This window comes from Anser cygnoides, chromosome 2, assembly GCF_040182565.1.
Source record: "Anser cygnoides isolate HZ-2024a breed goose chromosome 2, Taihu_goose_T2T_genome, whole genome shotgun sequence".
Lineage (NCBI taxonomy): Eukaryota > Metazoa > Chordata > Aves > Anseriformes > Anatidae > Anser > Anser cygnoides.
The window spans coordinates 121,068,828-121,140,916 of record NC_089874.1 but is presented as its reverse complement, the minus strand read 5'-3'; the positions used below and the strand labels follow the sequence as shown (position 1 = coordinate 121,140,916).

The following is a 72,089-nucleotide window of genomic DNA, read 5'->3' as shown; positions in this document are numbered from 1 at the left end:
GAATATATGCTGGGATAAAATATAATGTTTCCACCATGTGGTTTCTGTAAATGTGCTAAATAAAGATGGAGACAGATTCACAGCAGCTCTTTTTCTATAAATGTATTGGTATACGAAGAGCTAATAAGGTTTAATAAATAAAAAATAAAAATTCCTTATGTTCAGCAGTAACAGAGCTGTTCAACTGCCAGGGTAAAGGCTGAGATGAGCTCTGAAAAAATGCTAGACGTAGTCAACTGATTTACATTAGGAGGAGTAATCCTTTTTTTTGTCATCCGGTCATTCTTTGTGAAACTATGATACACAGCCTTAAATTCTTCATGAGGCCTGTGATTTCTTTCTAGTCTTATGATAGCATAATTCAGATTTTAATTTTTCTTCAGCACTGACAGAAGTTTTAAACGTTCCCAAAGTGGCACAGCTAGCCCATGGCAAGGCTGGAAGAGCTTCGTGCCTCTTTGAAGATGCTCTGAATAAAACCTCACTGCTACTCCCGGCCATTTGCCACATGGGTTATGCAGGCTGCACATAGCTAGCAAAGCTCTGTCACTGAGGTATAAATCACAGAACAAGAGAAGATGCTTTCCCAGCTGTTAACTTTTCATCCAGCTTCACCGTGTTGTCTGTGCTCTAACTTGATATAAAATCTGCGCACCAGCAGAGGGCATTGCATGCCTCAAGAAAATACAGATTGCGAAACAATTGCAAAGGAAGCGGATATTCTTCCGACCTTCTGAGGACATTGCATGTTTTAGAAAGCTAAACAAAAGCTTATTTGAAACTGAAATTTCCCAAGCACAGGTTCTACCAGATATTTCTCAAGTGCCCATTCACCCTAGTAGCTCCTTCGCTGGGAAAAACAATAAACGAGTTAGTTTTCACATGTAAACAAGGGGTGAAACTCAGTGATTAGAACTGAAACTATATTTTCCCTTCTCAGCAGCTGAAACTGAGCAGAAACTAAGAAGAGTATGCTTATTTTTAACCTATTCCTGGGATAGTTTGTGTTTTCTTCTCTCCTGCTGCTTAGCTAACAACACTGCAGCTCTTTTCTCCTTGGTGAGCCACATTCTCACCTTGTCTCTGTGGGTTTTGCTTTATTAGCATGAACTCCATCAGCTGAGGAGGCAGCCTTTGAACCTCGTTAGTCAAAAAGATCGGCCAGAGCTGGCAGTACATTTGCTATTTAAAAAACAGCAATAGAAAAATAAACCTTTCTTGCATTCATTTTACAGATCTCCGGTCTTCTACAAGAATCCTGGATATAACATTATTATTATTATTTATTTATTTCATTTTTAAGAGCTTAACAGGTAAACAGCCTCTAATTTTATACCTTTAAGTTGTAATTTTCTATATATGAAGCAAAACTCATGCAGTCACTAGAATTGAAAGGCAATGATGGGGAAAACAAAGCAAACAGCATTTGTCATAGTTCTGTGCCACTTTTCATTGCAATTGGCTCAATGTTTGAATTTATATTTTGACAAAGTCTGAGATTTTTAGTAACACTTGTAATGATCCCTTGATTCTACACATAGAAATAATTTTGTCATAAAAAAAAAATGGAGAGGGGGAAATTGCCTCAGCATGCCTTTTCATCTTTAGATTTCAAAAGAAGTTCTCTTACAAATGCTTTTCTACCAAGTAATTTCTCACTACTTGGTATCAGTTGCATTTCTGTACTGGGGGGGTTTCAGGTAGAAGCAGAGTCCTCAGACAACGCACTACAACAGGAGAGTTCATACACTAATGCATCAATGCATAACTGTTACCAAATAATCTAATATGTACATTTTAACTGTGACCTACAATTAATTTTAGTAAAATGTTCTCTTTTAAAACAAATACACGAAGGAAAAGAAACTTTTTAGTTCAAACCATCAGACAAAATTTAGAAACATCTGAGCATTTCTGAAACATGTTAAAACAAAGCTTATTCAATAAAATGCATAAAATAATACATTTCTTCCCAGAAGAATATTCAATTATCATTGGGGCTGCTGACGAAACTGTTGTTATGCAAGAAGGCAAAAAAAAAAAAAAAAAAAACTAAAATACAGATGAGCCATCAAACAGTGAGAATGAAAATTATTTACTTCAGTGGACTGCATTTTCTACACAAGGATGTAAAGAATATAACAGCCAATTATATTTTTATTTGTAGTGGGTTTACGTGGCAAGGTTTTGGTAGCAGGGGGCCATAGGGGTGGCTTCTGTGAGAAGGATCTAGAAGCTGCCCCATGTTTGGTAAGGGCCCCACTGCTGCCCAGAGCTGAGCCAATAAGTGATATTGTTTTGTGCCTCTGTGAGAGCATATTTAAGTCAGGGAAAAAAAAACGCTGCACCACACAGCAGCTGGGAGAGTGAGAGGAGTGAGGAACAGCCTTGCAGGTGCCAAGGTCAGTGAAGAAGGAGGGGGAGAGGTGCTCCAGGCGCCGGAGCAGAAGTCCCCTGCGGCCTGTGGCGAGGACCATGGTGAAGCAGGCTGTCCCCCTGCAGCCCATGGAGTACCACGGTGGAGCAGGTTCCACGCTGCAGCCCATGGAGGAGACCACGGTGGAGCAGGTGGATCTGCACTGACGGAGGCTGCGGCCTGTGGAAGACCCCTGCTGGAGCAGATTCTGGGCCGGACCTGTAGCCCATGGAGAGGAGACCACGCAGGAGCAGGTGACCTGGCAGGAGCTGCTGCCCGTGGGGGATCCAGGTTGGAGCAGTTCGCTCCTGAGGGATGGACCCCGTGGTATGGACCCATACCTGGAGCAGTTCTTGAAGAGCTGCTGCCTGTGGGCAGCCCACGCCGGATCAGTTCAGCAAGGACTGCATCCCGTGGGAGGGACCCCACAGCACAGGGGACGAGAGTGACCGAGAAGGAGCGGCAGAGAAGAAGTGCTATAGACTGACCATAACCCCCATTCCCCCGTACCCCTGCGCCGCTCGGGGGGAGGAGGTGGAAGAGGGTGGATGGGGGGGAAGGTGCTTTTGGTTTCTTTCCTTTGTTTCTCGCTTCTCTAGCTTGTTAGTAATAGGTAATAAATCTTAGTATCTATCTCTCTATGCTGAGTCTGTTTTGCCCGTCACAATAATTACTGCGCGATTTCCTTGTCCTTATCTCAACCCTTGAGCCCTTTTCATCATATTTTCTCCCTGTTCCTCTTTGAGGAGGGGGAGTGAGAGAGCGGTTGTGGTGGAGCTCGGCCGCCCACCCGAGTAAAACCACCACATTATTATACAAAGCATTCCAGCTCTTCAAGTTCGTAGATGCATATGTAACTTTAGATCTTAGAAAGTGAACATATCATAATTGTTATTTGTTTATAATGCAAGGATGTGCAGTGACTTAAATCCATTGCTTGGATATTACAGTTCCTTTGGGTGATTTCCAAGATGACTTACAAAATGTCATTACTGGGAAATATGCACTCACTTGCCTGTTTATCCAGTGTGGTTTTGTTTCCTTACTCGAATACTGGCACAGCAAATTAGTAGCTTATAATAATGTGTATATTGGAAATCTACCTCACATTTGGAAGTACAATGTTTGTATTTAAGTCCAGTCCTAAACTTAAAACACTATTTCCTTCTGCTTCAGAAGACTATAGGAAAAATGTTTTTCTAATAAAAAGAAAAATGCCCAGAGACATGTAAGTGACACACAAACACTTTGGGCGTGCTTTCCTTCTGCCTTTTTCAAAACTCAGTAAAACACTTTGTCATTCTTAGATGAGAAAAGTCGTTTGTCCAGCTGAGCCTAAAATTAACTTTCAGCATCATCTAGGCAAATGAAAAAGTGCTTTGACTTTAAGCTGACTAATGTTTAGTAACTTCTGTCCACCAAGCCAATAAGTTAAGAGAGTGAGAGCTCAGTTCACAGCCCACTTGTTGGAAATGGGCCCTGCAGTCCCACTCTGTCTCGATATAAAATCTTCTTTAGGTGCTTAAACCGAGCTCTGAAAACAGAATAGAACAGAACAGAACTTGTGCTTCATGTTGCAAGGAAGAGGTGGCAGGAGGCCTTAAAAATACCTTATATTTCCTACTCCTTTTTTGGCACTTTTTTCTTTTCCCTCCAAAAAAATCAACTGCATATCACAAACACCATGCAACTCATTTGCCATGCAAAAAGGTTAATTTGCCTCATGCCATGCTTCTTAAGTAAAAACTTGCCGCAATTATACATAGAAACTAATTACGGATGAGATATATTTGCATCTATATATTAACTAGTAAGAAAATTAGTGGAAAAAAAAATGCTTTCTAGCCGAAGTTTGGCTTTCAACAAAAGTTTTGAATAGTTATTGTTAAAACATCATTATCGGGTTATTAATGAATGTGTTTTTTTTTGTTTTTTTTTTTTTTTTTAACAGCTTTGCTTCTTTGTAGTAGGCAATAGATAGAAGGGAGTTGCTAGGAGTCATCCCAGACTATAGCAAGGCCCGGACAAAAGAAACATGAAGCATTTAGCCTAACCCTCATAGGGAAAAACATGCTGCCTCTAGTGCTGGTGCCAACAAGAGGAACCATGGGTCAATGGCAGCTGTCTAAGTAAGAGGTGAGAGGAAAACAGACACTAAGTATGATCAAGGGAGAGATGCCTCTGCATCACTTGTAAACAAGTCATTTAATCATGTTTGCTACTTCATTAGCATTTGAACAATTCTTAAGGCACTGTCTTGAGATGCGAAAGATGGCTTTGGCTCCTTTATGCAGGCACTGGATGTCTTTCAGAAAAACATTTCCTACCTGAATAATGAGGATAAGAATAATAACATTTCTCTGTCTCAGAGAGCTGTTTGTGAGAATAAATTATATGCTCAGACACTATAACAATTCACCCCAGTAAATTAAAAATAATTTTGAAAAAACAATATACATATTTCCATTACTTTTATGTAATTACAATTCAGAAAGCTCTTTTCAGTAACCATAAGCTATTTGTATGTAAGCAGAGAATTTCTAGATGGAAAGTCCCAGAAATGTGAAAAACGCTTATCAGAAAATACTTCAGTTAGTTGACAACAGCATGGCTAAAGAGGAAACTATTAAATTACTAAATGACCTATGCTACAGCTTCTCATGCACGCTTCTGCAGCCAGAGAAGTGACTGTTAGGACACTTAGTTTGGTCTCTTCAAAATGTCTACAGTGAGGCTCTAGTTTGAAAAGTGATTATGTAAAAATAGCACTTCCTACTCAGCAGATCTGCTCTTGTGTGCTTTACTGGAGAGGAAAAAAAAACACGCACACACAAAAAACAAACAACTGCATGTCTTCACTGCTGAGCCACCATGTCTCTAGGGGAAGAAAGTGGATTATACTCCAGTTTATGCAACTTCATCAAAATCACCTATTTAAAGCTATAGTATACCTAAGCAAAAGCCATCATTTCAAAATTGTGCCCTTTGAAATCAGACCTGCATAACCTCATTACCTTCAGCTGAATGGAAATAAATGAAATGAAAGGAAATAAATCCTTCAGACTGAAAAATCCTGATTGGATTTCCTCCAGCTTCCTATCATCACCCAAACTAATCAAGCTATTTCTCCCCCAGGTGGAAAATGAAAGGAAAGTGAGAGGTAATGATTATTCTTTTTTTAAATATTTGGCAGGTAGTCTCAGAGCATGGAGCCCATATAAGTCTTAAGAGGTTACATGAGGACTACAGAAGGCTAATAGTATGAGAACAGCTGCTAGCACAGGGATGTATGCAATGCAAACAACAGATTCATGCAGTTTGGCCAGCCTGTTGCCAAAGATGTCAGACTCCTGAGTGATGGAGTGGGCTTTGCCACAATCAGCTACCATCTCTTGCTTCCAAAGGATCAGTATTCCACAACAAATGTTCCTCTTTCTGCTTTTCAAAAGAAGTCTTTATCAGTATGATTTCCGCCCCCCCCCCCCCCCCCCCCCCCCCCCCCCAAGAAGAGCAGATGAGGAGGCTGCTGTAAAAAGGAACAAAAAAAAAAAAGCAATTCTTAACACTGGAAAATGTATACTTAGTATCTGTCTAGAGAGTCAAAAGGATACTTTGATCATTCTTGCCAATTACATACCTGTTAGAGGCGAGTATATTTACATATTTAATATTCAGCTAATCTACAGAAAGTTCTTTGATCAAATAGACATGCCATTTATCCCCAAAAGCTGTGCCAAAATCTCATCTCTAGATAGCCTAATGTGTGAAGTGATGAATTTGTTTTCAAGTCTTTTACAGAATGCCTTCCATTTTTCACTTCAGATGAAAACACCTACCCTTTTAACAAGTGGATTGCCTCTCCTGAACACTATCTTTAAATGTAAAAGAAATCATACTAGAACGGTTCCCTTAGGGTTTCGCCTGACATTTCTCTACATCTGAGAAGGAAAGTTAATGGCATTATGCTTGCAGACATAATCCTTTCCTAAATGAACAGAAATGTCTTTCTCCTTCCCATCTGTGATACAACTCATTCCAGTGGGCCTTACAGTCACAGACTGAATGACCTCAGCTAAGGGGCCTGGAGCTGTGGATGCAGAAGCCTGAGAAACCCTGGGACTGCAAGTTCTTTGTTAGGGCTCCCATGCTCACTGCAAATGGTTATACAAAATATATATATATATATAAGTTTGCAGGAGGAAAACACAGATAGGTTTAAACATATGACAGAAGCCAGTCCAAAAAATGAGGTTTTGCAACAGACCCTGGACTCATGTTTTTTACATTAGATTTAGACATGACAAATACCAATTATTATTTTTTTTGCTTTTTTTTTTGTTTGTGTCAGATTATGTTCTTATAGAATGAATGCTTTCCAAGTAATGTCTAAGCTTGCAATTATTTTCTTCTTCTGTACCAAGCTTTCTCTTACATCTCTGCAAAAAAACTTTCCCCCAAAATGTAAATCCGCCCAAGAGTGTTTTATCACCACTACCACCCCAAAAAAAAAGAGAGAGAAAAAGGAGAGAAAGAGAGAGAGAGAGAGAGAGACAGAGAGAGAACCCCAGTGTGGCAAGTCCTTTATGTATTTAGAATGTAGTATTTGCTTTGAACCTCTGACTGCATCTTGGAGATCTTTCAAACATGGTTTGCATGTTTACTGCGGAAGTACTGGGTATTCCTCTCCTTACAGTACCAGGCGTTCTATCATTAGAGGGTTAAGACCTCTGGCAAGTAAGGCATACAGTCAGTAATGTATTTGGAGTCACTGCCAGCAAAGCACTTCTTGTTTATAGCCCTCAAATTGAAATACCATGATAGATCTTCTCAGAAAAAAAAAAATAAATAAATAAAAATTAAAGCTGCAGTAAGATTTTCAAGTCCTCTAAGAATTCTTCCAGCATTTTTGCAGGCTACTCTTTAGAGTTCCCACTCATGGCAGCAAGTGCTATGAGGCTCTGTATACAGGCTGCTCTGGTGTACCACACCTCAGTAGGCTGGGGTCCACCCATCAGCAGTATGCCTCACTGGGTCTTGAAGGAATAACTCATTCTGTACAGTCATCATCATGGAGTGAGATGCAAATGTACTGACTTATTTAAGCATCTTAAAAGAAGCAAAATAGCCTATGAAAATATTAGAGAGAAACATTTAATAACAGAAAAATTGTTCTTTTGTACAGTTTTAAACCTTATCATTCTCAACTATTACAAAAATATCGTGGAGGTTGTAACTTTTTTTTATCAATGATGAGATCAGTAAACACTAGAACTTGCTACAAAGACACAAATAATATTCTTAAAATTTACAAATATGTATATAAAAAGATTGTCTTCAGAGAGGTGTCTTTCAGGGTTTTTCTTTCCAAATCTCTAGTTCTTCTTTAGTCAGAAGACTGATTTTCTTTGCTTTTTTTTTTTTTTTTTCTACCTGGGAAAAAATGTAGAAACAGATTTACTGAGAAGAATTCTGACACTTTCCTGGCAACTGGCAGTGATGCCTAGTGAAAGCAGCTAAATTTTGCTGTCGATGAAATTTGCAAAAACTCATGAAAACAGTTTTTGAACTCATCCAAATGTCAGCCCCCTAAAGACAAATCTAAATAGAAATGTCAGGATTACAATTTTTTACTTACTTCAGGCACCCTATTTGGTATATGGTCCTTACAGTTTAATATTGAGGTACCTTCTTCCTACAGGGAAAAAAAAAAAAAAAGACTTTAAGTGTTGATTCTGATTTTTATTTTGCATAGAATCATATAATGGCTTGGGTTGGAAGGGACCTTAATGATCACCTAGTTCCAGCCCCCCTGACATGGGCAAGGACACCTCCTACCAGACCAGGTTGCCCAAAGCCCCACCAAGCCTGGCCTTGAACACTTCCAGGGATGGGGCATCCACAGCTTCCCTGGGAAACCTGCTCCAGTGTCTCACTACCCTCAGAGTAAAGAATTTCTTTCTCATATCTAGTCTACATCCACCCTCTTTCAGTTTAAAACCATTTCCCCCTTGTCCTATCACTACATGTCATTGTAAAGAATCTCTCCATCTTTCTTATAAGTTCCGTTTAAGAACAGATGGGCCGCTATAATGTCTCCCTAGAGTCTTCTCTTCTCCATGCTGAACAACCCCAAATCCCTCAGCCTGTCTTTGTAGGAGAGGTGCTCCAGCCCCTTAATCATCTTTGTGGCCCTCCTCTTGGCTCGTTCTAATATGTCCATGTCCTATTGCTCGGCGGCTCAGAGCTGACTGCAGTGCTCCAGGTAGAGTCTCACGAGAGCACAGTAGAGAGGGACAATCACCTGACCTGCTGGCCCTGCTTCCTTTGATGCAACCCAGGATATAGTTGGCTTTCTGGGATGTAAGCAGATATTGCTTGCTCATGTTGAGCTTGTCATCTACCAGTATTCCCAATTCCTTCTTTGCAGAGCTGCTTGCAAACCTTTCATCAACCCGTCTGTACGGATGTTTGGGATTTTAATTCTGCCTGTACTTGACAGCTATAATCCAATTTTGTCAGGAGACTTTTCATTTAGTGATTTCAAGTTGAAGTGTTCTCCAAAATCTGGTGAGATCTACTGAAGAATTAAAAAAATAGTAATAATAATGGAAGGTACGCCTGTTTTGTCCAAATCCCCACAAACAAGTAAGACTGCCAAAACTACAGCTAAGGGCTCTCTCCCTGCATGTCATGAGTTCCAGATCACTCACCTTTGCCTAGTAAAAAATGAAAGCTTACGGTAGAAAAGCTACTAGAGAACATCACCAGTATTTTCGGCTCCCTGTAGCAGAAGAAAACTTGTTATGCTTAGATGAGATCTAGATGTCACGCAAGCTGGCCATTTCTGCTATATAATCAAACTTTTTGTTGTTGTTGTTGTTTTGGTGAGTGTTCCAGTCAGGAAGAGAAAGTCCATGAGAAATTTGCATTCAACAAAGCAGCACACTGGGGACTTCAAGTGGTACATATCTGACAAAACTCATTTTCAGTGCAATGCTTTTTATAATCTATGCCTTGACAGTTTATCTTCTTGTGGTGATTTTACCCAGCTGAACTCCACCACAACCTCTCTCTCACTCTCCCTCCTCAAAGGAAAGGGGGAGAAAATACAATGCAAAGGGCTCAAGGGTTGAGATAAGCACAGGGAGATCTCTCAACAATTATCATTATGGGCAAAACAGACTCAGCACACGGAGAGTAATATGATTTATTACCTATTACTAACAGGCTAGAGCATTGAGAAACTCAAACCAAGCTAAAGACAACTTCCCCCCAACCATCCTCTTCTAACTCTTCCCCCCGAATGCCCGAATGGCACAGGGGAACAGGGGAATGGGGGCTGCAGTCAGTCCCTGACGCTTGGTCTCCACTGCTCCTTCACGGTCACTCTCTGCCCCTGCTCCCCGTGGGGTCCCTCCCACGGGATGCCGTCCTTCCCGAACTGAGCCTGCAGGGGCTGCCCACAGGCAGCAGCTCCTCAAGAACTGCTCCCACATGGCTCCGTACCACGGGGTCCATCCCCCAGGAGCAAACTGCTCCAGCACGGGTCCCCCACGGGCGGCAGCTCCCCCCAGACCCCCTGCTCCTGCGTGGGCTCCTCTCCACGGGCTGCAGCTCCGGCCCGGGGCCTGCTCCTGCGGGGGCTCTCCATGGGCCGCAGCCTCCTCCAGGCCACCTCCACCTGCTCCACCGGGGGCTCCTCCACGGGCTGCAGCGTGGAGATCTGCTCCGTGTGGGACCCATGGGCTGCAGGGGGACAGCCTGCTCCACCAGGGGCCTCTCCACAGGCCGCAGGGGAACTGCTGCTGTGTGCCTGGAGCACCTCCTGCCCTCCTGCTGCACTGACCTGGGGGTCTGCAGGGCTGGTTCTCACTCCTCTTTCCCAGCTGCTGCTGTGCAGCAGGTTTTTCTTTCCTTTTCCTTTTCCTTTTCCCCTTTTCTCCTTTTTTTCCCCTCCTCTCCCCTCCTCTCCCCTCCTCTCCCCTCCTCTCCCCTCCTCTCCTCCCCTCTCCTCCCCTCTCTCCCAGAGACCCAACCAGTGTCACTCCCTGTCTCAGCTCTGGCCAGCAGCAGGTCCCTTTTGGAACCAGCTGGAGCTGGCTCTGATCTGACATGGGGCAGCTGCTGAGCTCTGCTCACAAAGGCCACCCCTGCAGACCCCTGCTACCAAAACCTTGTCACATAAACCCAATACACTCTTAAATGATCTTTGGATGCCTCTCATTTATTTCTTCATGGCATAACCAGTTACCAGGTGCTTCAGATGACAACTTAATAAAGGCTGATCTTGTGATAACAGAACAGAACACGGTGACAAGAAATTAGAGTACTATTCTTGGTTTTCCATATTTTCTTTCTAATTCTGAGAAAATTGTTTAACCTTCCTGAGCCTCGCTGTACTCTATAAGATAAGGATAATGATACAGGCCTATTCTACAGAGATCTGTGACGATAATTATCTTTACATTGAAAAGCTATGGGAATGAAAAGTATCGTTACTTCACTGTTATTTAATTGTATTAAAAATTATCCTTCAACTTCCATTAAAAACTTTGCCATTAAATATAACAGGAGTGGGTAGAAGTAACGAATACCATGGTCCTTTATTTTCTGTATGGGTGAGGTGTTCACTTATAGGAGTTGACTGGCAGATTCAGGTCCTTTTGGAGAAACACTCTGTCTTTTGTTGGATGTAGAATCCCTACCAAATTCACATAATCTTTTTTAGTTTACGCTCTTCCCAGCTAGGTTTAGGAGTTTTGGGGCTTTGCTAACATTATGATGATTCTCTAGTATTTACCATGTGAAGAAAAATAATCTAAAAATAGGTAAAACAAATCAATCTTTCTGCTATTAATGTCCCAGCTGGAAGAATAACAACAGTAGGATACCAACTAAACACAAATCTCTCTGCAGATTTTTAATAAACTCCCCTCAGTAAAGTGCTGACAGTTATTTCAAACGTTTTGGTTTGTTTAGTATGATTCTAGTTAAAGATCTATACAAGGTTCCATTAAGAATTAGTAACAATTATGACTAGTGTGACATACCTCCCTCCCTCATTTGTGCTAATAGCCATGTTTCTCAAATCACTTCTTGTAAAATCAGAAGAATTGTCACCATAAAGATTACCACATCAACATCAGAATGTCAAAAGCCAGTTGATCTATTAAAAGGAAGAATTGTGATAGCTGAGATACACTGGTGAAATGCAATAATAAAAACGTGTAATGACATTCCCTGTCCTCGAGAATTTATACTCTGATATAAGGCAGAGGAAATAAAGAAGTGTTATTGACCTTTGCAATAACACCACCTTTGGGTGTTATTAGCCCCCTCTGACCTTTATGGAAATAAAAATGTGTATAAGAGCAACCTTAATATTTAGAGGGTGCTTACATAATAACCATCAATGAGAAAGTTTACCACAGTTCATTTTCATATATATATTTATATTTAATAAGTTTAAATATCTTCAGATGCAACATAAGTTTTGAGTAAGTTGGTTTGAAATTTTGGAAACTGGTTATAGCAGGTCAGATTTTCATTCTAGCATACTTGGAAAGTTTGCAGCATGCCTCTCTAAGAAGGCAATCCACATTATTCAATTGCTGGATCTTTGCTTCCCCATGTTGAATGAAGAATATATTTCATCCTCTAACAATAAATGTCTTCAGCCATTACAGTTCCCTACATCTCGGAGTCACAAATCAAGTACTTATTACGGCTTAGATCATCCGCATCTGATTGTGTTTTGATTTCCAGGATCTGATTGAGATGAATGGTGTCGCTCTTCTGCAACAGCTAAATTAGTTAAGAAAAGTTACACTAACATTACAAGCATGTACTTTGTTTTTGTTGCCAGAAACTGATTAGCCTATGATAAAAGAAATTAGTTCTAAGGTTTAAAGGGGGTCAGTGAATGACTTAAATGAAGGTCATTAGATGGTTCTTACAATCACCAGGAGACAGAAGAACTAATGTTCTTGTACTACTTCTTCCCTTCTGCAAAGATTCTTCCTGGCTACAGGGTAGAAAGTCAGAATAAAGAAAGATAATGCATTGACTTTGTTAATGTCAGTACTCATAAAGACAGCAGCAAATGAAAGGCCACAAAAAAAGCCTTGGGGTCTCACTTGCCTAGATGATCTAACAGCATCTCACACATATTATACAAGGAATTGAAGCCACCCTAATGGTCAAAGTCCCAAAAGTTCCAAACAAGTGTCACACAAATTTTCAAGGATCTGGAATGAAGTTGGACTGAGCAATGTCTAAAGCTGCTTCTCTGTCATAACAGAAGAGAAAAAAAAATCCTAAACAAGAGTCTAAGAAAGTGTGCCATTTGTAAAATTATTCAGAACAGCTCTTTGATGTCTATGATGCATCTTTCTTTGTGGTTTTCTAAAATATGTTTCTAGTGCATTATTCCACAAAAATAAGACACTTCTACCATCTCCTCTTCACAACTGAGGTTCAGGAAATGACTGCAATTACTTTTATTTATTCCTAAATCATCCTCTAAAGAATCTGACAACTTTTCTGAAGGTTGAAGGGAATCATAAAATATATGAAACTATGCAGTAGTCTTCATATAAATATTTTATGATAAAAGATATGTATGAACAAAGTGGAGTGTGACTAAATAGTTGTAATTTTTTTAATTATTTTTTGTTGTCTATATGTATGTTATACGTGTATATAATTTTGCTCTTAATCTTAATACATATGTATCTGAAGAAACTGCATGAACCCAGTTGGATCCCAAACAATTTCATTTGCTATGAAAGTTTTAGCTACATGCTTATTTACGTGTAGTCCCACTGATTGGAAGCTACTATTTTACTTGATGAGCAGTTGCTGACTTCAGCAGACTGACTAACTTTCACACTATTCAAAAAGCCAGTCAAGTAAATCTTTCTCTCCTATACCTAGGTTTTCTTCAATTTCATGTAAATTCTATGAAAAGTTAAAGAGAGATTGAGTTAAACAGTTAAGGACCTTCCATCCCTATGAAGATTTATAGTTGTTTTATTGTCAAATATTTGATTATTTAGTTTTTCACTTTTTTGGGTTGGTAGAAAATTGAGAACTGTCAGGAGTCAGGATGATAGGATCTTCCACATGATTTAGAGGATGGAGGCTTAGACACTTATTCAGACCTTCTGGAGTACAAAATGTTCATTCCTGTTGTTGCATGTTAGAATGAGTTGGCTTTAACAAGGTCTTTCACTATTAGCAGTATGAAATAAGAAAATGCTAGCCTAAGTCAAGGCTTAACATTAACAATGGTCTGCTTATTTTTCCTTGTCTTGCACAGTAAGATATATGTGTTAGGCCAAATAAAACAAATGAAAAATATCACCAACTTTTTTCAACTTTTTTTTTTTTTAACACAACAGATCATCTAAAAAAATTTTGTTGTTGTTGTTTTGTTTTGTTGGATCTTAAACATGACTAACCAGTACAAAGTTAATCTGGTTATTATACCTTGCATTGACATATTCACTGCAAAGTTTGGCCTGCCAAATTAAACTGTAAAAGAGCTTAATTTGGGCTCAATACTTTGAAAAGCTCAATATCAGGGCTAAATGCACCCATTAGCCTTCACAGGCCCACCTGGGACCTCCACTCACAACCCTGCCCATGGCCCCCGGAGATCCATTTAACCTCAGACTGCTGTACAGTGCAAGCATACCTACCATCTCCATCCCTAAATTGTTGTTTGGATTTCCTGCATTCATCTTCTTAGTTCTGGCATGTTGCCTTGTCTTCTGATGGATGGGCTGTTCACAGGAACTGTTGCTGGACCATTCTGCTTTGCTTGTTTAGCTCAGGTGCTATTGGACTGTTCCGTGTCAGTGAGGGCACTGCACATTCTGTGCTCCTGGCTAGCCCTGCCTTACACACAGAGCACACCCCTGCTCTTATATAAGCTCAGGGGCCACCATGCCTGTCAAAAGGGAATCTCTCTTAAAAGTCAGTCACTTGAAAGTGTTCAGCATATCACACAAGTGCAAGGAGGTGCCCAAGTCTACCATTCTCACTATCAGCATACCTCACTTACAAGATGTTGCCTTCAGAGTCTTTTTTTATTCTTTTCCTTCTTTGCCTGCTCTTTCTTTCCAGAGCCTTCCCAAAATATGCTAGTGACACTTTTTCCATGATACAGACACTATGGCCTAGATGTACCTCAGTATACCTCTCCTTGTATGAGAAAGGCTGAAGGCAGAAAATATCCTGCACTTAGTGATAGTAGAAAGCTGCAGAAATGACCAAAGAGAGATTTGTGTAGTCAGGAAGAGGAAAAAAAAAAAAGTTGTATTTTTGAGCTTTGTTTACACTGTTCTCATTAGCTATTTTCTGCAATCTTCTGTAACTTCTCAAATCCCAGTTGCACGCCATAATCTCTTTCTTCTGTTTCCTGGCTTGTCCCTTTATCCATCTACTTTATTTCACGCTTTATCTTCTCCTACCTACTTTGACATCCCATAAACTTGTGAAAGTAACCCAATGCCTGCTACTGCTATGTAGTTCACCCATATGCATATTGTTCTCTGTATCCATACTCAAGTAATTACAGCAATGGAAAAGAAGGGTTTTATACATCCAAAAGAAGATTAACATAATGTGTATAACAACTGAATCCTATTGTTTAAAAGATTTAAATCTTCATAGGAAAAAAGTTAAACTTCTCACTCTGCCAAAATATTAAATGTTAGAAATGAAACGAGAGACGTGGATTTTTGACAAATTTGCAACATACCGATAGCTTTTCTCATCTTTCCTACTTAAAGGCAGCATGTAAGAAACAGATACCTAACAGATTGTAACTCTAAGTGAATGATTAGACTTAAAAGCCTCTTAAATTATTGCATAGAGGCCAGTTGACTATCCTTAAGAGGATTAATGATAATGTATTATTAGCTCATACACAAGAAGAGTGGCTCTACAAGTTAAATGTCAATTTATATAAATTAAATTATATATTGTTCCATATTTGATTAACAAAAATCAGACAAAAAAAACAACACAACAAACAAACAGGAAAATTCCCAACACTTATTTCAGAATAAAATTGAGCAATTATTTAAGATGCAAAATATAGTAACTTCCTTTTAACAGTGACTCGTTCAAGGGAAGCTCATGAACTGTTTGGCTTCAAAGTATTAATCATGGTGGCATATAATTTTTCTCAGTTCGAAATGCTGTGTTGCTTATAAAGAAAACAGCATCATAAATTTAGCAAAACACCCTCTTGATTTAAGCAAAGAATGACACAAAATCTGTTGTTGACTCACTGTCAGTTACAGCTAGAGACAAATCAACATATCTTCATGGAGAATGTCTCGTGCTTACAGTTTACAATCCATGAGTAGGACAGAGGTGACACTTTCTGCTGAAATATTCATGTTGTATACTAATATACCTCTGTGACAAGTTACAAATGGATGAAAGCAGAAACACTGAAGGAAGACATTTCTTTTCCCATCAGGGAACATGGAAAAAATACATAATGAAAGTGGGTATTCACAATTTTTGGCTTAAAATACCCTATTTGTAAAACATCATACAGATGAATAGGTAAATTCTAGAGATGAGATCTAAAAGACAAACACTTGACTTGGTAACAAATTTGAATTTTTATTTTTATACATTTGATTGTTTATACAATTGATCTTGATTTTGGTTATATAATTATCAGTGATTACAGACCATTGGAACCCTTCCATTGTTATGATCCTAACAGAAAGAAACAGAAGAAAACCTTCCTAACAGAAGAAAAGAAGATGAAGGCACGAGCAGTAAACTAGAAAAGTAATCTGAAGGTCAAACAGCAGATCATATGTGGCATATCATTAAGACCAATGATTATGGCCGCAGATTTGGTTTCATTTCATCCTTCAGTTAAAATATACATATGTATATTTCTAGCATGTATTTTCAATCTTTCAAAATACGAATTGAGCATAACGTACTTTTTGGCAGCTAAAATAATACTCCTTCCCAAAGGGTGTGTGCCACCCTTTGTCCACACCCAGGAAGGAGCACTGCCAACATGACTGCTCCAGGGGACCTGAGAACGGTAACACTACCTTAACACAGGACTCCGTGGTAAGTGAAAAAACCTCCTGCGCTCTGCCATCCAGATTTATGCAGATATATATCACTTTAGGTGTAAATGTCACTGCTTTTTTTTTTTAGGTGTAAATATCACTGCTATTCCTGCTCACTCGGAGACACAAAAAAATTTATCGCCTTTAAAGATACCTCTTTCAATCAACTAGCTTTGGAGCCTTTGGGAGACGTTACTCTGATCTTAAGCATGATCAGCATATAAACACTTATCTAAGACTGTTATCCTGGGATTGTTTACCCAAACTGCAAATTAAATAGGCCCAAGATATAGAAACACTACAGCTTGCACATGTAGATCTCACCAGTCTTACAGGTGAGATCTATCAAGTTTCATCTGTAAAAGCAGCACCCTACAAATGTGACTAAACTACTTCCAGAGCCAGGTCACACCTGAAAGCAGTGTAACTGCATTCCTGTTTCAGAGGACCACAACAACAGCATACAGAGCCAGCTCGACGTTTTGCTAATGCATTAGAGCTGGAGGTTACGACGTGACACAGGACCATGTAGTCAGACTACTCCATCACAGTTTAACTGTCAGTGCTGTATATGCAACTGAACCGACTCAGCTTGGCTTTGGTACTCTGTGGGACCTCATCAGCCTTCCTGGGAACTGGAACAGTACTCACCATAAATCTTTGGAAGTGACATTATAGCTGCTGGGATATAGATGAGAGACACAAAAAGTATATTCCAGTCTCTGGGAGGAAAAAAAAATACACAAAACATTTTAAAAGTAAGATAGATAGGCCAAACATTTGGAGTAAAATAAACTGCTTTCCAGAAGTTATTACGTTCCCCTCTGCATTGTTTGAAATATTCTCAACAGTGCAGTATTTTTTGCTCTGAGACAAGATGCTAATGTGGGAAGACCAAATCTTCAAGCCAGGAGAAAGACACTGCAGCTCTGATGAATTTCAAAGACCTCTTCCTGACACAGGCTATGTCATTGACAATATAGGATACAGTCTGAAGTACATGTTCACTGTATCCTCTTTCCAGAAGCAGTATGTACCGTAGGGAACAGAGGACAATATCCAAAAAATGTAGCTTCTACTTATACAACACATGCTCTGTGTGCTCTACGACTATAAAATGGCCAATCAAGGCTTGCCAAGAAAGGAAAGTCACCAAAAATAAAAGGCAATGACGAAAAAACAACAACAACAACAAAAAAAGCTCAATGCATATACTATATTAAGGCAAAAATATCAGAAGGAGAAGGCATACCAAACAGCCCAAAAAATCAACTGTAATTTTAAAGTGCCTTATAATTAAAGATGAAACAAAAAAGAAAAGTGAGATTAGATTGGGGGAAGGAAGTCTAATTGTGGAAACTTGAGAAAAAAAGTACACATAAAACAAATGAGAAACAGGATGTCATACTTCAAAGAGTTGCCCCAAGTTACAAGATTTAAACATAAATTAAAAATATATCAGCTTTTGGTATAGTTTCTAGTATGAAGACACTATTTTTATTTTGTGGAGCAGAAGGAAAGCAGCAGCTTCTGATCTTCAAATCAATCTAAATATTAGACTAAGCGTAAATTCAGAAAATAATGAATTCTTCTTATCTTATATATGGCTGCTATTTCTGGAACTATTTGCCCAGAGTTCTTCAACTCCAACATTTTAAATTTCTAATGGCTATGCTACATTGGCCATGTCTTGTGCCTCTAATGACAATAAAGGAGACAGAGACAGCAACTACCATTAACTCTGTAAACTCTGGTGCTGCCATCTCTTTGAGGCCAACTTTTTGTTCATGCTTCACTGGCATAATGGAAGATGACGATCATTCTCAATAAGGAAAAATGTTAGATAGAAAGCATTAAATTTGCAAGAGTTGGCAATACTATATCTTTTACAATTATTTCATTCCACTGGATCTCTAACAATTGGTCTTGCTGGATTAGAAGATCTTAACATTTCTATTATATTAAAAACAACTTTCAAACAAGAAGCTGTAACAAAAATTATGATATATTATCAAATACTACTTACCCAGATCTTTGCATCATCTCACTCAAGCCAATTCATCTGAATATATAGAGAATACCCAGGGATTACGCTTTAAACAGAAATTTAGATTTAGTTTTATGCATTTTTGGATAATTACATTCCCATAGTATTTTAGTTGTAGCTTATATTCTACATTGGTTCATCTCTATTTTATTACTTTCTGGGGGTGCTTCTTACGTGTGTTTTTCAGACTCGTGCAGACCCAACACTACATCCTAATTTTATTCCCTTTGTAAAGCATCAGTTGAAAACTCAGGTACAAGTACTTTCCATAAAGAAGGAATTTTTTTTTTTTTTATTTCAGGGCCATGATCAATTACTTCTTCATTATTTTTCTTAGCTAACTAAAACTCTATATAACTAGACACTAGCTATAACAAGTGTGGTTGAGGAAGTTAAGTGCTAGCATTCAGAGCAGTACTTCTGATGTTTGTCAGTAGGTAAAACACATGGCTGATAACCCACACAACATTAGTCTTAGTTGAAACACCTACTTTAGCGTTTGTTTCTAAGCCTTTCTACTATGTCTTTTTTTACACATCTAGAAAAGTCAGTGCAAAAGGAAAAAAAAAAAGAATGAAAAATTACATGTAAAATCTTTTTCATTAACTACAGAAAATGGCAGCATCAGAAAATGATCAGTTTCAAAATGACAATTTTTAAGTTTTCAGTATTGTCTAAAAACCTGTGTCAACATTCAAATGCATGCACCATAATGTGAAATAATTGACATAGAAATAGAGCTTAAATGTGGGTCCTTTACGTCCTTCCATAGGGAAGAAAGAAATTCTTACTTGGTACGGGTAATACCTAAGAAATCCAAACCTTAAGAAATCCAACAGAACATTATAATGTTTTAACTTTATTGGACTGCATCGCAGAACATCAAAAATATTTTGAATGCTGTCAGCTAAAACAGTCAAAAATTTTACAAGGTCAAGCTTTAGAGGCCATTTTGGTAACTGAGTATCTCTGAAAACAACATTTTAACAAAAATAAAGTTTTTTTTTTTTTTAAATAAATATATTATCTCCCAAAGCATATGAAAATACTTGAAAAATACCACAGAACATAAAGTTGAAACTCAAGGCAAGCCAATTTAAATGCAATGATATATAAATGGTTTTCATAATCTGAGATGTGCACAAAAATATAAACATTGAAATTATACATTGTTACTTTTAAATTAAGAGGACTATATCCAATGAATGCTGTTTGCATCATTCTACTTCTACGCTACTGCCATTTTTAGGAAGGCCAAAATGCTGTTTTAGTGTAAAGAGTAACATTTTTGTATGTACGTAAGAAATTCAATATGCCTAACTAATCAATATATATGACATCATCTTTATTTGGAATAGTTTTCATCATAAATTGATGTGCATATCTGATTTTCATTTCAGTATGATAACAGCTACATTTCTATATTTAACCTTAATGATCATGAGTAGCCAATTTCAAATTTACCTATAAAAATGTAAGTCTTAAGTACACATATTTCTACTAGGCATGTGAATTTTATAACCTTCACCAGCAGCAGAGAATGAAGACAAATTGGAGCCTGTCATCTACTTCATACTTTATTTGTACAATCATTCAAAAAATAACAGAACATCAGGACAAAATACTGAAAGAGTAAGTAATGCTTAAATCTGCACAGAAAATAAATACAAAGCCAAAAAAAAAAAACACTTTCAAAGAATAACAGAGTTTAAGGGGCACATTAGTTTAAATAACCATTGTTTTATGAGAGTGAAAGGATGTTCACTGTGCTTTTAAGAAGTGCTTTTCATCAAGACGCAAGATACTGCCACAGAAAATATGCACCTTACTTCTGTTTTGAAGATGGTTAACAGGCAGTAGTAGAACCATAATTGACTGGGTAGAATTTTCTGTTAGACCTCAATATTGAAGCTTCTTTTCAGCTTTGAGAGAGGAGGGCAGAATGAGTCTCCTAATCTGATGTTCATGTGTACTGCAAATGGAAAGAAAACAATGTTAGTGCATACCATGGTAGTCTTTAAGGAAAAACGCTATCAGAAAACGTCCTTAAAATCAAATGAGCAAAACATGGCCACAACTTCTATCCTGAGTGAATATTGATTAAGTGAATTTTGTCTGATAGGTAACGGGGATGTGTTGGTTATATGTGAGCAGATCTAGGAATACGATGGTAAGAGAGGGAATGAAAAGCAGGAAATCACACACCCAATAGGCAGGGCATTGCACACACTTACAAATCTGTCCAAAAATTCTTTGTGGAAAAAACATTCACTTCTTAGGGTCAGCAAAAAGTATTTATTATCTGAGGATGAGGTATATTTCAATGTAAACATGGAAATTTTGTTTCTCCTCCATTCCTGTCATGCAAGGGTGCATCAGAGCAATGACTATTTGAATCTCTCAAACTAACAAAAGGTAAAATCATTTCTCAGTCTTAGCTTGTCAGAAACTCTCCCCCCTTATGTTGCCAATTACCTCCACTTTAATTGTGTGCTGCAGATATTAACTATCCCACCCCCCCCCCCCCCCCCCCCCCCCCCCCCCCCCCCGTAATACTCACTCCCGGCCTCTTACCAGCTACATTTTTATGTAGTTCATTTCTCAGGACTTTTAGAAATCCTGCTCCACCACTACTCAAACGTTGACTAAAACTCAAAACCTCACACCTCGCAATTGCATTTTGCAAGACTGTCAATGCTTAAACTGCTCCAGATTAAATTATCATTGTAAATGTCACTGAGGTACCAAAGGTGCTGTTTCAATCGTAACATCCATTCAGGACCTTCCGGTTTCATATCCCAGTGGCCTTAAGTCCCTAAAAAAAACCGTGCTTGAACAGTTGCTCAGTATGAACTTAGCGTTCCACCAGAGCATCATCCATTTTCTGACCCTATCTCCAATCTTTCTCGTTCCTTTCCTCAAAGGAAAACCGAGTAGCCAAGCTGCAAGTCCTACCACAGCTAAACTTTTGCTTTGGTTCCTGAACCCACCAGAAGCAGCCTACCTTCCCTGCTCTCTGACTCCCCAAATCCCTCATCATCCCTCCACCTCCCTCTGAAGCCAAACATGAGAGGATGCCCGAGAGACCCCACGCCACACGTCCCGTCCCACACTTCTGGAGCCCCGGGCCCTCGGACTGCCCTCCCTGCCACTCAGCCCCGTCTCCTCCCTTCCACAGCCCTTCCTCCCTTCCCAAACTCCCCTCAGCCCGCCCTGGGATCTCTCCTAAACTGCAAATTTTTCCAGTTTTTCGGGTCTACGCAACTTCGCGTCCTCCTTCGCCCTCCTGCTGGTGCCAGTTCCACCCTCCGGGGCCGCCCCCTCGACACCCCCCGGTCCCTCTGACACCCCCAGCGCCCCCCGACGACGGCCGGGCCCCGTTCCCCGTCCCTGCCCCGGCCGCGGGGCCCGGCCCGCCGCCAGCCGGCTCGGGTCGCGGAGGGAAGGAAAGTACCCCCTCGTGCCTCGGCGACCGATGACGACAACCGTGAACGCAGGCCTCCCATTGGCCCTCGGGCTCGATAAGCGCGACCAATCACGGGCCGAACCCAACGCCCTCCCCCCCCCCCCTTCCCCTTTCAAGCCGGCGCGGAGGGGGCCCGGCTCCCTCTGCCGGGCGCGTCACGTGACCTTCTGTTTACATCCTCTCAGCTGTTGGGGCCCCTCCTCCCCCAGCGGCGCCGTCTCACACCAACAAACAGCGGCGGCGGTCCCGCACCTCGGCCCTAGCGGGGGGCACGCAGCGTCCTCCGCCTGCCCCGGCACCCCCAAACACCCCCCAGCCCCCAGTGGGCGATAGATAGCCCCCGCAGCTCTTCGCGCAGATCGACCGGAGCGACTCCGACCGTCCCCTCGCGCGGGTAGCTGCGGGCTGGGTAAGCGCCGGGGGTCGGGGGGCGAGGAGGGGTCGGGGGGCTCAAGCGGGGGGGGGGTCCTGGGTGTCGCCGTGTGAGAGCCAGGGAGGTTGAGGGGGAACAAGGCAACCCCCCCCCCTTTGGGGGAGCGTTGTTGCCTATTGTCCGTTGGCCCCGCGCGCAGGCGCGTGGTTTTTTTTTTTTTTTTTGGAGGAGGGGGTTTGGAGGGTTGGATTTTGGGGGGGAGGAATCGGGATTTTTGGGGGGGGGGGGGTGTTGTTTTTGTAGAGCCGGGACAGCCTGCCCCTGCGGGGGGGGAGGTCCGGGACGGGGACCGCCTGCGTACGCCCTCGGCAGCCTGTGCCGCCTCCTCCCCCCCCCCCCCCGCGTTCTTCCGTCGGCTGCGTAATAAATAATTTGTGTTTCCCCCCCTCAAAAAAAAAAGGGGGAAAAAAAAAGGGGTGCTGCCGTGGGGCCGGAGCGGCTGTGCGGAGCTCAAGGGGGGGCTCCAGCCGTGCGAGGGGAGCGCCTGTCCCGTGCAGGAGGTCCGTGCCCTGCCGCCTCCTCCTCCCGGTGCGTTTGTTTTTCTTTCTCTTTTTTTAACCAGGGAAGCGCAGCGAGGACGGGAGGTGACTCCGCTTCCCCTCCCCCGGGCCCTAACAGCCCGAGGGCCGTGTGGGGTTGCCTCCCGGGGCGTTTCGGAGGAAGCAGGAGGAGGCGAGGCAGCAGCGTTTTGTTTGGCCCCGAGGGGAGGTGATGCAGCCCCGGCCGGCGGAGGAGGTGCTGTGGCGGCGGCGAGGAGGACGAAACGCCTCGTTGGCCAACCCCAAATACCCCGGCTGCGGGCTGAGGACGCCCCTTGCCCCCCCTCACCCCCCCCAGCCGAGGTATAGGGGCAGGGTGCTGCGAGCAGGCCGGATTTTGCCATAAAGGCGCTGTTTACACCGCGCTCCTGCGTTGGAGGAGGAGCGGGACCCGGCCGCCTCCTCTCCCTCCTGCTGGCTGTGGTGGGTGCCCTTCGGCGTCGTCACCCGGCTGTGCCCCGTCTCATTGTGCCGTCCCCTTGTCGGCTCCTTGCGGAGCCAGGGGGAGGAATCTTGGCGTGTGTGGGATACGCAGGCAGCAGCTGGGGCCTGGTTTGTGCAGCGCTGACTTTGACAGCAGAAGGGAGAAAATAAAACAGAAAAAACAAAACAAAACTGCTGTGGTGAAAGTGAGCTCCTGGGGTGGAGAAGAAGATCCCTCCTTCTTGGACAGAAGGAGGAAAACAGTTTTGGGGTCTGTGTAAGAGAAGATAGGAGCTCCTGCAGTGTGCTGAGAATGCTTGTGTCCTTGTGGTACTTACTAGTAGCCGTGTAGGTACTGCCCTCTTACTGGGTATCCTGTCAAGTAAAAGTTAAGCACAGCTCAACTGCACACTTCAGCGAAGAAGTAAGTTTCCTTCTGATAACAAGCAGTAAACTCTCAGGCACACAGACAAGGATAATCAGCACTTCAATGATATAATGAAGATACCACTTCATTTTGTTCTTGTGCCCTCTGTATTAAAAAGAAAGCCTTCAGGATGCAAAAATCTGGTAAATCTGATGCTTAAAGTTAGTAAATTACAAAAGAGTGTTGTGAGGATGCCTTTGTGTTATTCTTGTGAAGGAATAATAATTTGTGATTCTTGCCCCCCCCCCCCCCCCCCCCCCCCCTTTACTTTATTGTGGGTACAGGATAGACCATCTCTGGAATGGATCAGGTTAGGATAAATGGAGCTGTTTTCTGTGGAACTCGTGCCCGATTTATTGGAAGACTTTGAAAAATGTTTTGGATGTGTAGGTGGACAAATGTGTGAAAGATCTATCATCATCTTAACTGCTTTTGGGTGAATAAAGGTAATGATAGGAACGTAAGGTGCGTCGTGGAGGTCAGAAAACCACAATGAGGGCTTTGGAGATGGACATGTAGCCAGATGTGCTTGACAACAGTAAGTGTCCCTCAGAAATGCAAGGAAAAACAATTGGATGTTGTTGGGAGGTCTGCAGTGAGGAGAACGTCATAAAACTGCAGAACTGGGGAAGATTACATAATGTTGAACTTGCACTCAGGACAGCCAAATGCTATCTCTGGGTCTGTGTAGGATAAGGTGCCTTCCCTGCATAATCTTCCCATCAAAGGCCTTGTAAAAAATTTTCTGCCTCTCCTAATTGGCTTTTTCTATGGATTTTCTTCATCCACCCTCAACCTTTTTGTTTTTGTTGTGACTTGCTCCAGGTGATTGAACAGCCAGCTTCAATACCGAAACACTACATTTATTGATTTACGAAGTCTTGCCGTTTTTATAGTCCTTGCCAGATTGGCAAGAATCTGGAATCCTGCCAGATTGGTCATTTTTACTGTGTAGTCTTCTGTTTTTTTTTTGTTGATGACTGCCCAAGCTGTAACAGCTCCTTCTGAAGAGCCTTCTGCCTTACAAGAGTCTAATAATAGAACCTAGCTGCCAAACATGTATTGTAGTTTTCCATGCCTGTGCTAGACTGCACCAGAGCAGTTACTTGGCTGTGTTTCTGTAAACTTGGAAGAGCTCTTGCTTTGAGATTTTGTGTGTGTGTCTGAAGGTAAAGTTAGGCATGATATTGATGCAGGTGGAAGTCTCTAAAAAGCATGTTGCCTGTAACTTTTCTAGGCAAACTTGAAAGAACAGTAAAACAAGGACCAATTTTCAGGTTACTACTGCAAGAGGTAGGTAGTAACACAGTTTCTTCCGAAGGTATTCCAAAAATTTAATATTGGCAAAATAATTTTTCCATGTGGCTTTCCAGAAACATTTATGCAAGTAATTTTAAGACTTTTAAGACAAAAGCAATAAAAGTAATTCTGAAATAGTAAAGGAATATTTATTCAAGTCTTCAGTGGATGGTAGGAAGTAACCGAGGATACAGTCAGTTCTGGAGGAGAAGCATCTTTACATGTACCTGTTCCTTTCATTTCCTACCATGTTCCCAAGTCAGTAGGAGTTTCAGAGTAAAATAGAGAGTAAAACTCTGTTTTACTGTGCTGTTTGAACTGCAAGTGATTCTCTAGCTGATCATGAGTTACCTCTGTGTCAGAAAAGTGCTTTGAAATTTACAGTGCTTGGCAGTTTCGGATGCAAACATCACTGAATATTATCTAATTCATTTTTCCTATTTAGAATATAGTTTCTTCAAACTGAAGGTGGGAAGAATGTGTGCCATCTTGTTTTGCAAATAAATAATTAGGGACGTGACTTGCATAAAGGTGCTTTAGGAGCCTTCTGGTAGGGTCAGAGGTAGATCAGGTAGATTGGTATGCTTCATCTTCTTGAACTAGAACATGGGGTTTTTCTGAAAGAGAACTTTTCTAATGTTTGCTTTGCAGAAGTGCAATTGCACTTTTTCATTTCTTACCTCTTTTATGGAGTTTTAGGGAATTTATATTAAATAATGTGGATATAATTACATTAAAACATCTGGAAATAACTATTGTGCTCCAATTCCTCTGGGGCTTATTTGTGTGTTCTGGATGTTAATTAGAGGCTTCAGGCCTGCTGACTGCAAGCCCTTAAAGCAGTTGCTGCTGTTTTGTTTAAGAAAATTGGGTTGGGCTTCTGCACCTTGAAGAAAGGACAGAATTTGTAGCAGTTTAGGATGTTGAGTATCTTTTCAGGATTGAAGGATTAGCGGGCTGCTGTTCAGAACAGTAGTGTTAGTTTTCTCTCCTTTTTGTCCTCCTGATATATCATGCCAACTTCTTACTTCAGAGTTAGCGTTGCTACTGTGGAGTTGGCAGTGCTGTTAACTCATCACAAGGAGCTTGAAATCCTGACAACTGCATGTGAATTCTTTTTAAAAATCTACAGAAGTCTGAATTGCAAGATGATTAGAAGCTTGTTGGAAAATTTTAAGATAACAAGTAAAAGTAAACTGAAAGTGAGGATACCTTTGAAAATGGTGGTTAATCCAAAGAAACTTAGTTCTGAATGCAAGAGGTATTTGAAGTTGTATCTAGAAAGCAACTGAGGTGTCCATCACTTGTACATTGTGACTACAATAGGTGTGTGACTTCTCAAGTAATCTTATCAGTCCTTTAAAATGATACACAAACCCTCTGTCATTGTTAGGAGGAAAACAGTGTTTTAGAAGTAACCATAGAGCAGTTTAAAAAAAACACCCAAACCCTACAGCCCTAAAATAGTTCAGAGGTGACATCAGGAAGTCACCATGGTAACTCTGGGCTACACATTCTGGTGCTTTCTCCTGTGGGGGAGTTCTGGGCTGGGGAGGTGACCATGAAACAGGAATAAACTGCTCCTGTAGTTAGAAGGCTGTCGTGTGACAGATCAAGGCTTGGAGCCCGGTGCTTAGAAGATGCATTTAATGAAGGCTAGTTTTGGAGTTTTTGTTTTGTATAGTGTTTAGTGAAGAAAAGATGTAAAGATCTATTGTGTTCCAAATGCAGAATACTGAGTTGTATGAATTACAGGGAGTTTGAGATTTAAGATACCTGGGGAGTATCATTAACGTGACTTAAGAAATCATAACCCTCAATATTTAAAATGCTGTATTTCACTGCAGATTTTCTCAAGATAGTATTTGATCACTGTGGATTCACAAAACAAATGCTTAATTTGATTTGCAGTGTTTCTAGGTTGTAAAGGAAGAAAAATAGAATTACTGTTTAAAAATGCTGTTTAGAAACTTGGGTTTAGGGAGCAAATAGTTTGATAGTGAAATGTAGTGCGTGAAAGCTTGTAAAGAAAATAGTTTCACATTGCAGATATGGAAAGGTGTTTACTCTATAGCAACTTCAAGTAGGTGTCTAGTGCTGTTATATGGGAAGGTCTAAATTTTTATGAAATTTGGGAATAAAAAGTGACAGGCAGGATAAATCCAGATAGAAGTAGCCTAGCAGTTAGAGAAAGGATAACTTTTGTCTGGGCTGCTAACAGGCATGCTTTACTGGAGATTGTGTTTTTACATATATATAAATATGCATATGCACAACCAGCCTGCGTAGTGACTGTATTTAGCTTGTTCACAGGACCTGCAATGCCTCCAGGTTCTTTTCTTTTGGTTTCTTGTCTTACAAATCTTTTGGCTGATGATACTTATCCAGACCCAACTGCCATTTCCTTTCAAAGGACCCATTCCTTCAGCCACGAGAAGTTTGTGTTTTTTCTACAGGTCTTAAATCACCCAGCAGCAGCAACTCTTCTCACATATTCAGAGGGAAGCAAGGACAGGATGTGTGCAGAAGCGATTTCCGTTGCATTACTTAACACTAATTGTTGCTATCATAGCCTGGGTAGCCTATAGTTAGTGTGAGCATCTGCAATAATACTGGAGGTCTGTGTTTAAGCACCTGAATCACATGTCAAGTATCAACAGTTTGTTATTACAAAAGCTTTTATTTGCATAATTGCTAAATAGAAATGCTTATTTAACCTGTCAATCATGATTGTTTCTTCCTTACATTTTTTAACGATTGGCTCATTATTGTCCTTAATGATGGGTACATATTTCTAATGGTAAATCAAGCAAATGCAAAAATTGTTTTCAGAATGAGTAGCAACAATTTTGTAATACTAGATAATGTTCAATCAGGAGGCATTTGACTGTCACTGGCAATTTTTTTCAGTTGATATCTACCTACCTCTGTCAATAGATTTAGAGGTAAGAGGTATAATCAAGTTAGGATTCTTACATAATATCAGCTTAAGATATAGTCATGTAGTACGCAGTAATACAGCAGATACAAAATATGTGTGTCTGAATGACACTGCAAAGTATTGGTACTAGTCTTCAAGTAAAAGAAATAGCATTTGACATCAGTTTCTGTCTTCAGGAGTGAAAGGGAACTAAATCTTAGAGAACATCTCAGAGGTGATGTCATAATTCTTTATTCATGCTTTTTTGTTTTAAAAGTACCTCCAAAGCTGGTTTTCCGGGAGGAGATAACTGCATTGATACATAGCTTCCATCAGTAAGGTCTGACAGTCATTGGAATTGTTAATGGTAGTAATCAGCTAGTGAATTACATACAGAAATCTGTATGCCTGTGGTGTCCCTGTCCCAAATGAAAGGCTACATTCCTATAAGTGGTTGCTTTAACATTGAAAGAGGAATTAGGACTGTGGTGGGGAGAAAATGAGAAGCTGTTACTATTCTGAGAATTGGTTTGTGTTATTTCTGTAGCAAATTTTTCAGCAGATTTTCAGGAATTACAATGTATTTTTATTGACAAATCTTTCAAAGAAAAAGTCAAGTAATACTCCTCAACTCAATCACCACCACTGTACTGTATAATGGTAGAAGTTGAAAATTGTTGGAGCCACTGTCTTGGTAATGATTTTCAACACAGTTATTTTTTTGCTTGTAGGTATGGCTAAATTGTATGGAAATTAAGTGCTGAAAGAATGAACTCTTAAAATCACCAAATTAGTACTTAATTTCAGGAAAACAAGAGGTTAATATTCTTGCATTACTAATATGTTCAGTTAGTAAGGAATTCTGTCAGTATTTCTATGGGGACATCAGTTTGCCACTAAAATAATTTCTTTCTGAAAAAACTGGAGACCCAGAGTTTTCTTGTTTGCTCTTGTCAATGTTGGATTCTGGCAGGTGGGGTTTGCTGGCTCTTCTGCTGGGGCACGTGAACCTGCTGTTTATTTGTAAAACTCTCCCCTTTACCCTTTTGAGAATGAAATGTGGTTCTGCTTTCATTCAATGTAGTCACCTGCTGTCAATTCTCCTAAGTGTTGTTGTGTTCTTCTTTCTACAAATTCTAAACTTGGTATTTTTGCAGCCAGTAGCTCAGTAAAAACTGGAAGGAAACAGAGGAATTGTTGCTGAGTTCCTTTATGACTTCTGCAGAGCTGACAATTTGCAGCATTATAAATCCCATAGGCTTTAATCTCTGCTTATTTACTTCAGTTAATTATAACTAAGACTCATTACTGCTGAGTTTCCTGAGATTCTGTGATGTCTTCTGGAGTAACTGAGTTCTCAAGAGAAAAGTCAAGTGTAGGATTTGACTTCCAAGTTCTGGAATATGTTGGATAAATTGGAGTTGTTCATGGTATAACCAAGGCAGGTTATGTGACTGTAGCAGCCTCTTGTGTTACATCTGTAAACTACACTTTTGTCAGGTGAAGGCCATATGCTTTTTGACTGGAAAAAAATTGATAGGGTAGGATTATGGGGATGACTACCTAACAGTGTGCAGTGCACAGCTGTTACATCAAAGAATGATAAAAGGTTCTGAACTTCCAGTTCTTGGTGAAATATTTTTGAGAATCTTGAAATGGTGATGCATTCCCAAAATCTCCAAACACCCCTCCAGACTGTACCTGCTGTTGGTACTGTAAGTAAATGATAACTTTTCAGTAATACTTCATTCTTCCATGAAGAAAAAATAACAATGTAGAAATATTTTCAAGTTAAAAATGTGCTTAGGTAGTTTGAGTTTGGCTCCTAAAGAAGTCCTATAAGAAGTATTTCTAATTTGGAGAAGTTCTGGAAAACTGTGTGACTTCAGGCCTGCCTGAGGTTGTTGAGAGGTCAGAGGTAGGTTGGAGTGTTTGTGAAGAACATAAAAAAAAAAAATCATAAAAAAATAATTCAAAGCAGTGAAGTAGCTACTTAAATTTTATTCATGGTTTTGGTCATTATCAACTCAGTGAAGTTCAGTATGTCACATTTTTTGAAAAATCTGTTCTCGTTTTGTAACCTTAGATGTAGAGCTTCTCAGTATCATAGGCTATGTAGATAAAAGCAAATTATAAGAGGATATACAAAAGTGTTTTCTGTAAATTATAAAATGATTCCCCTTACCTGCTTCCCCTCTTATTCCTCTGTCAATCATGGTCAAAGTGTAAGCCATGAGTAGAGTAAAGGAATGTCAACAACAATGTATAAGCATTTCCGTGCTCTTGGAAAGAGGGGTGAGTATGGCAAATACTCAGGTAAGTGAAAAACATTCTTACAGCTCTCAAAAAAACCCCCCACAAAACATTAAAAATAACCATGGGGTTGTGCTGATCAGAGATGTATTCTTTTTAGGGTATGATTGAGAAGGCAAACAGAAGTCAGTTTCTTCTAAATTTATGTAGCTTTAAAATCTGTTGGATGAATAAGCATAATGTCACCCTTCTCTATAAAGTTGTTGCAGTTCTTTACTGGGCATAGGTTCTTGCTCTCAAAGTAAATTTAGAGTCTGTTCTTGCATCACACTGTGTCCTTCTGAAACTGTCTCCTTAGTCACAAAGGAAAGGTTGTTTTATGTGGTTAGGCTTTGATCCTGATTTAGTTTTTCATATCTGAAAGTACTACTAATTTCTTACTGCTATAAAATACAATTAGGCCTGCTTATGTGTATGTTTTGGTGTGTTCAGTAGCTTTAAGGATTGGGGCTTTAAGGAGGGCAAGGCACCTGTCATCAAGACATGGAACTGGGCTTGGTTTGAGTGCTAGTGACACCTGGGTGACTTCCAGGAGAAGGAGTAGACTTGGGTGGAACACATTTGAATGTAAGACTAATGTTTGAATTGCCAGTTGAAAATGAGAGGCTCTCAAGCACTTGCAGTAAAAGTTTCACTCTTCTACCCCTGACTTCCTTGGGTCCGCTCATCCCTGTTGCCTTGTGTGTGCACACTGTGTGTCAGCAGCCCCCTGGTGTCTCAGGCACTCCAGCAGTGGACTTGGGCCTCCCCCTTACCCTCCAAAAGCTGTCTCCTCCAGTTGTTTCCCCCAGCTACTGGTTCCTAGGCCACTCCATGTGTCCGTGGGTACCCCTGCTAAAGCTCACATCCTCCTTTGCTGGCACCATGGACATGTGCGCCCCAGTGACCTGCTGCCATGAGGGCCCCCACTTGCTGCTGTGCAAACCTCTGTGTGCACAGAAAAGAGACCCTCACGCAGGAGGGTTGCAAAAGTCTAGTGAGACGACTGTCATCATGGGCGGCTTTTGCATTTCCATAGAGACCTTTGGTAGATTTTAAGTATACAGTTAGTTCATACTTGATTTGTTGGTCTTCAGAGTTACGGTAAACCATTGCTTTGGTAAGGACTGTGAAGGGGTAGTTGATCTCTGCTTTATATTAAACTAGGCATTGGATATCTTAAGAAATATGAGTCTGTGGATGAGGTTGTGCCTTTGAATAATTATTAGTATACGTGTGAACCAGTATGCCTGTTAGCAGTTGCATTTGAAACAATGGGTGGATCCGTTGTGATGCTTCTGGAAGTCTGTGTCAGTGAAAACTTGTATTGGGGTTCTGAGAAAGGCAGGAAGCGAGAAGGCAGGCCTTGCTCATCCGCTGTTTGGAAGATTACAGGCCTAAGTAATGACTTCTTAAAACATACTGTTGTATACAACGTGTATGTGTATGTTGTATGTATGCTGGAGGTGTATTGTATTGCACTAGACCATTTTAAGAATCAAGTAAACAAGATCAGGACGAAATTTTTTATATAGTCTTTTGGAAGAAGGGAATGCATAATAGAAGTTGACATTCAGGCTGTGAAAGTAAACATTTTGATAGTATAGTAATGAGTTGTTCATAACATTGTTATTGCATGTAATTGTGATCCTTTTAGAATTATATCTAAAGAGCAGAAAATACAAATGTTTTAGTACACTTTGAGTTTGATAGTTGATCAGCTGTGGTGATTTTTTTATGAGAGTGCTGTAAATACATAGCTCTGAGATGAGGTTTCAAGTGTCAGGAATGTAACCATTTTCTATTTTTACACTTGACCTCATTTCTATTTTCTTTTGCTAAAGGCAACAGGCCTGTGTTGTTCTGTTGCTGCTGAAAGCGAGTTTATTTAAATAACTGGAAATGTTTATGTGCAATAAGCTTTTGAACTTTAGCAGTAGCTGAACTAGTGAATATTTTGTCATGAGCCACATTTATCCTACTGAAAATTATATGGACTGTGACTTGATCTGCTTAAGACTTGCTGCAGAAACTGCATTTTTGGTAAGAGTTTAGGAGAATGTTTTAATTTGTGTACTAAACCTGCTTTGCATTTCATTCTAAAAGTGACTTTATTTTGTGATTTATTCTATAAGTGACTGTTTTGTGAAGGTGACGCTGAAGATAAAGGAGTATCATATTTTACTGTGTGATTTGCTATCTTCTGGCCACTACATACTAAATTATTAAGCATTTTCTTTCATGGAAAGACATAGATTGTTTTTAAAGATGTTGAAGATTTGGCTTGTCCTTTACATCAAGGTGTTTGCCTAGTTGTGGTATGGTCAGAATAACATTAAATTTTGCAGAAATGTTTGTATCACTTGTATGCCTTACTACTTTTCATACTGATTAAATAGGACTAGATATTCCAATTTTTTTTCCCCAACATCTTTACTGGCCTTCTCATTCTTAATGTTTGACTATTACAGCTTGTATAAAACTACTTGCAAGGAGTATTCTTTGTTAAATACTGTTGTATAAAGCTCTTTATCGTGGGAAAGAGTTTTGCTGCCTGGCCATTCTGTAACTCATTAATTCCTGTGAAATATGTGCACAGACAGCAATTTTTCTTCTGAAAAAACAGGTGCTTGATACAAACTCAGAGACTAACAGATATCTGTATATATCGAGCATCACTGATTTATATCAGTCTTATGAAGTCCTGATAGTTTAGTCTTGCTGTTGAACAAGCTGTTATTATCTGGTACCTGCTGTTCCTGTGGGTCTGTTAGGTCCTTTAGAGCAGCTTCTCTCTTTTTTCCCCTCTTTCTCCCAGGCAGCGTATGACAAAGCAGTACTCTTCCAGTTTATGCTTGACAGACTTAAAATAGTTATAACCTGGGAATACACAGAGCTGTCAGAATACTGAGTCCTTCAAGAAGAAGTGTACTATAAGGGGACTGTTTCTGGGTTGTTTCATGGACTCTGCTATCAGAGGAAGGGTAGGGGATTTTCCGTATTCTGTTGGGATGGTGGGGTTAAGCTGACATCCTTTTGCTTATGATATGCTCTTGTGGAAATTTGACAGGTCATTGCAGCATCTTAGGCTTCTCGGAGATGAGGCCAATTTATGCAGTGTAATGCAAAAGAGCACCACTGAACTCTCTGGGCTGGTGGGGGAAGAGAAATGATATTAATTGCTTTGATTTCTACAGTTGGTAGGATACTATAGGGAACACAATTAGGCCAGAGTTAGCATCCTCTCATAGAGGTAAACATACAACTTCTTGAGGTGTAATCACCAATTTCCATGTCTGACTGCTGATGATAAGCAGCAGACTGACAACTATGTCTTATTGACATACTACTTATCACCACAGGTTGTGAAAAAAGCACATCATGCTGCTCTGGTCCATCACTGGTACTGAAGTAATGTTTCCAGCAACTGTACAGTACCATTATTCCAGTTGCATCATACGATGCCATAGGCATCAGTCCTTGTAATTTTCATCAGGTATTCAGACACTACTTCTTAGCAGATAAGTGCTCTCTGAAATCGGGAAAATAATTTTTGAATAACTCTTTAGTTTTATAGACTTACAGGACTGATGTACAGCATTTTAGTTCTTTTGGTTTTCTGTAGCTATAGTACTAGCTTACAGCATCTTGCTGCTTTGAAAAATGATTTCTCAGAGCACTTAGAGCATTTTCTTATTCATCGTATGCTTCACCATATGAGGAAGACCTGATTGAGGGGCTGAAGCAACAACTGATTGAAATTTTAAAGCAAATACTGGCTAAACTAAAAAATACTGGCTAAACTGAAACTTTCAGTGAAATTGGATACTATCAAATCCTGTTGAGAAAATGTTCCTGTGCTTGCTTCCAGTTTAAACTTTCTGTAATGTGAATCACTAGATTCAAAATGTGGTTAGGTAAATCCCAAAGATCTCGTACATCTGAGGTGAGGGGTGGAGAGGAAAAAGTTTTGTGCAGATGATGGATAGTTTTTCTAGCAATTAATCACTCACTACAACAGGGTAGTTGGACAGCTTTCCTGTTTCTCAGCAGGGTGTTTCTGCAGGAGATAATTAAGCAAGGTCAGCTGGTGGCCCAGGGGGTATTCTAGGATGTGAACACTGAAGCTGGGTCTGTGGTGACCATAGTGACAATTATCGAAGGATCATAAGCATAGCCCCGGATAAGACAGCATGGGTGAGGGCTTCCTATCTGAGGACATAGAGCTACTTTAGTACTTACTCTTTTGTTACAGATCTACAACTTCAGATTTCAGAAACTGACTTGCACTGTTTCAGCCCTGTACTGCAACCTGCACTGTTGGTTGACTGGTGAAAACACTGACCTCGTGTCTGTGTTTCTAAGTGGGCAGTGGGAATGCACGTGTGTGGTGCCACAGGTGGGGAAAGGTGTTTGAAGAAGAAACTTCTGAATCTTGCAATGGTTCAGCTTTGCAAACAGTGCTTTTTGTTTATTTTAAGTAGTAGTGAGAATTGAGTCAGGATGTGGTAGTAAACTGCACATTAAAAGCCCTCTTCAGGAAATAACGTGGGTTTTTTATTTGTTATGTGAAATAATGAATTTTATATTCTTTATCAGCATACTTGAAAACAGGCATGGCATACAGAACTGGTATATAGAAAATGCTTATTTTGGCATTCAAGCTTTGTTGTTGTGTGAAGAGGGTAGATAAAATTTCAGATGGGGGGAAAAAATCCAGTATGGAAGAAAACATGGAAAAAGAAATGTATCCCAGTTCTAAGAAGGGGGAAAAAAATCTAGGTGGACAACCAACAAAACTAGGCTTGTTATTTAAAAAGTTTACAGGAACTGAAAATAAAAAGCAGAAAAAAGCCAAGAGGACAACTAGACATTCAGCAGGGTTGATCTGAAAATTATACAACCTTGTGTAATTATAAAGGTAACTTTATAATGAGATCTGTCCTGATGTCTGTCACTGCTTATAAATTTTTGCGGAGCCATAATCCTTACTGCATCTTACAAGAGAAGTGTGGTACTGTCTGTGGCATGTGGTGTGTTCAGGTGACTGGGGATGGAGGAAGACAATGAGACAATAAGGGCACACCTGGAGCCTTGTGTAAACATCTGTTGAAGGCCTGAGCAGGAGGATCAGGGTTTAAGCTTACAGCAGACTTGACAAACATTTTCTGCCCAAGTAGGTCAATGCAATTCAGGTTAAGTCAGTAGTTGTATCTGTTTACATTCATTTGGCTTAACTTTAATCCTGTGGTCTGTTCCTTCTTCCATTGCTATATTGCAAAGAACCTTGAAGTGTGCTTTGTGTGGAGTGTATTAAATTGGAGGACTGACTGTACTTGTTTCTGTTTAGCTCGAAAAGCTTGTTGAAACAATCGACTAAACAGTAGGTTAGGAGCGAATGTTTTTTGAGTGAGACAAATTTAATAGGCTTAAAATAAATAAATGATGGTATTTCCAATAGAATTTCCCTTAATTCACCAGGAAGTATGTTAGTATACCCTGAAAACAACTGTTTCCTTCCTTTCTAAATTATTTGGAATGAGAAAACAAATAGCTGTGGAAGAGAAGGCAGTTCAAGTAGCAGTTATTCTTCCCTGAACATCTAGATTTTTTCATTTTATTGTAGTTTAGCAACAAGGCACATGTATAAAAGTTTCAAAAATGTGTGTGAAGAATTCAGTGTGAAATACCCACGTCCCACAGTTTGTTCTTGTTCTTGATGTCACCTGTTACAGTCACCTCCAGCTCACAGTTCACATTTTGGCTTTCTTCAGTCTTTGCATGGCAAAATTTACCATTTCTTTTTCCCTTTCAGATAGTAATCAACCATTCTGTGTTTTTGTGAGGTTCTGCTGAAATCTTAGATTCAGCTCTGCGGTTGGGAGTTGAATTTCCTCCTACTGTGGCACTTGCACAATCTTTGGTAAGAAAGGGAAAGCTGGACAAAAAAATGGGGTCCTTTGGTTTTAGGAGTTACTGGGTGGGACAAGAACAGGCAAAAATAAGATCTCAAGTTCATTACAGCTGTAGGAGTGGCAGAAACTTAGAAGTAGGTCTAACAACTGAAACTGAGTGAACTGAAACTGTAAAACAGACTTTTTTCAGGCTCTTATGTCATGTGTGGTTAATTCCTTCCTATTGACAGTCACAGAACATTCCTTGTTAGGTAAACTCAACAGCTGGCTCCTGTGTCTACTTTTATGAATACTTGTGTGGGTTACTGTCACCTTTTCTTTTCTCTGTGTGCTGCTCTTCCCAAGAAAAGGGGGGAAGGTTCACCAAGCAACTTTGCATGCCCACTGTGGCTTGCAAGGAATGCACCACAGTCTGAATTTGATATGGTGTGGGATTGTCAGGGATGATATGCTAATGTAAATAGGACTTTCTCAGAATGCGTTGGTTCTGAGGAGCAGACTTGAAAATATGGGTGATCACGTCTGTTATGCTGTTCATGTTGTTTTTCTAGGCTAAAATAACATATTTTAAGGAAGTCACCTATGTGGGGTCAGGATATGCCAATATTACAAGGTACTAATATGTAACATTTGATGTTGTATGGACTTAGAAAAGGCAAGAATTTATCTACTGAATTAACTGGATGCCTTGCTAGTGTGGTATCCAGTCTGTTTTAAGTAAAGCATGCAGTCCTTACTGATGTGAAGAATGAACTTAAAAAGCAAAAAAAAAAAAAAAAAAAAAAAATTAGCTTCTGAAATGTGCAAAATTTGTGTCCGTTTGAGAACTGGCAAACAGATCTTGACAAAGCTTGCATTCATTTACTAACTTCTCAGATAATAGTTTGTGGATAAGAAGTTTAAGAATTAAAATACACTGAACCAGTTAACACTTCTTAGATTCTCATAGCCCAAGAATCTGTTTGTTTAATGTGACAATATTTAAAAAAAAAAAAAGCCTCAACCCAAGCTCTTTATGATAAGGAATTACAGTAAAAATTGGTTATAAGTTAGGTCAGATACAGGTCAGAGGTGGTGTGATACAGTTGTGTGGAGTTTTACAGAAATTGAAAATTGTGATATTTTTATTTGTGGATAAGAGAAGAAAATGCAAAATTGTTCCAATTTGTAAAAATACATTCATAAATAGTGTATAATGAGAAACATTTTAATTGGTTTTAATCAGTGCATGGACTTTTAATAAGACTTCATTGTAATTCTAATTCCTAAACTACAATTTCTGTTGGCTGCTGTATTCCAGAGGCTTAGACAATGGCTGCATTTTGTTAATTTTACGCACCTTTCTTCTGTAACTTCTGTAACTCTTTGTAAAACAGGCATTACAATGATACTTATGCTTTGTCTCTGCAGGTGTTGCAATTTAGGATTGCTGAGCTTCACAGGATGCTTTCTGTAAGCTTTGTGGAGTGTAGCTACATAGAATGTTTTTATCATTGCATGTTCTGCTGTGCTTATTTTGTCCTGGGTCAGCAGTCACAAGGAACCTTGGACTGACTTGCCTTTTTCCTCTAGCCTCTACTAAAATAGCTTGTGGGGTGGCTTCTTTTGTATATTTAAAATTACAGAAAGTTTATCTGACTTCACACGTCTCTTGCCTCTGTTAGAAGCAAGTCATTTCACCTTCACAAGGCAAAAGCTTACATAAAAGCATTGGAAGGAAGTATGTTATGCCTTGACAGAATATTTCTCCACAGCACAGGAAGTCATTTTTCATGAAAAGATATACTTCATTTTCTTTAACTTAAGGTGTTTGTTCATGGGTGTCATCAGCAGAAATTCTGGTGATACTGCATTAACTAACTGTAGGTATCAAAGAATCCCAAGAACATAAAATCAGAAAATACCTAAATAAATTTTGTTTTAGTTTATTGAGTATCTTGAAATTGTAAACTATTATTTACAGGGAAAAAATATTATGTGAAACTGAAGACACTGATAGAAACTCTACAAAGCTTTATTTTAAGTTGAAAGAACAGGCTTTTTCCTTCTGAGCAGTTTCATAGTGCCTGCTCACCCGTGGAGTATAAATAGTTAGTGAAGTTCTCCACCTGCTGGCTTGAGGTAGTGAATGCATTCTGCAGGTAGGGCTGGGAGTGGTGTTTCTATCTCAAATGTAGCCAGCTGCATTAATCTTCAAAAACTTGATTCTTACATTTACTTTTTAGTTATAATTCTTTCTAAACATATCCATCGAGACGATCACAATGCTTTTAGGGTAAAGGGAAGGCAAAAACTTATGTTTTTGTCACTAGATTTTCACTTGCTATACTAGTTTTGGCTGGGACACAGTTAATTTTCTTCATGGTAGTAGCTCATTTGATGCTGTTTTGTGGGGGGTGTGATGAGAACAGTGTCAATAAAACTGATGTTTTGCCTTACATTGAGTTGTTTACACAAGATCAAGGTTTTCCCTGCTTCTCTCACCACCTGGCCAGCGAGCAGGCTGGGGGTGCATTTGTGTATCCTACCAATGGATGTTTGTATCTTGAACATGTAGTCTTTCAGCTGAAACAGTTCCACTTGGTATTCATTCTTCTTCTGTTAAACTCCGAGTTGTTTTTCCCTTTCCTCACCAAGTAACACTGCTTGAAATAAAATTTGAATCCTCAGGTTAGTAAGTGTGGATTTACTTCTGGATTTCACGAGTCTGTAAGTCTCATTTCCTTAAGAAGTTACAGTGAATAGCTTCAAGCAATGCTTTCTTAGGTTTAGCTCTCCTTTGCAGAGCTTCATCATTCTGATCCTCTTAGTGCTCCAGGAAGCACAGATCTTGCATACTGGTGGCTGGGGAACACACCAAATTAGAAGTTGGTCATAGTTTGTGGAGATTTTCATTAGGCTTCGTGGAAAGGCTTATGAGTACAGTTTTGATACAGACCTGTTATATGGAAGACGATTCATTAGTGTAAGAAGGATTTTCATTTAAAGTATTGAACCATAAATTCCGTGGCAATGATCCCCACAATCTGTTTATGAATCTGCTTCATTCTGGTGACTGGTATCTTTGGTATCTTGATTGTGCCTGAGAATTACTTACTGCCTAATTTGTACGAAACAGGAATTTGCTGAATTGTATTGGAGTAATCTCAGACAAAAGATTCATCTTTTAAAAAAGAACGCTCAGTGAAATACACACATTTGAAGAAGCAGGTGGATTTGTATTAAAATGGTGGTACTTAATGCAATTAAAGAGAGTGAGTGTTTCTTCGTGTTTCTTCAAGTATCACGTACTTGAAGTCATTCACGCTGGTGGTAGAATGCCCCTATTTTGTAGAAACTAACGGGATAATGGCTTTGTTTGTGGCATTTAGAAATAAAGCACCGAAGGTGGCAGTTGCTTATATTTGTTGTCATGTTTTGTCTAACATACTACTTGTTACTGTACAGTTGGAATGATACTTTTGGGAACGAACTAGTCTGTCTTCTGTATTGTAAGCCAATATTTTTCTTGAGAAAAGTCTACCAAGTGTTGGGAAAAACAACTTGTGTTCATACTTGAATTGTGTATTGTTAGATGTATGGTTAAAACAAAACACAAAGCTGGGGGAAGGAAAGGAGGGAAGTGAGATAACATAGCAGCATATGGACCAAGATTCTTTGGGTTTTGTTCTTTTGGCTAAGGTGACTTTTTAATTAATATTAACAACTAGCTCGCTGTGGTTACTCTATTAGTCTAGTACTGATGGATTGAAATCTTTCCTTTCCAGTACTCTTACTATTTTGCTGATAATTCATGTAAAAATCAAAACATTAACATCTGGCTTTTATTTAATTTAGCGGTTAATTATGTAATAATGCAGATAAAATACTGCTCTGAAGGAATTATTTTGAAGAGAATATGTGGTGTGGAATTCACAAAACTTTCTAGTTACTTAAAAGCCAGCAAGATGAGAGGTTTTAGGTACTTCAGGAAATGGTACTCCTTTAGTGCATATGGGAGGCATAAGGAGGATCTCAGAACCATTCCTGGTGCTGGATCCAGACCAGAACAATGTGTGGTTGTCAACACTAGTATTCTGATTCGATTCAACTCCAAAGTGAGTATCTGAAATGCGTCTCACGGTCATCACAAATCACCTGGCTTTGTCTCCCACTGCAGGGTGATTTCAGAGCATGTAAACTCAGCTCCTTTTAAACATAAGGAAGTTGATGTATGCTCCAACTGCTGTTGGACATCTAGTCCTCTGAATGGGTCTAGATCTATTCCAAAGACAGCTGTTGTCCCCACAAATCTATGTAGTAATGGGTGAGAGGCTGTTAGTGTTTTCGTCGTCTGTATAAACTCTTGTGTTGCTTGCTAATGCAGACAGGCAGTGTTGACATATTAAAGCTAAGCTGAAGAGCAGTGGATTGAGGTGGCATGAATTTGAAGGGCAGATTTTTTTTTATGAAATAAACTGTCCAGTCTATAATGGTTTTGCTTGGTGAAGTGGTCCAGTACTAATGATGTTTTATCACCCTTTAATCATTGTTGATTTGTTTCTCTTGGAAACTCAAGTTATGTAAACATCTTTTTTTCCAGGATTCATTTGTGATGTGCTTTTGAAAGAAGAACCAAGAATCCATTACATACTTAATGCTTTTTGGAAAACCCCTCCTGATGTATTTTGCAAACTAATTGAATCACCATAGAAATTCAGCATGGGAGGAGCTGTGAGTGCTGGAGAAGACAATGATGACTTAATTGATAACTTGAAAGAAGCTCAGTATATTCGCACTGAGAGTGTGGAGCAAGCCTTCAGAGCAATTGATCGTGGTGATTATTATCTGGAAGGATACAGGGACAATGCTTACAAAGACTTGGCCTGGAAGCATGGAAATATACATTTGTCAGCTCCTTGCATTTATTCTGAAGTCATGGAAGCTCTGAAGCTTCAACCTGGATTGTCTTTTCTAAATCTGGGTAGTGGAACCGGATATTTGAGTACAATGGTGGGATTAATACTAGGTAACTTTGAATTTTTTAATACATCGTTTCTGCATATCTTTTGTACACTTTACAGGGCCTGTACAATCTTTGTCTTCAAAATATAGTCCTATACTTAAAACAGTGTGTTTGTGCTTTTACAATATGATAGGTTATCTCTACAAGCTGTTCCATGACATTTCATGGAATGTCTTGGAAGGTGCAATTATTCATGTTTGTCTTTTTCTATAGCCTAAAATTTCAATTTGAGAGAAAGGAAACAGTATTTTTTTTTGCATAAAATGGAAAAGCATAGAGGAACAATTTGAGTGCTAAAATTTTAGTTTGCATTTTTACCATATTTATGCCCTTATTTTACGTTGTTTTGATTTTTTTTTCTGTTTATCCAAAAAAGTAAATGGTGAAGGCTTATATCTCTTGGAGAAACTTCACTGGAAAATAAGTCTTCATGAGCATGCAGACAGCTTTCTCAAGATGTGTTTGTTGAATCATTTTGTTGTATTTAATCAGTTCTGGGATGTAGACTTCAGATCTGCAGAGATTAAGCAGTTTTTAGGTTTTAAAAGCTATTTTACTTAGTACTGTTCTTTATTCTGTCCTCAAATACACTTCCTGTATGGAGAACAGATAAAATGAGAAATCATTGTAAAATTTTAAATTGAACCAACCTACCTTAGAGAAAAGTGCTTTTAATTCCCAAACCCTGTATGATACTTAATATAGAATGTGTGCTAGCAAATCAGTTGTTTTTTTACAAATTCTGTTATATAAGATAACTACTTTAGAATATACCTTTCACAGGTGTAATTTTAATGACTATTAAATGGAGTTTTGTGTATTTCTTTGGTTGCAGCAAACTTGGTAACGGGTGGTACGGTTTTGGGGTATGTTGGTGTATGCACAAAGCTGAGGTGTGAAGAGTTGGTTTATTTATCTCAGTTTTTGTCATTCCTTCTCAGTGATTAAAAAGTAGAAATTACCACTAATACATATATAACAAACTTCATTTGTTGGCATCTCTGACGGTCTTTTATTGCAATTAAGTTCATTGGCAAACTTACATTCTCTTGTGCAAACAAATGATGTTCATTCACAGGTTTAAAAAAAAAAGTTAAAACCAAAGATACCTACTCTATTAGAGTGACTTTGTCACTTTTGAGTGTTTCTATTTATGAAAAAATGTATTTTAATTAGGAATATTTTAAGTTCAGTTCTTTTTTCTAAAATGGGTGCTAAGAGTAGCGTGCAATAGTAATCATCCATTTCTCTGTGTAGTTAAGCTTTGCTTTTTTATTATTCTTTCTGGACTTTGTTTAAAAGTATGATATTGGATCATATATATTGCACCTGTATCTGTGTACTTAACCTGTTATGAATGGCTATTGGTTGCTTGTTGAATGCTCCTGGGTTCAATCTTATCAAGCAGAATCCTTGTCCTTCAGAGTATTGTATGTGGAGTTGAAGAAATAAGAAAGGAAAAGACTTGTCTTCTGTAGAGGGTGAGATTGGCTGACAGCCCCAAGGAAAATAGTTACACTACAGATGTTTCCACATTGCCAGCTCAGGTGCTGATACTTCTCCAGCAGCACCAAGGAGCCTGTAGCAGTTAGTGCTACAGTGACAAAAGCAGGATTTCCATAGCTATGTAGTTCTTCATTTTCTTACTTTCTGCTTCTTTTGATAAAAATCACTAGTTACAATAATTATTTTGTTTGTTTTAAGCAAAGGAACAGCAGCTTTTATAAAGGAGTAGAAATAATATAGAAGGAAAGGAGTATGCTTCTGATAAATATAAAGCATGGATATTTTTAAAAGCCCATGTTTTTAAACCAATTTCAGTGTGTAGTATAACAGGGAACCATGTGTTCTTTGACAGTAGTTGGACATCTTTCAATTTGACAATATAGCGAGTGTATTTTTGCCATGCTGACAGCGTCAAAATTAAATAGATGAAATTAGTGAGTTGAAACTGGTGAACATTTGCAAATATAGTGACATATTTAAAAAAAAATAAAGCCACTCCATAGAGATTAACTGTTGCTACCATTAAAATATAAATGTAGTTCAAACTGGGTGATAGAATTGTTTCCAATTATCGTGGAAGAGACCAGCTGACTTTGGAGAGTAACAGAGGAGTTGGTTTCACTTTTTTAGATTAGCTGACTCTTTGGCTTTTGACTTTACTGGTGAAAGAATAGAATCTATATCTTTTATTTCTGTTTAGATTAGTGTTATTGTGGTGTATCCTGATGTGGTGTATACATTACATTCACAGATTTAATTTGAAACTTGGAATAACCAGCATGTACAGCTCTTTAGTTCTTTGGTTTGTTAAAGCTGAGTTTTGAAAGGAACACGTGTGAGTTTTGGGACAAGTGGCACTTTGTAGTTAAGAGGCCAAAAGGAATGACAATTTTAATAAAAAGAAAACTTGCATTAGATGCTGCAGTGTCTCATGGAAGTGTAACTGCTGGTTAGGAATGTCATAGTCTATAACAGTGCAAGGGAACATTAAATAAACACCTTGAAAGATGACCTATGCTAATGCTTCTCAGTGTGATAGATAATAAACCAAATTTAAAATTGGTGTGAATGTCAACAGGAGGTACATGTTTCTACAAGTTCAAAGTACATCCCTTGGATGATATACCTACCTCTTGGCTGATGTTGGAGAGGTCTTAAGAGCAGCACATATAGTAATCTATTGTTTGGTACTTTACCTAATAGAAAATATTCTAAACTGCATTAAAAATTGCGATTATTAATCAGCTTAGTAGCATATACTAGGGTTTTTTTACTGCAGAAAATGTTTTCTCAGTAACCCTAGGTCTGTTTGTTTTTCATCAGTGTCCAAGAAAAGACATTTTACTCAATTTTATTGGAAATAAATAGTGAAATATTTAGGTGAGATTTAGAATGCAGTAGAGGATTTAAATGCAAGTTTTGCCTAATGCTGTTGATGTTTGCTTTCTTTCTTTTCTTCCCCTTTTATCTTCCTTTTCCAATTCTGTGTTTCCATGACTGAAGTCTGTGGGCTGTTGAATACATGTTAAATATAGAATCCCCACAGCAAATGTGACTATTTGATTCGGAGTCTTTCCTGTTGTAGATAATAGTCATAAAACTATCTCATGATTTCTTTTTGTTCCTAAAAAAAAAAAAAAAAAAAAACTTCTGGCCCACAAATTACCTTGGAAATATACTTGGATTTGATTGCAGGAAAGCAGTATTGCAACTGTAATGGTATTGTGAGGAATGAACATAATGTAAGTCAATTGCAGTATTCTAAGTGGAAGATAATTACTGTGAGTAAATCGGGAGTAAGCTTCTGATTTAGGAACTTGATAAATACAAGAACCAATGTAGATGAATATAATACAAAATCTCTCTGAATTCTTAGGAACTGAGAAGTCTACGATAAGAAAACCTTTCAAAATTTGAATAACAAAATAGACTAAATTATAATTTGAATTTGTCGTCTTCCAGCTATATATTGAAAAGGAAGTTGCTCAGACTGTCCTACACGTAGTCAAGATTTTCTGCATCCTTATGATGAAAGTCGGTTGTACAAAATTGTTTTGCCACGGTTCTGTCCTTGTTTTTTTGATCCTTTGCCCTTTTACCTTATGTTTTCTCTTACCATTCTATCTGCGCTACAGATTATCTTTGTGTAGAGTGCTGGATGACTTCATTGTTTTATGTGATGTTAGTACCTTCATAGACAAAAGGTACAATATTGTTCCATGTGTTTGTGCTGTGGTTTAAAGAAAAACAACAAAACTGCTGTTTCTATTTACAGGACCTTTTGGGATAAATCATGGAATAGAGCTTCATTCAGATGTGGTAGAATATGCCAAGGAAAAATTGGAGAGCTTCATAAAATACAGTGATAGCTTTGATAAGTAAGTATCTCATTTGTCTAGTTCACTTCACAGCAGATTTTCTGTTTTGTAATGATGTAGTTAGTTTAAAATGAGTTTAGTAAGGGGAGGAGGAGAATGGCATCACACGTGGTAAATGGTATTTGTTGCTGCAACATAGAAATTTCAATTTGTTGCTCTAATTCATGAGGTAAGTTAAGGCTTAAAGTGTGGGAGTATTCCTGCTGTGTAATACTTAACAGAATTGATCTCACTGCATTTTTGGGCACGTGTATGTACATGCAGGTACATATATGTATACATAGGTAAAGAATGATGTGTGCTGGTGTGTAGGTGTCTTAGCATGTATAGGACAATTAATATCTAAGTTTTTATTATATAACTGGACATCTTTCTGTACAGAATTAACTTTTTTCTAATCTACTACTGTTGATCTAGATATGAAAGACAAGTGAATTTATCTGATTGTATTCATCTTTATTACTTGAAGAGATGGACTTTGGAGTCTTCATCTGTGCTCACATACAACTCGTTCTTACTGGTTACTTCAGGTTTACAGGGCTTTGAAACATGCTGGTTCCACTTAACAATTTACTATTACTAGTTTTAAGCGTGTCCATAAGAATCTGTATCTTGGGCCTCTTCGCCTGTGTGAAAGGAAAAACAGGCCTCTAGCCCTCTTATTCTCTGTAAAGGCTTTCTTACAGACAGGAAGTTCTCCAGCAGTAATTATAAAGTAGCTGCTGAAAATCCAGATTTTTTTTTGAATTGTCAATGTAGCGTAAGAGTTGCATATCCTTACTTGTCTTCTCTTGGTCAGAGGGGAGCAGAGAAGTTTTATCATCTTGCCTTCGTAACGTGCTTCAAGAACTGCTGTGCTCTTGGTTTTCTTATCTGGAGCTCAGTCCACTTTTTTCCTTAAACCAAACTTCTGGAGCTGTGGTCATACCATAGTCCTTCTTCCTTCTGCTCCTGCATACCAGAAGGCTCTCCTAAGTGGAGTATGAAGTTCAGTTTAAAGAGTTGTCTTAGTGTTACCTGTATTCAATTCTGTACTTCTAACATTTGTTAGAGAACTTTATTCTACTGAAGAACATGGTGAATATAATACTAAAATTATGTAACATGAAATGAGTTTGTCATCGTCACTGTCCTGATTTTAATACAGGCTTTTAACCTTAGTTGATGTTAGTATATGTACGAGTGAGAACTGTGGTTCCTCATGATCATTACTAGTACTGCATTAATGGCTCTGTAAGTAAGATGCAACTGACAGCTAATGAATTCCTGTGCATACCTTTATTCCTGTATGTGTACGCTGACATACAAAAAAGATGGTTTTGACTGAAATGCCTTTCCAGTTTGGTAATACCTTTATGTACGTAAATGAGGAGAAACTGAGTGGAGGGGTACCAAGGAAGTACATGATTATTTTTTAAACAAAACTGATGTGTATATGAATAAATACTAGAACAGTGGGGTTTACACTTTGAAGCCTCTAAAAAATAGGAAAAAATTCCGAAGTTGTTACATTTGGAGTAACTGTATGTTATAATGTGTTTTTTTGAAGGAAAAAAGACTGTTTTTAGTAAAAAGATGTAACTATTCTCAAAGTAGAAGACATGTATTTTTGGCTAATTCAGTGATGGATTGACTCTGGGAACAGTGTTCTGAATGTTGTGTGTTACTTACAATGATAGCTAAATTGGTCTTTAGTTATACAGTGTTATTCCAGCAAAGGAACGGAACCAGGCTGGTGAATATCCTCTAAACTTTCACTGATTTATACGTACATCACTTGGCATATACTTCATGATAATCTGCCTTTTCTTCACAACAGAAAAATTCTCAGCAATGGCTGTAGAAGTACCATCCTCGCCAACTTAAACATACCTGTGAAAGTGCTTTTTGGTATAAATCTACTTCGTAATAACTGAACTGTAGTTGACATAATACTGGTCTGTTTGGATTTTTTGTGGGAGGCTTTGTAACTTCGTGTCTGCATAGCTGATCCTGGTTAACTGTCTTTTAATATAGTTGATGAAGATTGGGTAGTGTTTTTTCTGTGATGGACTGGGTCCTTTCCATACATTATTAAAATACGTAATTGTGTGCAGTGTGTCTAAAGTTTTAATCTACCTCAAAATAATGTGCTCTGGGTCAGTAAATCTAGGTTTAATTATTGTTTCAGTAACTTTTTCCTGAATCTCGGTTTGCAAAAGAAAGACATGCGAAAAATTCTGTGAACTGACTTCTGAACTACTGCTTTGGTCGGCTTAGTATTTGGATGAAAGACTGCCAAACAAAAAGGATTCCTAAGACTTTCAGTGTCTGCCTACTGTTGAACACAGGTGTATACCTAGCAGGTGTCCTTTCTGCTTGAAAATGGATTTTATCTGGCAGACTGATATAAATGAAGCTAGTTGTCTCAGTGGATGTGTGCATGTTTTGGGGAAAAGTACCTTACACTTGTCAGCAGCCTTTAAAGAGGCATGTAGGGGATAAAGCACAGAAAACCACATTATGGTTTCCTGACCGTAGTTGTGCAGATGGGGAATACTATAAAACTGTGTTGTCCCTTCCCTGTGTTCTTTCTTAGTGGATAACATTCTTCGGTCTGGTCTGAATTTTTCAAGCAGTCTCCTTTTTAAGCAGAAATAAAATGGGGGTTTTATCTTATATGTAAATCCTTGAAAAGCTTCAGCTAGGATTCTAAATAAATACTTTATTTGTGGTGTTCTTTCACTTGAAGCAATGTGCCTTTAATTTTGCATCTGACGTTGGGCACGGAGATGGGTTGTTATGATGTACTCCTCCCCTCTCCGATAAAAGGGAATATTGTTTTGATGCCACTTTTTATGAGGGAATAATCCAGTGTTGAGTAGTATAATACAATGTTTTTTAATGATTACTGCTAAAAATACTCTTGAAATGTAATGTTTTTCTATGATTGGGCAAGTGCTTGACTGAAGACTGATAGCAAAGTAAAAATGTACAAAAGGGTTTGAGACACTACACTCTCTGTTTAAAAGACAGGTTATCCTTCTATCTGTTGTCTGTTGAACCCTTCATCAGAGGGGAAGCTTTTCAGATAGATAATTCCAATGATCACTTGTATCTGTATCCATATCCTACCAATCTATCAAAATATCTTCCCTTTAAATGGAGGTGGAGTTGTTCCTTCTGAGAGGTAAAATGATGCTTTGGTTTTACTTGATAACGTGTATTTGCCAGCAGAAGCAAAGGAAATGTGCCATCTTCAGCATCTTAAGTGTTGTCATGGTTGAAGCGTGAAAGATTTTAGGTGTAAAGAAAGTTCTGAGTCTGAAATACCTGTAAGGCTCTCTTTCATGCTTAAACCCTTGAAGGAATGCATGCTACTTAAGGGGAAAAAACATTCCTTAAGAAGGCTCTATCTAAAACACATTTGTGCAAGTACCAGGCCCCGCTTCACCTGTTTATTGAAGGGGAATGTGTTGTCTTTTCTGCTCCCAGTCAACTTCTAGACCTAGAATATCCAGCTTGGAGAGAGAGCCACAGGGCAAGGCTAGGTTGCCCATCTTCTAGCACCCTATCAAAAACCAAACCTGGGTAAGCTGGTGAAGTCCCTGCTGTGAAAGAAAATCACGAACCCTTCTCGGGATCAAAAGAAACCACTTCAATGGTAAGTGACAAGAACCCTAGTACTACTTCTGGGATAACTGTTATGGGTGAAACTTCTTTCTGAAGTTCTGTAATAAATTGTGTTGGGCATTGAAAAATAGCTTATTCTTCCAACCAAGTATTTGTCTTCATTGAAATTCAAGGCTACTGATAGGATGCTTGAAAGCTCACTTTCATAAATGCAGAGTTAAAACAAAGTTCCTTGTATACACATAAAGAAAAAGCACATTCCTTCCTGTGCAGCTGGATAATGATAGCAGTAAAAATCTAAGCAGGAAAGGCATTCCATCTCAAACTCCTTTGTCGTTTTTTTCAACTTAAATTTAACTGGTAACTTATTCTTAATTTCAAGTAGTAAACGTGTTTTTAAAGTGGTGAATAAATTCTTCTTGAGGTTTAGTCTAACCACAAGAACATAGGACTGTAAGAAATCTAGTGGGATTCTTTGAGGCCAGAAGGTATATTAAACAAACAAAAAAGAAAATAGGCTTTTGGAATGTCCCTTTTTTAGTTGGAGACATTAAAAAGAAGCAATGCACCTATACCTCATAAGCCAGAAGGCTCCAAAAATGATAGTTGGGTCTAGTGCTATCTAGAAAGAAACTAAAAGTGTATTTTTAAAGTATTTGATAATTGGAGAAAGCTATATTCTTGCTTTCTCAAAACCACATAGAAAATATCTTCTAGAAATAATAAGCCCCATGGTGGGCAACGTCATTCTTTGAAAGTCTCTAGTTACTGCAAGTTTCGATAGTATTAATAACACTTGTTACCTTAAAGTAGCTGATGAAAATGTTCAGTGCCTTGTTAACAAATCACTGGCTTCAGAAAAGCCTGTAGTATGCAGTAGTGTAGTCTCCAGAAACAGTGTTCTCCAGACATCTATCCTTGTATTTATTAGGGCCTTGACAAACTGAAGTGAAAAACTTACTTGACTTTGGTATTTCTTAGGAATCTATCCTTCTTAAAATTCACTGCAGAATTAAAGAAGTAAACTGAAGGAATATCTTTCACTCTTTACCATCATGATTTGTAATTGTGAAGTTTAAGTTCTGTAAACTAGTGTTGAAGGGGAGAGTGAGGTTAGTCCTAAGTTTTGTCTTCAGAAATGAATGGGTTTTTAGGCATTTAAATGAAACTGAGTATCAGAAATTATAAGCAAGGTAGCTGAAGTCACATGATAGAAGAACCATGACAAATGTGATAGAAGAACCACGACAATCTTGTTGAAAAACTGAGATAACAGAAGTGAAGCTGGAATATATTTCTTGCTTGCTGTCCTACAGCAATGCCTGGAAGCTGAAAAAACGTTCAGGGAAAAGATTACTGGATAGAAATTATGCCAGCATCACTTCTGGCTATTTTTCTAATGCTAATTACCGTTATTGTAGCTGGATGTAAAGAACTTCAGTTGCTATTGTAGATCTTGTTTTTCTTTGCAAAGATTTAATACTTCTGTTTCTGTTTATTCTAATGTTCACAGTGTACATGTAGAAGGTCTCACAAATAGCAATATTAAGTAAAATGCGTGTAATTTTTCAGTAGAAATGCTAGCAAGCCATGAAAATGCATTTATACATGAACCAAAGAGTTGTTTAAAGAGCTTGAATAAATACATAAACAAGGCAGAATGAACAATGGAGAAAAATGCCAAAAAAGGACGGAAAGAACTTACTGTCTTGCTCCTCTGTTTCAGTTAATAGGAAAAGATCTAACATCCTTTAAAAATTGTTTTCTGATATTACATGTTGCCTTTTTTAGGTTTCTTAATCTTAAGTTTCTTAATTAGTGATTGATCTTAAATTGAGATCACTGTCAGGATAGAACATGGGAAATATTTGTTGAGAAATGGGAAAACTGCTTCCTCTATAAAAGAAACGCATTTAAATCTGGCTGATAGTACTTCTATATTAGTTTTGCAGTACAATAAGTTGAAAAATGTTAACAAGGCATGAAAATTAGAAAATTTCATTATTCAGTTGCACATTGCTATGACATGTTAGATTACACAAAGCCCATGTGAGATCATTGACCTTCACCTGTGGTTTTCAAAGCAGAAAGTTTTATGTCAGTTTAAAAACTGAAATTGATTAAATGATCTGAGGGCTTCTTGAAGGTTTCCTTCAGGTTTTAGGAGTAAGATTTAGCAGTTTTATGAAATTTTTCTATATAGAAGCAGCTCTGAGCATTATCTTTTTAGTACAAATGGATGAAGGAGCTAGAACTTTGTAGATTAAATTATTTGTAATTTAATTATTTCCAGATAAGCACTGGAAATACTTATTTTTCAGCTTCTGTAGCTGTTTTAAAAAGATAGTTCTGTTTTCGTTTTTAGTGAAAATCATTTAAAAGATGCTTACTAATCTTAATCTAATTTTTGTCATCCTCATCCCCCATTCTGAGGGATCCTTCTGCTGCAAAACATGGTCAACAGCATAGTTAGTATAGTATAGGACAAAAGTTTGTTACTTGCTTGTCACAGTAGAAGAAATAGTCTATAGCACACGTTTTCAGAATCTCCACTCTTTGCAGATTCATTTTAATGTCTGCTTATTAACATGTTAAGGGAATTTAACATATTTCATTCTGTGAGTTTTTATGCTGGATTCACTACTGTTTGCATATATGTATTAAAACGTATCTTAAAACATATTTTTCCCCCAGGAACGGCTGTATCTAAAACTTGGGATGCTCCAGAGTTTTTCTTATGCCACTGTAGCATCAGCACAGTTGAAATGGCAAATGTTACTAACTTGCCAGCCTTCTCTTTATATATCATTAAAGTTGAAGAGTAGTGCTCTGTGCTGTAAATTTCAGTAAGCTTAAATGTACCTAACTTACTGCTCTTCCTTTGCAAAAATAAGATAGTCATTTGTTTTAATTTTTGTCTTTTTGGAGCTGCTGAGCATTACTGTTTATCTTTTTTTTTCTGTGAAACTATAGTTGTCTAGACTATGCGGTAAATCACTTAGAGCATTTGATACTGAAATTTCAGACCCTTTTGGAGGGGTTTGAGTTGACTGACCAAAGAAAGTGGGTGAACAAATACCCAGAAATCCTAAGTTCATACTGAAAAGTTTTTTCCTGTAAGGGTTGTGAGCAGCAAGCTGGGATGTGAGCGTGGTTAGTAAAATAGGCAGAAGTGTACTATTAGGTGGTATCCTGGTAATGAATTATAGCTATGGAGAGGTGTAAAATGTAGCTGGAGTGATAGTAGTTTTAAGAACTGTCTGATCTTTCTATTAGCAGAAGACAGGTGTCAGCGGTTTAAGTAGTTCTTCAGTACTGTTTTTTTTAAGTATCTTATGATACATTTTACCCTTGAAACACATATCTGTTGATGTTAAAGGTGGTTTTTCCTTCAAATTACATAATATTATGCATAGTTCCATTGAACTTGTTCATTTCTAGGGAATCAAGTATGTCTCCTACTTAAAAAAAAAAAAATTGCCTCTGGTTTGATCCTCAGGAGACATGAGGATTAATAATGTCCTGCACTCATATAGGCAGAAGAGCTTAGTCCAAAAAATCATGCAATACATCTTCAGAGTTAGAAGTACTTAAATTGTGGGTTGTGTGGATAGATGTTATCTTAGGACCAGCAAATGAACGTGTGTAGGTGTGTGTGTGTGGGGGAACTGTTAGAGGGTAGGCTATTGTACTGTCATATTTTACTAATATTTTGTTATCACACAACTACTAGATTGGTGGATATGGATACAAAAGCAATACATTTTAATCTTAGTTTTTTACTGGAAACGTTTTTAAATGAGTGTTTGTTTTATCACAATGGTAGCGTTGTTTTCTGTTGATACCTATGGAGAATTTCACTCAAACACATACAGTGACAATCTACTCCTTAATTATTCTCTTAAGCTGCTGCAGTGAATACAAAAATGCTCTTTAAATTCTGCAGGTAATTTTTGATGCTTACCTGGAAGAAAAGTGCTGTGGCTGTATTGAATTTATAAAGCTTTAATACTGGGAGGATGGATTTGGAATTCCTTTCCCCAGGGGACAGAATACAGAAATAAAAAGGAAAGGACAAGATCAGGTCAACACACTTAATCTTGAAAGTACTTGACTGTCTTGAGCCATTGCTAAACAAGATCTGTGTGAAATTAAATCTGTCCTTGTGGCAAGTGTTCATTCAGACATAGAAACTTGGTTGCTATGCTATCAATAATGGGAACTCTTAATTTCTCTTCGGTTAGCTGCTTGCTTGTAATCAAAATACCAGATTGAACTGAAGAACCTTGTGTGATTCAAACTTCTCTGTGTCGTTCCAGTACATTTTTTTTGGCATCTAATCTGTGAAATAACAAATTTTTTCATGTTACTTATCTAGTTGTCTCTAAGGCCACCCTGACAATTTGATAGAGATCAACAGAAGGTAAATAGCACTTGACATTTCTTAACTCTTTTTCATAGTTCATTTCAAATGTGTAACTAAGTGAAATACTACCTCATCTGAATAGGTAGCTTATGTGACTGTCACTATTACATGTTAGAGCAATAAAACATTCCTTTTCAGCAGAGTTTATAATCTACTAAAAATAACTCAGTGTAACACAAATTGAATATCTGATCTGTTTTGATATCCCAAAGGCAATGTGAATGAAATTAGCTTGTTGAATGTAGTGTTAAATAGGACTGAAAGTAGTTTGGGTTTGAGGTTAAGTTCCATCGTAAAAGTGTGGTTGATACTATTTTCATGCAGTAAGACTGACAAGCTTGTGTTACTGTTGGGCAGGTAGTCTTAAAATTGCTTACTCCTGTGTATTTGCAGGATCTTTCTGTTTGTTTTAGATCATTCCCTTATCAAATGGTGGGGAGGCTTCAGTGAGGTTGAACTTAACCTCACTCTTTTTGCAAATAGTTTGGGCAAGTTAATGACAAATTCTCTAAATTATATTTTAGTCTCTACTAGGAGGTATTCACAAAGGTGCTGGATTACATGAATACCACACATTAGTATATGCATTTATCAATTCTTTCTGATTCTGAGGTGCATGCATCTTTTCATGATAATGAAATCAGTTGAAGATTAAGGGAGTGGGGAAGGAGTCTCATTTCTTCAGTTAGGTTTATTTTGCATTGTAGTGTGGAGAAGTAAGGTTTACTGTTGTACAACTTAACTAGGTTTAAGAAGTCCATAATTCTCCAAGTATCAACCCTATATGCCTTTCTATTCTTGGTGTTTTGTCACTGTTCATACCATAACATGCAAAGCTGTTAATTCTACAGGCAGCATGAATGGATGGGGTTGGCTTTTGAGCTAAAGTGTTGCCATGATGAGATACCACTTAGTTTTTTTGCCCCACTTCTAACAACTGTTAGCTTCTTGCTACCCAAAAAGATGAGTGACAGTTTGAGAACTGCATATGATCTGAATGGACAGCCAGCATACCACTGTAGTCTAGGTGGGTGTTATCATTGCACTGCCAAGTGAGCTGAGTAGACCCCCTTGTTTTTCATCTGACATGGGCTAAAGAGGTGTCTTTGCAAATTGCATGTGTCATAGTACTGTTGGAAGTCTTTCAGGATGCTCCTGCTTTTGATTAACTGGGTTGGAACTAGCTGAAGCTAGTGGGGTGAAGATATTTTTGAAATGAATGAACTAACCAATACCTGTCTGTCTTGGTAATAAGCCATGTCTCCACAAATTTGTACTAATAACATGATCGAGCCACAATTTAATGCCTCTATAGGCAGAGTTGGTCTCCACTGCTTAGCCTGTCTGATTGTTACAGCTGTAATAGGAAGCCATGTCTGTGTCATTCGCACTTAGTGTTCATCTGGCTTCAAGCTGTGAAGCTATATGGAAAATTATTTTCAGCTTTTACTGTATTCATAAACCCTTTTTTGTCCATGCTTTGTAAATACATTTTGCGTCTGGGATATGTTTTGTCTTTTTGTCTCTGTCTTGTGGTTTTGCTTCCTTGGAGGATTTGGTGTTTGTTTTCCGAGGGTGTGAGTGGTGGCTTCCAGTAGAGGAAGCAGTTTAGAAGTACCGGGTAATTATGTCAGCTTTTGAAGGAGCATTTTGTGAAGAGAAGTTGTGAAAGTTACCAGGTTAGGCAGGCAGGCTCTCTTCTGTTGTCTAAGAACACAGAACCAGTGAATGTCTTAAGATCTAAAACTGCATTTTAGAGAAGTACTTTATTCCCACCTGTCTTTATTGTACTTTTTTAAAACCACAAAGGGTACTTTGCTGAAACCTTCAAGATAAATCAGTGTGTTGATGCTTAACTTCATCTGTAGACAACCTGAAATTAAAACTGTGTTGAACTGCCTGACCTTCACTGAATGTTGAAAAATAGACAATATTCCACGTGCTTATGAAATGAGATGAGTTCTTCAGTGAAGTAATGAGTGCTTTGGGTTTAATTTTCTTCCCAACATTTAACCTTTTCTAATGTATTTCCAGATATTTCTTTCTTCCTCTGAAATTATTTCAACCACAGTTCAGGCTAGCTGCCTGGTCGTGTACAGTTCTTCCTCACTCCCCCTTCCTTTTTTTCTCTTCAGTCTACCAGTGTTGTTCATAGTTTTAATTTCTTCCACTTGACTTGGATGAGGAAACAACATGGACTGTTGGCCACATACATCACATAAGGGAGTTGCAGTTTCTTGGTAAAGGATTCTGGGGTTTGTCCATGACTAGTCAAAGAAGGAAGCCTTGAATTATTTTCAAGGTCAAACACCCCATCTTGGGAACAAAATAGACTTCAAGCAAAAAATTCAGTTTAATAATTTTAATTTGTGAATGGCAATGCTGTAGACAGAGTCAGCTAAGCCTTATAGGCCGTATCCCTAAGCAGTGATAACTGCCAGGCTTCACTGTAACTGAGGAAATACTGATTTGTAGTAGTTGTACTGGGATTTACTACTGCAAGCCAAGTCAAAATTTCCTTTTGAATATCAGCTGTAGTTTATAAAATGGCTGTATTCATTCAATGAAGTATTTAGAACTCTTAAGTTCGTTCCTTCTGGGTGAAGTTTTGAGGGGTCTTGGATTTTGATACTGTCAGATGACCTATGAACTACTTCATGCCACAACAAAGTGTTAGACTTCATTCAGTGGTTTTTCAAAGAAAACCGTAATTCTTTTCTATGAGCAACTGTAACCTCTCTTCTTAAAGTGTGTGTGTGTGTGGGGGGGGGAGCAGGAGACACAAAGTTACTGGCTGAATGTTGTTGGTGTGTGTGTGTAGAGAGGTGTTGTGTTTCTTTAAACAAAGATGTAAATTACATTATCATGGCATTAATGATGTAAGCAGAAAGGTGTAGCAGAGACCTGAAAAATGTCAGGAAAATATCATTGTAATAGAAAACATACACAGCTTTGGAAATGAAGTTCTATCCCGTACGTCTTTTCTTTGCCGTTTTATGCACTGTCCAGGAGAACTTAGTCCTTGCAACTTCTTTTGTATGCTCAAGTCCGCTTAAGAGCAGTTATGTAACTTTCATTTGCTGATGAAAATTAGAACAGGTGCTTCTCAGAACTAATCGTTTATTCCCTTTCTTTGTGTGCAGTCCAAACTTTTCCATTGAATTCTATTTTGGAGAAAAGCTGATTGGGCTCAAGGTGGAAATTTGGGGGACATAGAGAAAAATTACTCATAAGAGTATACTCTTTTAAGAGCTGGGATGGGAGAATGTATTAGGAATTGGACTGGTTCCACGTTTATTCAACAGGCTGGGTATTGCACAAGTGTTTACAAGTCTTCTATTTTAAAGAGACTTTCCTGTATGGCTTATAAGGTTTCTTTAGACCAATTTATTTGCTTATAGTTAGGAAGTCTGGTGTTTCTTTCAGGCTTTTTTTTATGTAATATACTGACTATAACTTAGGAATTTTTATTTGGTCCTTGATGGGACAGAAGCAATAAATGGCTTGGTATTTAGCACTTCCATATAATACAGTTTTTTTAAAGTATGCATGCTTATCTTTTTTTCCATTACTTAAGGGAAGATCTGAAAAATACTTTTGTCATTATATCGACTGACTTTTCTCAAAAATCCTAATTTTGAAATGTCCCCTCTTTTTTTTTCTTCCCCTTAGATTTGAGTTCTGTGAACCTGCCTTTGTGGTTGGTAATTGTTTGGAAATAGCTTCAGACAGTCATCAGTATGACCGGATTTACTGTGGAGCTGGAGTCCAGAAAGACCATGAAAACTACATGAAAATTTTGTTGAAAGTTGGAGGCATTTTAGTAATGCCTATAGAAGATCAGGTGACTTAGTGACAATTTCCCCTTGCTATCTTTATATATTTCTTATACTAATTTTAAGAAATGTTTTTACATGTATGTTGTACTAAGTTAATGTTCAGCTGATGACATCTTGACTCAGTGTTTTGCTGCAATTAAGCAGATACCAGTCTTTTGCAATGCAGTCTTGAACTCCCCCCTTAAAACACTGAAATCCTCTTGTCTGTAACAAAACTGTTTTGTCTTCAGTGAAGCTAGAACTCCATTTGTAAATGTTTTAAGTATATTACATCATTCGCAGAACTGCTTTGAAATCTTCCCTGCCACATGCTTTCTGTCAGTCAATACTTCAAAACAAAAACCACCCTCTAAAACAGGAACACTGATTTCAGAGAAATACGATGACATATCTGTAATTAACGGGAAATGGTAAGGGAAGACAAAAAAGGATTTATTTCCAGCAGTTTTCAGTGTTGCTTTTTCTTGTTAGATTAGATGTTTTTCATTTTCAGACAGGTGTATTAATTTAATAATGCTTCGCGCTTCTATCACTTCTCATCCTTAGATCTCAAAAGGCTTTACAAAGGTAAGTATTATTTTCCCTGTATTACTGATAGGGAAGTTGAGAAAGAAAGACTATGACTTCAGTTGATGTTTTCATGAATACAGATAATTACTGAAACACTTAAATTGATAAATTTTCTAGTTACCTTCCAAAAATGTCACAGTGCATGTATACCTACATTATCAAAATACTCAAGTTGTTGAAATGTAGCCTGTGTCATTCAGTTCCATAAATACTTTATCCTATATTTATTGGACTAAGATACCATCAGTTGAAATTGATGGCATTCAACTTAAAAGTAGTCCAAATTTGGACATAAAATTAAAACTGAGTAGTTCTGCCTTACAAGTAGTTGGGATACTATAACCTGTAAAACATAAGAGCCTCAAAGAGCTGGGTTTGTCTAACCTGAAGAAAAAAACAGCTAGGGAACATCTGACCTCCTGATTTGGCTGCCCGAAAGGGTGTGGGATTTGATTGTGAACAATGTTGTCCCAGGTGCACAGCAGACTGAAAGAAGAATTTTACAAACTGCAGCAAAGGAATAATCTGCCTTGATAGAGGGAAAATATTTTTTCGTAACAAGTGGTTGAATATCACACCAGGTTGTCTGGAGAGGCTGTGGAATCTCAGTCCTAGGAGATATTTTTGTGACTTAATTGGAAATGCTTCTGAATTGCCTGATTTTGCTTGCACAAAGCTAGCTACAAGTTAGAGGTTGGATGCCAGAAGCTGTTTCCAACCTAAAGTATTGGAAAAATTAAGGAAAAATGCAAGACTTAAGCTTTTATTTTTCCTGTTGCATCTCTTCCCATTGCAGAAGAGCTATCTTCAGTCCTCTAGTGACTAAATACTTCAAGGAATATGGAAGTCCTGGCTGTTCAGAGAACAAACTTTATACATTAATTTTGAAGCAAATCTAAATATTGCTGTTTGAATACTAGTCTGAATAATAGTATGACAAAACTGACCACTGATTTTTGTTTTGTTGTTGTTCTTACGCAGCTAACACAAATCTTGAGAACGGGACAAAACACGTGGGAAAGTAAAAATATCCTTGCTGTTTCATTTGCTCCGCTAGTGCAACCAAACAGAAATGACAACGGCAAACATGATGCTGTGGGACTGCGTAAGTGACACTTGTGCTGTTTCTCTTCGGTTTGGTGGATTTTCAGAGTGCCTGTTGGTGTTATTCTGGAAATGGGGAAGACTATCCTGTACAGACGTATGATAGAACAGACACATACAATCTAGCGCAGCAGTAGCTCATTGATAAGTTTGTGCTGCTGGCTATTCTGTGTTGCTCTGCAGTTAATATCCCAAATCAAAATGATGCTGTGTTTCCTGCTTATTTTTCCAGACTACTTTTCCGTTCAGGTTCTTGTTTTCTAATGAGGCACAGATAACATACTGAGTTAATACTAGCTTTGTTTCTGACAGTCTCCCAGAGAAAAACTTCCTTTTACCCCTGAAAAGGAAGAAACTGGCCTACACTGCTCTGGTACTGTAGAATGTTAGTAGCTGAGTGTGCTTATGTCTGTCTACAGCTGATATGGTGACACCTAGCTGTTTCTAGTAGTCACTGGGGTGGGCTTTCTAACTGCAGAGCTTTTGAGTTAGGTTAGCAGAGGGGTTTAGAAAGTCTGTGAAAGCACAGTTGTTGCCAAGGTAAGATAGTGTGATAAGAAGGAGGTTAAAAAGAAGTTACAGAGATGAAAACTTCTGCGAGAGTGGAGTAATACACAGGGCGTCTGTAGCATCTGGATCTGAAATACAGCAAAGAAACTAGACAGTAACAGCTTTTCTCTACTGTTCTGTTGTGTTAACATATGACCAACGTGAACTAATCCCCCTGTACTCATCACATGCTTCTTGCCTTCATGCACAATTTTAAAATGAAAAGGTGTAAACCATTCAGGAGTCTAGGACATCATGTCAGGTTGCATTGCCTGTAACTACTAATATGGCTATTAATTTTGAGGGTATGTGTGAGCTTGCAAAGGATTCTCTATTATAGTTACCTTAACTTTTTTTCTTCAAAGTACAGATGATCCTTTTACTTATGTAATCGCTTATTTTCAAAAATAACAATTTTTTTCACTTTAATACTTTAATGCTTGCTTTTCAGACCTCAGAGTTACTTCCTAGAATTAACTTGTTAATACAAGACTTTTCTTCTGTTTTTTACATTAGACTTAATTCATAATAGATAGCATGTATCATGACTAACAGTGAAATACAGAGGTGGCTTAAACTTATTTTCTGGTCTCAATATGATTTAATACAACCTAATTCCCTAGAAGATAAAGGAGGATTTTCAAGTGTTCCCTTACTACCACTCCTGAATACTCATACTACAGATGAAAACAGTACAGACCAGTGGCATTCAGAACTGATCTATGATACAATATAAGTGTTTCCTGTAAGTAGTTTAATAGGATCCTCTAACTCTTTAGTGAGAAGAGGAAGAAGGAAATAATATACAAATATGCTACTACCTTGCCACTATTAAACAATTATAAATTCATTAGGGGGTGGAAGTTGCCCTGTAAAATGGAATTAGTAAGATGCACTTTCCGCTGCTTAGATATACTTTTTCTGTTCGCTTTAACTGCAGCTAGTATTGCCAGTAATAAACCTCTTTTTTGTCTTACACTCTGACTAGCTAGCATGCCGCTGAAGTCAGTGTATGAAACAAAGTTTTGAAATTTAATCTTTTTAAACTGAATGCTATGTGTATTGGAAGGGTTTTTTAATCAAAATTATTTCTTCACTAAATTTTCCTTTGCTGTAAGTCCCATAAATTTTATTCTATTTTGTGTAGGAACAAAAATGACAAAGTTGAACACACTGCATGTTTGGTGTGCCATTTTTGCTTTGTTTTACTTGGAGTTATCCAGCCATAGGTCATCTAAGGCAGGTCATCCACCAGCTCAGTAGCACGTAATCATCACCTATGTACCATTGAAAAAATGTATTTTGTTTTTTTGTTACTTGTTTGTTTTGTTTAGAACCTCAGAAATTTTGATTCCTTTTCTGCTGCAAAGGTAAGGGTGATTTACGTGGTTGGTCAGCTGTGAAGTTGACTTGGCTCTCCCTCATCAGCAAGAAACAGGAAAAATCATAGCGAGTAGAAGTGGAAAGGAAGAAAAGCACTTGTTTAAACTAATGTGACGTGGTAGGGGAAACTTTTCTAGCAGCAGAACCTTAAAAGAGAATGCCAGCAGCTTGTTCCAAGCTGTGTCAGAAACCTAAAAGGTGGCAGTATATGGTGTATGTTTTCTGAAATTTATGCTTAATCTGTTAATGTTTTTCTGCTTTACTTGCACATCTGTCAAAAGATCTCTTAATTTTTTGGACTATGTATTTTCTCTAAAAGATCAGTCATATTCCAGAAGTCATCTTCAGCTCAAATCTGAGTGTGTCTGAAGTAAGGGACATTTTTCAGTAGTGAATATTCTAAATGGTTTGCCAAGATCTCTCTACCCTTGTTTCATTTGTATATTGCATCCTGTACTTAAAATTTCATTTGTTCTTATAAGTCTTGCTGTCTTGCAGATGTTTTTGTTACAGGGAAATTTTTCTAAGTGAATATAACTCATTCTCTTTCATTTTAGCTCCATGCGCTGTTAGGAATCTCCAGGACCTAGCTCGAATATATATCAGACGCACCCTTAGAAACTTCATAAATGAGGAGATGAAAGCCAAGGGCATTGCTCAGAAGGCTCCTCCAAAACGAAAACGCAGGAGATGTCGTAGACGCAGGATTAATACCTATGTGTTTGTTGGTAATCAGCTCATTCCTCAGCCTCTAGATAGTGAAGAAGATGAAAGAATGGAAGATGATAATAAAGAGGAGGAGGATAAAGATCACAGTGAGGCCTTGAAGCCAGAAGAGCCTCCTCGAAATCTACTGAGAGAGAAAATTATGAGTCTACCGTTACCTGAATCTTTAAAAGCATACTTGACCTATTACAGAGAGAAGTAACTTGTTTTAAGTAGAAGTAATGCCTACTGATAGTTCCTTTATTCTTGAAAATGTAGCATTTATTAAGAAATAGGTGGACAGATTATTAGTCTTTCATCAAGACTGAAGTACAGCGATAAATCGTAACTTATCTCTATCTTGTCTTTGCTACAAGGAAGACTTGCATTCAACAGTAGACTCCCTTTTTAAAAATCTATTTTTCTTTAAATTTTGAAAATGCTGTTTTAACTCTGATAAAAATATATATTCCATTATGCAGCACTAATCAATATTTTGCATGGTAAGTCTTTTTGATCCCTAACAGATTTGTATTGATAAAGGATGAGTGAAATTTTATATATGCTAAATAATTGTTAAACATGTGCATCTGACTTGAGCAATTTGTCTGTATTTATTATTAGGGGAACATTTTAAACATGCAGACACTTATCCTCTAATGTTGGTATCAGACCCTTTTAAAAGTTTATTTTACTATGGCTTTGTTGCAATCATTATTACTATGTTGGTATAGATGTGTTCCAACAACACAAGTGCAATAAATGTATACAGACACTGAATGAGCTGGCTTTAATGGAATATGAAAATACAAGTTCTGGAACGTCAGATGGCCCTGCTACTTCTGCATCTTTTGCCAAAAGATCTTGAGAAAAGTAATAGCTTCTCTCAGAGCCTTAAAGAAACATATTGAATATAAAGCAAAGCAATGCTTGCTTCAGCTCTGCTTATACTTAACTCCATTCTATGCTTTCAGTATTCCTAACTAGAGGCACTTCCTCAGTTGTGGGAAGCTTAGGACAGTACATTTTGTTTATTTCTATAGCTCATGGCATTGAGACACAATGTTTGGCAATACAAGATTGTAATGTAGATTTCAGTCGTCTATATTTACTGCTTTTAAGTAGAGGTAGAACTTCAACAAACTTTAGTTTGTATTGCTTTTTGGAATAGCTGTTAGAGTAGAAGTTAGAATTTGTTTGGCAAATGCACTTTAGTAAGTGGATTTTATACTTAAGATGCATCTCCAAGAAGGTAGACTTGTGCTAGCCTATATTTTGTTTCTGAGCATGGCTCTTAGCACAAAAATATTTATAAAATCATATGCATCTTTTGGAAACCTAAGAGTAGCAGTACAACTGTGGGGACCCACAATAGTGCTGACTTAATCCTTCTACAATTTTTCTTCTCCTAGTTGTGAAGTTACTTGCAGTTCTTGTTTTTTAAATCTGTTTGCTTTTAACATCTTAATTTCTTCATTCTGTGTTGTAACATAACCATGAGGAAAAACACTGCTTAAGAATTTGGCATGATATGCATTAAAAGCCACAGTCATTGGAACAATCTGCCTGTTGGACCCAGTGAAAAACATTCCTTGTGAAGAAATACCCTGCATGATGCATTTATAATGCTGGTAATAATTTTTTTGTTGTAATAATGAGAAAATATTTTTCTAAAACTGTAAAGGTTCATAGTCTAAGTATTTATAACCAGCCAATACTCACGCGGTCTAACAGTCGAATATTGACTTCGAAATATATAAGCTGAGAAAGAAGATGAATAATCCCACAACACTGGCTCCTTATTGTGCATTTCATGCTTTAGTCCCCCCTCCTTTTTTTTTTAAGGTACATGGTAGTAATGTTTAAGTGGAACTTCATGAAGGCCTGTTGTACCAGCATGTGGAGTTACTTTCCGCAATATATTTACAGTATAAGTAAACAATACTATTTGAAATAAATACTCTTGACTATTTTGAAAGCGGGAAAAACTACTAGGAAATAGTTTTCCAAAATAATGATACTAATAAAGTAATTGTGATGCTTCAGCTGTAAGAATTGAGCATAATCTTGTTTTAAATGGGTTGTTTTAGATGGGGTTCAGTTCATCTGAAGCTTGAGATGTTTTCTCTAGCCTTTTCTTGGAATCTACATCTATAAGCTCAAGGATTTGAGGTTACTGAATATTAAATACTTTAAGGACTCTATACAGGATGCTTTTGGAGAGTAAACTTCTGCGTTCTTTCACTCCTGTGTACTTGGAAAAATGGACAACGGATGATTTGTCATGATTATTCAGTATGTAAGTTTTTTTGCATTCACTGAAAGAGAATGTTTCTTCTGTGTTTTATATGTGGATTTATTTTACACTCTTGAATTTATATTTACATAAATAAAAAGGTAGAAATGCAAATTGTATTAAAACTTGATTTTTGCCATCTCAGTTGATGATGGGGACATTGTTGCAATAAAATGGTTTTTCTGGTGTTTTCTGCTTGCTTGAATTTGTTTCTGTGAAAGTATTAAGTTCATCTGGATCATCTGGAAATTCAGGTATCGGTGTGTTCATAGTTAGGTCACTGACTTCATAATAAAGACTATTATTGAAGCTCAGAAATAATGGATAAATCTCGATAAATCTTGAATTTTTGTAAAGGTTGTAGGGTGAGATACTACTCATGACACAGGAAAGCTGTTTTGGGCCCAGTATTACTTCTGAAGCACTTACGTGGAAAGTTAGCTTTTCTGGAGAGCCCAAAAGCTTGAGTATACAGCTTAAGATGTATATACACTCCAGAACAGTTTTTACTTTTTTTCTAAATACTGAGATTGGTTTAACCCTGAACAAAGCTAATACTTGGTCAAAATAAAGAAGGAAAACTTTGAGGTAAGAGTAGCAAGGGTTCTGAGCAAATAATGAGATTCACTACTTACTGAAGCTGTCTTAATGCTGACATATGTTGTTAGCAGTTAGAAAAACGTGGGTAGGCTAAGCTGACTAGCAATACTGCAGTTGTAATCACAGTAAGAAAGGATGTGATGAATTGGAACTTCAGTTTTTTTCAGATATTTTTCATATACTTTGGTTTGGAGGGGGTCTTGGGACTACTGCAGTCTTTTGGAAGACCTGAAGTTTTTAATGTCATATACAGGAAAAATTGAACTACAGCTGTCCCAAAAATTTGTCAATCTGTTTACATTTAAATGTGCTGGACCAGGTCTGTTCAGGGGGGTATTGTTTTCTTAATATAGCCACCCAGCTTTTCTCTAAGCTACTTTTTACTGGTCAGTTTGAAAATAAATAAGGAATTTAAACAAATGTGCTCAGTTTGAATTAAAGCTGTTTTAGCTCATTAAATAGTAATGTCTCCTCAGGAGTGTCTCCTTCCATTGTCTGTGCAGTTGATTAAAAGTGAAAGCTTCTACTTTTATGACTTACTAATCAATTATAAAAAGTAAAGGAATTGTGTGCTGTGTTCTTCCTAGATGTGTATACAGAAGGCTACCTTAATGAGCTAGTAATTACTCTGACAACAGTAGAATTCTGTGAGGCACTTCCCATAAACCTATTTTGAGAAGGTCCTTGGACACCTTATTGGATCACTGAAGCTTTCAAGTTAAGTGTTTCTTGATATACTTCCAGTAAAATCTACATTGCTGGCTTGATAAATGCCTGTTTTCCTTCTGTAACTCCAGAGTGCATGTCAGCTTCGTGAATTACTCTGCAAGTAAAGCTGGCTTGTTTAGCGACAGGTTTGCACCATGCTTACAGGCAGTAGGTAACCAAGAATATTAATTAATGCTTTCTAATACTCTGATATGATGGTGATATTTTCTTTCTAGAATATCGATTGCCACATTTTCTATTCTGTAATGTTTCAGAAGTTTATTAGGGGAGGTAAAGAAACTTGCACCTCCCAGCTCAATCTCCCTCCTTTGCTGTCTGCAAACTGGGAAGCTGTTACACCTTGCCAGGATGTTTTGCAAACTACTTCAATGCTGGAGCAAAGCAGTGAAATACTTCCTTTCCTCCCTCGTGTTCACCTGCAGCCACGATGGCCAGTGTCCAGGATACGAAACTGAAGTAGAAAGCTTATCAATACTATTTTTTTCCCTTTGTGAGCAGTGTCCTTGCCCTTTTCCTGCCATCTTCCTAATTCATTAGTACTTCTGCTTCCTCATCTAGGACAATGCAGAGCCATTCTCCTGCTACTCCCCTGGTTATTTGACTCAACTCCTTCAACTATGTAATGCAAACAGATAGATGATCTCCATAAATTTAGAAATTATCATTGTACACAAGCCTACTTTTTATTGTTCTTTGTTGATACACCCTCTGTATGCTAGTCTTTCAGACATCCTTTCGGGGTCTTGCACTAGCATGCTGTGTTTGAACAGGTTCTGTGTACTTTGATTTTTGGTGCCTAATGGCTTCTATTCAAAGGAATCCCTAGGGTCCCAAGGGAATTGGCTCACGCAGTTGCCAAGCCCTTCTCTGTCATGACAGGAAAAGTCCCCAGTGATTGGAAAAAGGGAAACATCACTCCCATTTTTAGAATCACAGAATGGCTTGGGTTGGAAGGGACCTCAAGGATCTCCTAGTTCCAACCCCCCTGCCATAGGTAGGGATGCCACCCACTAGATCAGGCTGTTCAGGACCTCATCTAACCTGGTCTTGAACACCTTCAGGGCTGGGGCATCCACAACCTCTCTGGGCAACCTGTTCCAGTGCCTCACCACCCTCTGAGTGAAGAATTTCCCCCTAACCTCTGATCTAAATCTACCCTTAGTTTAAGATCATTCCACCCTTGTCCTGTCATTATCTACCTGAGTAAAGAGTCCTTCTCCATCTTTTTTTATAAAACACCTTTAAGTATTGAAAGGCTGTGATGAGGTCGCCCTGCAGCCTTCTCTTCTGTAAATAATAAGGGTAAAAAGGAGGATCCAGGGAACTGTGGACCTATCCTCTGTGCCTGGGGAGATCATGGAACAGATCCTCCTGGAAAGTGATGTCAAGGCACGTGCAAGACAAGGAGGTGATCTGAGACTGCCAGTGTGGCATCACCAAGGGCAAATCGTGCATGGCTAATGTGGTGGATTTCTGTGGGGAAGTGACTTCTCGGGGCTGCTGGTCTTGTAGCAGGCCAGTATTTCTTTGCACTTACGTTAGGGTCATGAATACCTCATCCTGCTGAGAACAGCTTCTTGTCACTGCTGTCAATGTAAAGCTACGTTTGTGCCACAAAGATAAACATGGGTAAAACATGCTATAGACACCATGTCTAGCTATAGGCACTAGGCTAACTGGAGATTTTTCCTTTTTTTTTTTTTTTGGATGCTGGGACAGGAGCAGGGATAAAGAAACAAAGGACGGGAAATTTGTATGGGGTGAAGTAACTGGCAGATAAAGAGTAAAAACAGACCAGTTTGTTCAGCCGTTCGTATTTCTTCTCACATCCATACAATCAGTAATCTTTGTATGTTAACTTGAAAACAGATTTTGCTTGACATTTTAAGCCCTTTAAATATCTGTTTTTAAGCTTTTGAAGTTGGATTGGCCTTCGTTTTGTTTCTCTCTACTAAATGGTAGAGTAGATTTGCATATTTTAATCAGCAAGAGAAAACATAGTGCAGTATTTTTGTACTGTTTGCTCAGTAAAAAACAAAAACAAAAAAAAAAACACTTTCTCACCTTGTTGCTGAATTGTATCAAAAGTTGTGTGCGTATCAAATCACACCAGAAGAGGGCAGTATTGCATTACGGCAGGTTTAAAGATTGTGTTGACACTAGTTGAAGAGGCATTAAAATTAAAAAAAAAAAAAAAGTACATTGATGCTTATATAACGAGGTGTTTCTGAGTAATTTGCATAGCTGAATACCATATAATATTATATATATTATATATATATTATAATATATATAATATATAGCTGAAAGATGCATAATCCTACATCCTTTTTACGATTTTCTAAATATTTTTTTCCTGAGATTTCTGTTTTAAAAACTTGGTGTAATAGGTTTCTTCTGGGGTGCATTTTAATTTGGTTTGATATCTTTACAGTGTTGCTGATGTGGTTATAGCCTTCCATATTTAGAAGTTTAAGGTACCACTCTGTAGAAGGGTCTGTAAGGGCTTGGCTAGCAGTGTAATTTAGGCATTAGGTATCTTCAGTTGTCCAAGCCATTTAGGGTTTTATACCACTGCTTACTTGAGAACCATTTGTGAAGGTTGGACGTTAGGGCAGGATCCTTGAGGTCTTTTCCAACCCATGGCTTTGTAGAAAACTGCCATGTAGGATACAATCCATGCCATGTGCATGGCCTATGTGATGCAGTAGCTGGCTGCTGCTGTGCATGCTGTACCTAGCTGCTGTGCAGGGCTGCTGCTCCTCTGCTTTGGAGCACTGTATGTGGTGCAGATACATTAATCCACCACCTATGGTTATGAGCTGGAAGGGAGGCATGAAGCAAATACATGTTAAATGTTCTGAAGCATTTGGCATTAAAACCTGCGCCAGTGGTACACCATTTCCCAGAGAAAGAGCTGTAGGTGATGGGGGGAAGCGGGTGCACCTGGGAGCACTGCTGCCAAGGGCTACAAGAAGAGTTTTGTCCATCCTCGTTGCTCTCTAGCTATGCCTCAAACAGACCCAAGTCCTACCTGCAGTGTTTGCAGCAACAACCATGGTGGCTGTCCAAGCCTCTGAATTATGCAAAGTGGTAGTTTTGCAGTCCCTGAGAGTCCTACCACTTTACTGGCAATTGATGATTTACTTCTGAAAATTGAAAGAAATATGAAACATTGGCCAAAAAAAAACCAAGTGTCTTATTTAAAGCGTGAGACAAACAGATCCGTCGTACTTTTTCCACAGCACGATCTCAGCTTTGCTGGTGATGCCAGTGCTGAGATGAGCATTGGCAACAATCTTCCTCGGACACAGTTTCAATTTCTCTTGAAAAAAAAAAAACACATTTCTAAACTACTGTGGTATCAGAGGCAAGAAATGAGTGCTGAACTTTCAAGGGCCAGAATGAAATTTTGCACAGATGCGAAGGTTGGCAGAATATCTTAGCTCAAATAGCACAAGGTGCTAAGCAGCTTTCAGACCAAAGTTTGTATGTTGTGAGATGCTGGAAAGGGGGTAGCAAGAACTCTCTCCTTAGGAAATCCTCTACTGCTTCATTCCACAGCTTCTCTATTTCACATTCAGTCTCTATAAAATAGAGTGTGTGAGTATCTTCTAGAAAACTGTAATAGAATCATCATCTTAAATACCTGCACTTAGTGACTTTGGCCATATCTAGATGTTGGGTTTTAGTTTTTCTTTAACCTTTACTGAATCTTTCTTTAACAATATGGCATACATCTTCATGACCTTATCTCACTTCAGAAATCAGATTCTAAATCACTCTTTTTTTTTTGTTTGTTTGTTTTTTGTTTATTTTTTGTGTGTATGTGGAGAAGGGGAGGAAGCAGATATTTTGGGGAGTGATAACGATGTGAACTTAATCTGAGATTAACAATAAATTCTGATGCATACATATATATATGTATAAATGTATACATATATTTCTTGTAAGCATAATATCTCATTTTACTGCCATTCAAACTACTACACTAATGTCCTTTTTTTTCTGTAGTGGTGGTAGCAATCATCATGAGACACATTTATTTCTGTCACAGTAACTTGCCTTTTGAATCCACCACTGATCTTTTATACTGCAAGCCACTGACTGTCTAAGATGCTGGGAGGAGAATGTCTGCTCGAGGAAATGATCACAGATGACACATTGAATGCTGGTGGATAATGAAGTTAAGAGATTTATTTTTATTTTTTAAGTAAAAAAAAAAAAATAAAAGGGTCTTGCAGATCTTTTAGGCAAAGGTCCACAAGAGTTTAATTATCTAGCTGCCACTTTAGGCACCTAAGATAAAAGTTTGTATTTCCAAAGCTTCTTTACTAAGCTGCTGCCTCTGATCCCTGTTGATTGCCATGGGGTTTAATGTAACTTAATTTTCACCTGAGCCCTAATGAGAATCACAGAACAGGTATTTTCCAGTTCAACTTGTCCTGAAAGCTCAGAACACTTTTGCCGCATTGTTCTTCAGACCTCAAAGAAGGTGAATAATGCTGTTCCGGAAGGGAAGAGGTACTGACAAAAGTCCCCTCTCAAGACCAGGACAACAAAGGTTTTCAATTAAATTCCTGTGAGAGCTAAGAAGAGATCTGTGCTGAGAGAACTTATGGAAGTGAATAACAGCCATCTTTTCCTCTCTTAGGCTTCCATCTCTTAGGCTGGTGAACTGAGTTAGTTCATATGTCACCATGCTGCATGCTGTGAATCCTGTGCAGAGGTATTTAAGTTATCTGAGAAGTGTAGCTTTTGCAAAATAGCAGGACACCAAGTCTCTTTTATGTATTTAACTCTTTTGGAAGCAAACAACCAAACAAAGAAAACAAACCAACAACATGGTCTTTTCCACTGTGAAGTAAAATGTGTATTTGTTTACATGTGCTTTATGTTTGGTTTATGTCTCATCCCCCCCAAGATGATAGCTTTAGCACCAACTATGCTTCTTTGTCAATTTTTAAAGCTCCGCGTCAAAACAATTTCCTAATTAGAGTTTAGGAATACAGCAAGGAACAGACAAGAAAACCATTAAAGAAAACAGCTAAACAGTAAGCTTCTCAATGTATTATCCTCCAACATACTAAAAATAGATATTCTAGAGACTTTACCTCTTTAAACTGAATATAAATTTCTAACTTGGATTTTACCTACAGCATCAGCATTTCTTGCAGTTGCAAATATAACTCTAATGTGTCTTGATAAAGAGCAGCTGCAGCCTTCAAAAAGATGAAATCCTGATTCCATTCAAATCAATAGGAGTTCTGCTATCACCTCCAATTAATATAGGATCCCACTATTAAAAAAAATAATAAAAAAATCCTTTTTCTGAAGAGTTTAAGACTAAGTATAAGACAAAGAAGAGATGAACTGTGTAGGAAAGGAATACAGCATGCAAGTAGCGTATAACCAGTTTCTTGTCACTTTAGTTTTTGCATTTTATTTCTTCCTGAAATAACTTGTTCCGATTCAAAGCAAGGCCTTTTCTGGATTGGTTTGAAGTCTGTGACATGGAGCATTCATGGGAAGATGAAGGTTATGCTAGGATATGGGCTGAGCAGATGAAGCAGAAAACAAGGAGAGAGGGAAATGTATAACAAGCATGAAGGATAGACTTAGTTTGGTCTGGAATTCTACTGATAGGAGAAGGTGAGATGGAATGGGGCTAATGAACATCAACAAAAGAGAAAATGTGAAATAACATTGACAACATTGTATCAAGGAAAAGCAAGCTGCTGATTTCTGCATGGGAAGCTCCTGAGGTACTGTAAGCTTCTAAAGCCTCATCAGGACCTTTTGGCTCTGGTAGGTAGTTCCTGGGCTGCTATTACACAACCTTGCTTGACTTCTGACCCAGTGTGACTAAAAGGGCCACCAGTTAATTTTCCCAGATCTGTCCAAATAGACCAGAGGATGGCAAGAAAATATTTCACTCACACAAGTCCATAAATCTGTAATAGGTTGGTCTCATTCACATTGAAACCCCTTGGTTCTGCAAACTTGATTTTTATCCAACTCTCTTTTAAGGTCCAATCTAAAACGTATGCTAGGCCTCAAAGAAGTAGTAGTAAACAGTAGCCCACTGAATGTATGTGGTATGCATTTACACTTCTGCCATTTGAAACTCCTCTTTGCACTTTAAAGCGTGTTGTGGCTTAACCTTCCAGGCAGCTAAGCACCACACAGCTGTTTCTTCTCTTTCCCCTCCCTCACACACAGTGGGATGGGTGAGAGAAATGGGAAAAAAAAAAAAAAAAGTAAAATCTCATGGGCTGAGATAAAGACAGTTTAATAGGATAGAAAAGGAAGGGATAATAATAACAAAAACAACAACAACAACAATAACAATGATAAAGAATCATAGAATGGCTTGGGTTGGAAAGGATCTTAAAGACACCTCCCACTAGACCAGGTTGCCCAAAGCCCCATCCAGCCTGGCCTTGAACACCTCCAAGAATGGGGCATCCACAACTTCCCTGGCCAACCTTTTCAAGTGCCAAAAATATAATATAATATAAAAGAATATACAAAGCATATGATGCACAATGCAATTTACCACCTGACTTATGCCCAGCCAGACCATGAGCAGCAGCACCCATATACACACACATCCTAACCAACTCCTCCCTTTTTATCATTCAGCATGACACCCTATTGTATGTGACATCCCTCTGGCCAGCCTGGGCCACCTGTCCTGGCTGTGTCCCCTCACAGCTCCTGGTGCACCCCCAGCCTCTTTGCTGGCAGGGCAGCACCAGGAGCTGGAAAGGCCTCGGATCTGTGTTGCTGCCCTGCAACAACTGAAATATCAGTATGTTATTGGTGTGTCATCACCACCAGTCTCATCCTAAATCCAAAACACAACACCACACCAGCTACTAGGAAGAAAATTAACTCTATTCCCACTTAAAGCTAGGACAATGTGATAACTTTTGAGTTGTAGATTATTCTGTGTAGTAGATTAAAGAAAATGTGACTTTCTGTATCTCTTCAACTGAAATTATTCTCATTTGCATGGAATAACTCAGTAAGCATTTGGTCAGAAACACAACCAACAACATTATTTTTGGTGCATAGAATCCTTGGTACA

At 38.4% G+C, this 72,089-nt stretch overlaps 1 protein-coding gene and 1 long non-coding RNA gene across 6 annotated transcripts; one reads left to right on the top strand and one right to left on the bottom strand.

The window, feature by feature from the left end:
- Positions 1 to 20,144: 20,144 nt before the first annotated feature.
- On the bottom strand, positions 20,145 to 22,168 carry LOC125183783 (uncharacterized). The gene is made up of 2 exons (XR_007166376.2): positions 21,155 to 22,168; positions 20,145 to 20,552 (listed from the first exon to the last, which is right to left on the bottom strand). It is a non-coding gene; the product is annotated as an uncharacterized lncRNA (long non-coding RNA).
- Positions 22,169 to 22,214: 46 nt separating this feature from the next.
- Positions 22,215 to 63,855, top strand: PCMTD1 (protein-L-isoaspartate (D-aspartate) O-methyltransferase domain containing 1). 5 transcript variants are annotated; one of them, XM_048072423.2, is made up of 6 exons: positions 22,216 to 22,455; positions 40,877 to 41,302; positions 45,081 to 45,183; positions 56,894 to 57,065; positions 58,612 to 58,735; positions 61,224 to 63,855. In XM_048072423.2, exons 2-6 carry the CDS (start codon positions 40,996 to 40,998, stop codon positions 61,592 to 61,594), a joined length of 1,077 nt encoding a protein of 358 aa, XP_047928380.1. In that variant the 5' UTR covers positions 22,216 to 22,455; positions 40,877 to 40,995; the 3' UTR covers positions 61,595 to 63,855. The 5 variants fall into 5 exon arrangements, with proteins under 5 accessions (XP_047928381.1, XP_047928380.1, XP_013040370.1 ...); XM_013184916.3 differs by lacking the exon at positions 22,216 to 22,455 and adding an exon at positions 26,680 to 26,822; XM_013184920.3 differs by lacking the exon at positions 22,216 to 22,455 and adding an exon at positions 36,184 to 36,302.
- The last annotated feature ends 8,234 nt before the right edge of the window (positions 63,856 to 72,089 follow it).

Bases quoted from the DNA above. Each gene is read 5' to 3' on its own strand.
- PCMTD1 (XM_048072423.2), top strand. From the start codon at position 40,996: ATGGGAGGAGCTGTGAGTGCTGGAGAAGACAATGATGACTTAATTGAT. The intron at 41,303-45,080 runs GTAACTTTGAAT...TTCTATTTACAG, and splicing joins AATGGTGGGATTAATACTAG to GACCTTTTGGGATAAATCAT. The intron at 58,736-61,223 runs GTAAGTGACACT...CTTTCATTTTAG, and splicing joins ACATGATGCTGTGGGACTGC to CTCCATGCGCTGTTAGGAAT.